At 45.3% G+C, this 72089-nt stretch overlaps 1 protein-coding gene across 1 annotated transcript; it reads left to right on the top strand.

Moving 5' to 3' along the window:
- The first annotated feature begins 15853 nt into the window (after nt 1–15853).
- On the top strand, nt 15854–46384 carry FOSL1 (FOS like 1, AP-1 transcription factor subunit). The gene is made up of 4 exons (XM_078660462.1): nt 15854–16349; nt 30847–31077; nt 43167–43274; nt 43944–46384. Exons 1-4 carry the CDS (start codon nt 16194–16196, stop codon nt 44496–44498), a joined length of 1050 nt encoding a protein of 349 aa, XP_078516588.1. The 5' UTR covers nt 15854–16193; the 3' UTR covers nt 44499–46384.
- Nucleotides 46385–72089: the final 25705 nt, after the last annotated feature.

Raw genomic sequence — 72089 nt, 5'->3', positions numbered from 1 at the left:
TGAAATCAGTGTTGTTATGAAAGTCGTTATATGCTTGCCAGGACCGCGATGGTCCCGCTAAGCATATAGATAACTCTGGACTGCCACGCCACCAGTATAGAACGGTGGTTCCCTGGTGGCGTCGGCGGTACCAGGGCGGCACAACCACTAGGGTCGTACGGTGGCGTGCGCAAAACCGTCACCACCACACCACCTGACTCGTATTTGGGCCCTTAGAAGGTAGGCCCTAATTAGGGGTGTGTTGCCAAAGAAATCAATAACAAGCACATAAATAAGATAAATTATGAACAGCTAATCCTATGTTATCACTGCCTACCAGTTCTTATGAGATCAGAGAATTAATCATTTCACACTTCTGTGGAAGGAACAGAGGTCTTTGGAGTGCCTCAGTCACTCCTGTTTCCTCTCCTTTGCAACACCCTTCTCTGCAGTCTCTCTGTTAAACACCTGTGACCTTTTTCTCCCATACGTCTTTTTGCAATCATCCATCTGCATATCTCACCCTGGCAATGTTCTAATGGTTTGTAGCTCTTTCACACACCTTCCCATAGTTTCAAAATAACAATTGGAACAAGTAATGATTGTTTGCTCCAGAGGAGCCAAGGATTGGATGGGCGTGTATTCTGAACAACTTCAGGATTTGCTGACGGGAACTGTGAGAAATTCCCACTGCCTTCAGCCTCAACTCTGGAGCTCTTAATTGTACCCACTGTAAACACCCACCTACAACCTGAACTTTCCCAGACACTAAGAGGTGACTCTGTGCACAATAATGGCTCTACAAGAATCATTTGTTGCATGAAAAAGTACATAAATACAACATCCTGTACAAAAAACAAATACGCTGATGGAATGCAAGAAACATGCAAATGTAAACAGCGGCTGTATAGCTGAAATGGATTATGTTAACGTTGTGTACAGATACTGTTGAGAAATCGAACCGTGTTTTTGCATATAAAGCAAGGCTTTTGATATAGTGCCTGGTGGGGAACTGTTTCAAAGTCAGTTTTTAATCACGGTCGGGTCAGAGACCCAAAGGGACCCGCCCCATTTAAAGCCTTGACATCTACTCTCAGTTGCCTTGCAGAAACAGTACTACCACCAGCAATCCAATCGTCCCGTATAGACATTGACCGTAGGTGCATATCAGAGTGTTTAGCCTAGGGGTGTGGATGCTATTAACTCCAAGCCAAAGCCAGAGCTCTCAAGTTTTGAAAATTCTTAGGACAACCAATTAGCCTGTTTAGTGATATCACAGAAAGTGAGGTGACACACATTTTGACATCAGTGATATGATAAATACACCAAAATTATAAGTAGCAACAACTACCAAACGGGGGTGGTGAGGCAGGGAAAGCAGAGGTGGGGAATAACAAATAAAATAAAAGCACCTACTTGAATACTGCTGGCCGCTGCCTCTCCTCTGTCCTCTTCTCAGTAGAAGGAAGCACACAGTCTCCCAGAATCCCCTACCCAATCACGACAATGCCTTACAGCAGAGTTGTGATTGGTCTGAGCGTAGTGGTTCGGCGCTCAGAGAGGGACTAGGAGGAAGTGCATGTTCACCACTCAGGCTGTACAATAAAGCCCGTGGAGAACATGCAAAATGCGCATGACGGTTTGACTGGCCCGAGGTGGCTAGCCAAACCATCATGCGCCCTTTTGTTGACCCACCACTCTTCCTCCCCCGCCCTAACCTATCCTGGCTTCAACTGCAAGCTCAATACAAAAAATAAAATGTTAATAACGGAACATTATTATCATTTTATTTTTTGTATTGAGCTTGCAGTTGAAGTAGTGGGGCGCCGCTCCTCCGCCTTAGCGGAGGAGCTGCCACTGAAAATAATATACAATTAATAGAATAATATTAGGTCTTCAGACAAGTGGCTGGCAGAAGTGGTGGAGCAGCACTCTGTGCCCAGGGCAGTTCCTTTCACAAAATAAAGGGGTCTGTAGTGGAATCCGCGAGCCTCCTACAGACATCGTTTTAGTTCTCAAGATCTGCTCTGCACACTGCAGAGCTCGAGAAAGAGGGCCATTTAGAGTTCAGCAGTGGCTCCTTCCCACCAGGAGTAGCATTTAGCCTGCTGACTAAAAACCAAACCATGCCTCTAGTTGTGTGAGTACTACTCACAATGAGTGAGTCATGAGGTCTCTGCAAAGCTAGCAACTCACTACAACCCAACGACTGTGCATCGAAAGTGAAAAGTGAAATTCTTAATTGTTTAAGTTAATTAAAACCATAACAATTTCGATAAAATTAAACAATCCCTGAAGAAAAATATAATATACATTTTCAAATCATTACTTGCCCTTAATAATGTTTACGGCTTTTGATAAAATCATATCAAGACGGTATTGTCACCAGTGTTATATACATGTTAGATTTGCTGATGGTCCACCAGAGAACCACTTATGAGTAGATGAGACAATATTAAACAGTGCATCAAGAATATTCCTCTCTTTGATAAAATGCCATTTAAGATAACAATTCAAGTTAATTTCTCATATAAAACTAAACATTTTACCAATTTGCAGTTAAGTTGCGGGTCATTTGGATCAAGACACCTTAGTATGGCAGATCTACAAGTGCGTATGCCCCTGGCATTAAAAGTTTTTTTTAGCAATCAATGTTTTCTCTACTTGCAGGACCACTAGCTCTGTTCAGCCAGCTAAATAACGAAAATATTTTGATATACAGAATCTGGAGATGACGACAGATCATCCCGTCTGTCAATAATATTTCTCCCTTCCAATGATCACATCTGTCAGGTTTCCCAGGTCTTTCCATCACAAGCTGCTTCAGTGCAGATTGCTTTTGTTAGCATTCTGAGACTTGTAGTTCTGATTTTATATGAGAAATAAACTAGGGTGACTAGACGTCCTGGATTTCCCCAGATCATCCCAAATTTTCAGAGGAGTGTCCTGGCGTCCCGCTTCTTTTCTCAATTTTAAATACATGTCATCTTTCAAAGCAGAATTGAATGGAATATTTTTGTTTGCGCAGGTACCTTTAAAGTCTGAAAGAACTTTTGTAATTTATCTTTTTCTTTCAGGCCGCACAGGAAGAGGTATTTTGCATGCTCTTAGCGGATGGGGAGATAGAGTGTGGTTGCAGCAGAGGGCAGAGGGACATATGGTAGAGGTTCTGCCATAGCTACTTTTATGTAAATGGATCCTTGTAAATGAAGAGTTCAAAAGAACAAAAGTTTTAGAACAGTTTTCTGTATTTGAAACACAGCTTTTTGTCAGCCTTTAGTCCTACTTCTGTATCTGGCCTGTACAGCTTTTGTCTCTCAAAATCTGCTCACCCTTGGATAAACAGAGTTACTTATTCCAGAAAGCAAAACAAAAACCTGGACTTGAACAGTTGTTCAAACATACACCTGGCAAACATAGCAGGGCTGCATGACCAAGCATGGTCTCCAGCTTTAACGGCTTCTTGCTCAGTATTGATTTATCCTTGTAACCAGGGCCGGCGCTAGGCATGGGCAGTGTGGGCAGCTGCCCAGGGCCTGGCACTCTGCCTGCCAGCATGGGGCCCCCCACAATGGCAATTAACACCCCACTAGTCCTCGTGTATGTCTGCCGATCAGAGTGAAAGAAATGCTTCACAAACGGGCTCATGGGAGGGGCCCCCCCTTCCTGGGGCCTCTAAGGGATGGCATGGGAAGGCCTAGGGGAGGGTACACCTCTCAGGCAGCCAGTACAGAGACTCAGCAGGGTGCCCATTGTCAGCACTTTAGCCCACACAGGTTTAACTCAGCCCCCAAGCAATTCTCACACCTTCAGTTCGAAATGGGCTGTACAAGAGTTGCTTGGGGTGGCTGAGAAGAGGAGCTGCGGCCAAAGTGGAGTCTGCACAAAGCAGCTTCCCCGAGATCAGAAGGTGTCACTTATGTAGATTTCAGGGGCCTCCCACATTACCTTTTGCCCAAGGCCCCGAAAATCCTAGGACCGGCCCTGCTTGTAACAGTGGCGGCCGCCGCCTATCTAAAGTGGTAGGGTTGCCGTGGGGGGAGGGTGGGAGTTTGGAAAGGGGGTGTGGAAATTATATAAAAGTAAAAAAATAAAAGACTTACCTGCCGCTCCACTCCCGCTGACCGCTGCCTCGTTGCACCACTCCTCGGGACGGAAGGGAATGGGCCCTCAGGGCAGAGGCTCCACACCTAGGGCCTCATTAGGATGGAGGATTTTCCGCATCCTCCGGGCCAGCGGAAGCCACCGCCGGCCCGGAGGATGCAGAAAATCCTCTGCGGACCCACCAAAGACCCACCGCCACATTAGGATGGCTGGTGGGTCCCAGTTTCCGTCCGCAGCTTTTCCGCCGCGGTTGGCTCACAATCACCGCGGAAAAGCACTAATATGGTGACGGTGTCTCTCAGACACCGTCGGCCAGATTAGGATGGGCTCTGAAACATGCTTTTACGCGGCGGCTTTTCCGCCGTGGAAAAGCATGTGTAACTTCACTGCGGGGGCCCATTGCGGGCCCCCTAGGTGAAGGGGTAGTGGGGGGTGCACATGGGGGGTACCTATGGTATCCCCCTGCATTTGTATGCAGAAAGCGGCAGGCACCGCGCGGTGCCTGCCACTTTCTACATACAAATGCAATGCGTGCATTTTTAACATTGCTGCGGGTACAGCTTGAAGCCGCACCCGCCGCAATGTTAAAAATAGAGGATGTGACCGCCAGGGTGGCGGTCACATCCTAATTGCACTGGAGGGACCTCCGCAGGCCATGCGGAGGTTCCCTCCTACTCTATGGTGGCGGACGGACTCAGGTCCGTCCGCCATCATAATGTGCCCCCTAATCTGGATGCTGCTCTCATAGCATGAGAGCAGCGCCAGGATTAGTCTGAGCTGCATTGTTTGCCACTCAAACTGTCCATTGGAGCCTGTGGCTTTTCTCCAACCCGGGTGTGTAACACAGCTGAGTTGGAGAAACATAAGTGAGCATGTGTGTTAGGCCAGCCTAGGACGGCAGCCCAAACACAAATGCGCGTTTATAAGTGCATACTACTTACTCCTCCTCCCTGACATGCCCGGCCCCACCCCGCTCTACACTTATTGTGGGGCTCACACAGCATAAACAAAATGATAAAAACATTGTGTTATTATCATTTTATTTATCATCTGCTGGCGCGGGCTGTGGGGCGATGCTCCTCCACCATTACGGAGGAGCCGCCTCTGCCTCGTTACCCACGAGGGAATTCTGAAGAAACCAATGGCGGGGACTGATGAGGGGGAAGGGAACAAGCTCAGTAGATGACTAGCTAGATCGCCCCTGCCCGGTCATGAGAAGGCGCAACACTTGTTCTGGCTCTGAAAATTCGAGGAGGCGGGTCTGTTTTCTTTAGTTGACTCACAGGGGAATCAGGTGAAAAAGACACCTGAGCGAAGATGACACTGATAGCCGGGAGTCATCTCAGAGGTGGTGCCCATAAATAATGCAGGACTGCAGGTGGCATTGGGCCTAGCTCATCCTGTGCAGGTGAGAGTTGGGTATCAGTGACACGACTGACATAGAGTATTCTCCCACTCATATAATAGCAGAATAGGAAGTATCAATGACGTGTAAAGTACTGCGGAGCATATCTTTGGGGCTGGGTGTGAAAGGAGGTAGGCTGTGCTGTGTCGGCATCCTGTCCCTCTAATGGCAGAGGGCCAGGACATTATGAGGGGGTAATTGTTAACTCCAAATAAAAACACTTAATTGCAAATCCCATGTAATTTTTAAACTGGTCCCAGGATGCTTGTTTCTGGTCCAGGGAGGACTTGGCTTGGTAGTTTGGGTTGGACTGTTCCCATGGGGAGCAGGGTCAAGACTGATTTGCATATGGCTGGGTCCAAACCGGGGTGACGTAGCGAGCAAAATAACGATGTATTAAACCCAGATCTGTGACTGAGGGTGAATGTTTGAAAAGTTTCAAAACTCCCTGTATCATTTTATTTTGTGATGTTGCATTTAATTTTTAAAGCATCAATGATTCACAATAAAATGAAGATAACAAGGTCTGGCCATGAGTTTCTGATTTATGGATTAGAGGTGTTTTGCTGGAGCAATGGAAGACAGTTTAATTTTGGAATGGGGCATTATATCTCTCTGAAAAAAACATTCTTGTGGGATGGGCACATTTCCTGCATGTTATATAAGTACTGATAAAAAAAACTTTTTCTTTTGTGTAATAAAATACATTTCACAGTTCAGATGCACATAGGCCTAGCTGAGATATTTGGAGAAGAGGGCAAGCAGAGAGGGGAGACAGGGTTTGGGATGAAGAGAGCATGTCACCGCTGTGTGCATAGGTTGTAAATGTGTTGTGGTAAAATATAAACACAGTAGAGCTCACCACTCTGTAGTTATAATTAGGTCAGAGCAACCATGAGAAGAGCATTTTTTTCACTAGTACTTGTGGCATCATTTGACTATTCTGCAGGAAATATTTTTGAAAAAAAGGTTCATCCACCTTGGCTCCTTCATGGAAAGCTTTGCACTGACCCATCAAAAGAAAACAAAGAAAAAAAAGGTGTGAGGGGGTGTTATCCCAAAACATTGATTTTCCATTTACATTCCTATAGTAAACTATGCTCTCCAGTGGATGTACGTCATTACGACGCACACTTTTACAACGCGTTCCATTACAACGCGGTTGTAACAACGCAAGTCGTTACAACGACTTGCGTTGGGGAGGCGCAAATTAAAAATTTTTTATTTACTATTCCAACACCAGTCCCCGTGGATAGTAGGGAAGGTGTTGGGATAGTAAATTAAATGATTTACTATCCTTGAGCGCCCCCCAGCACAATTTGTTGTAACAACTTTCGTTGTTATGACCGCGTTGTAATGGAATGGCGTTGTAATAGTTTCATTGTAAACGTCGCATACCTCTCCAGTACCGAAGACATGGCTGAACATAATTCTAACACATTTGACAAAAAATTAGAACTTTAACCAGAAAGCATGGTTTCTGTGATTTGGTGCAAATTTGATCAACTAGTTCTAAAAATATTAGCATTTAAGGAGGTGCTAGGGTTGTGCTTGAAGGGGTTTAAAAGTTAGGTATATTTGGATGATTGGTACTGCTGCAGTCCAGTGTGCAAAGAAATGTAAAAATTAGGACCCTCTGATTGGCCAAGGGAGCTTTTTCTCCCATCTACCATTTCGGTATCGCAGGACCAGTCTTAGTCTTGAGGTACAGAGTGATCTGATATCCTATCCACAACTTAGAAGAAAATGTTGTGGCTGGCCTTACAGGACTCAGGCGCCTACAGCAATGGTAGGTCCCAGTCTGAGGCCACTTCAGTGAAGGCAGTTCTACGTATGAGGTCACTGTGGCGAGGCCTCTGCTTTTGATGCCTTAGCAGTAGGAATGACGGCTGGACTGGGGAACCAAAAGTAACCCTGACATACATGCTCAAACAGTCCCACTCAGGTCTTCTCCTCAAACAATGTTGCTCTTTCCAGCCATCCATTCTCTCTCTCTCCTCTCTCCTGTTTTCTCTCTACCTTCCTGCTCCTTCCCAGGTTTTCTCTTTCTATTGAAGTCTCCCCATGCCTGTTGCAATTAACCTCAGGGAATTGGGGAAAGTGACAGAGGCCCCTGGCCTTCAAAACCAGCCTCCATGAGCTCCAGCCCACCGGGGAAATTCCTAGTGGAATATAAGGCCTTTCCAGATCTGGAAGGAACCGCTTCCAGAGTGGTGTCATTGCGGTTAGGGTACAAAAGTAGAGATTGGGTTTGGATGGGAGTCAGGAAGAAGTGGCGCTCAGCGGGTGCCTGGTATATGGGTAATGTCCGTAGAAGGAGTTGGTACGGTGCAAATAGGTCAGGGGAACAAACCCAGCACAAAACTGCCCCTGCCAAGATAGAGAACGTATCCCCTACCAAACAAATGCAAAGAATGTCCTGTGCCCAGGTATATACGTAATATAGTTCTCATGTGAGAACCCAATACATCTTGGTGAAAGTTCAATACATGAGGTCGGAGTCCAGCGTCGTAGATTGTATATAAATTTAATGGTTCAGTGTGGATCAGTACATACGAGAACAAATAGCCGACACGTGTTTCGTCACACTGTGTGGGGGCTGTTACTCTTCAGGGCTGTAAAGAGAAAATGAGTCTTTAAAATGTCACGACGTGCCAGTGTAATATGGCCCAGGATCTAGCAGCGCGGTTTGAAAGGCAGAGCGCCTTTATGTAGTGAGTAAAACGAAGCCTCCGGACGGGTATGTCCGTGTTGGCGTACTGGGCGAGTAGTAGTGAAGCACGGATGTGTGCCTAGAGCTCTGAAGGCGCTCTGCCTTTCAAACCGCGCTGCCAGATCCTGGGCCATATTACACTGGCGCGTCGTGACATTTTAAAGACTCGTTTTCCCTTTACAGCCCTGAAGAGTCACAGCCCCCACACGGTGTGACGAAACACGTGTCGGCTATTTGTTCTCGTATGTACTGATCCACACTGAACCATTAAATTTATATACAATCTACGACGCTGGACTCCGACCTCATGTATTGAACTTTCACCAAGATGTATTGGGTTCTCACATGAGAACTATATTACGTATTAAGTGTGCACAGGACATTATTTGCAATTGGGGGTAGGGTAGTTCCTAATATGATGTCACTGTAGAAAGAAGTGTTCCCAGAGCGAAGTCACTGCAAGAGGAGCAACCCCCACTGCTATACCAAACCTGGAGCCTACCGGAAGCATTAAATGGGCAGGAGAGGAACTCTTGCTTTCTATAAATATATTATTATTTCATTCAGAGCTTTATTTGTAAAATAATAAGTGCCAGGGTCCTGACCAGAAGGCCACTGCAGCTTGCACCATCCATTGCCCTTCAGCTGTCAATGCCGGTACCAAACAACTCTCTCGCCTGTAAGTGTGACAGTTCAGATTATTCGAGGTCCCCAAAACTAAGGGGATGCCTGGGGAGGTAGGTATTAGCAATTTTCAATGCATATTGTATTCATAAACAACCGTTGTTCTTCTCATCTCTAAATTAGATGAGCTGTGCCAGCAAGTGGCAGTGTCATAGGTGTGGTATTGACAATTAAGTGCCGGTGCCGAGCACCGGAAACTACCGGCTCAAATTAAACACTGATTTCATTTGGGATGTTCATGTAGTGGGCAACTAGCTTCATCAGACAGTAGATCGCTTTGAATAGGATGATACTGTTGTGGATCACAGCATGGATGTTACACACACATGCACAGAGATTTCTAAAGCATTTTAGGTTACTGTTTCACATGTAGTAGTTCACACAGCAAAGTAAGTAAGGGTGGAGTTAAGAATAGAAAATATATTCTACCCTTAAAACATAGTGGTAGGTGAACATTTATTGAAGGTTGATATTACTGACCTCAGTAAAGTTTCACAGAACATACACATTTTTATCAAGGTAAATGAGCAGAGGCTTAATTAATTCCCTTGGGGGATTAGAGAGAGGTTGATGAAATCAGCAGAATGGGAGGTGGATAACAAAAGTTCTCCAAGTCTATTCTGATTCTAATTCAATTAGTGAACTTTCCAAGAGAGGAGACAACTGATGATGGGGGCAAAGAATGAAAACGCCTGTTGTCTTAGAATCTTCTTTTTTCCCAACAGATTTATCAAACCACATAGTCGATTATGCAAATTGTTTGTGTTTAATTTTTTATAGAGGATACAGAGAAACTTCAATTTAATGCACTCTTTTAAGGAAGGGTGGTGGACATTCTTAAGCGTATCGGTAATATGGCTGCACATGCATTGACCAGCAATGAGGAGCACTGCCAAACTGAAGGCAGAGTTTAGTGAGACAAGAGCAGAGTCAGGTAGACCGGTGAGTACAGCATCCTCGGAGTCAATGCACACACGGCAAGGGCTAGAATGGAGGACTCTGAGAAAGGCTTATGTCTGATTGGTTTGATGACACGTACAAGCGAGTTCTTTTTTCCTTTACTCCTTGAAATAGAGACAAAGGGTGCTGTAGACTCTCAGAGACATGGCACTGCTTGCAGGGGAATGGGATGAGAAGGGGAAACATCCTTTACAGCGCAAGTTTTACCACGCAGTGCATTTACGACGCAACTTTTACAACGCAAACCATTACAACGCATTGCACTGGGGGGCGCTCTAGGATAGGGAATAAGTTTAATTTACTATCCAACACCTTCCCTAGTGTCCACGGGGACTGGAATTGGAATAGTAAATTAAACTATTCACTATCCAGCACCCCAAAGCGCTATGCGTTGTAAAGGTTTTCGTTGTAAAAACCGCGTTGTAAAGGCATGCGTGGTAAAAGCATGCGTTGTAATGTCATACATCCGATGAGAGAGGCAATCAAGACATACAGATTTAACTAGACTTTGACTGATGATTCAAGTGAACAACTACTGAGAAATGATTCTTAGTTGGATTTCATTTGAGTTAGATGGTGAACATCCTGGATTAGACAGTGTCCTGGTAGAGTTGTGTACTGATGACTCCTTAAGGTAAAATTGTCCCCCATTGGCATACTGATGAGGGTGTGGTAAAACTATGAGTCATTATTAGAAGACCCTAATTTCTCATATTTGTCCAGAAGTGGCAGTTTACCAGATAAAAGTTTCTCATACTTACAAAGTGCAGATACATTTTGCATCAAGCCCTATACAGATGGCACAATGGAGGACTTCCAGACTTACAGAATCTGTTTCTTAGCTCCCACCAAAGCACAGACCATCCACAATATCCGGTATAAATTGAGTAACATTTGATTATTTAAAGAGATAACGTCCACCGAAATGTCTTGGATGGACAGCAGACAGGGGCAGCATTATGTTGTTGTTGTGGCGCTGTGGCGAGGGAGGAAATCAGATTTTTAAACCTTAAGGTTGCGATGACCAATGGGATCTTAATGTTGGATCACCACCACTTTCTAAATCGATGCTGAGGAAGAGGAGATAAAGGAATTAGGTTGGGGCTTTTTTTTTATAGCAAAAGGGGTGTGACCTTCCTTAGGTAGGATGGGAAAGTGCTTGCTGAGAGGGAAATGTCAAAGTTATCTAGTTTGGCGGTATTAGCTGATGGGAGAGAGATTTGGCATGGGAAGGTGGGAGAATGTTGATGTCATATGATTGCTTTGAGGGATGGCAGAATGGAATTAGCTTATTGGCAGCGGGGCGGGGATGGTGGTGGCAGGAGTGGCGATGTCGGTGGTGAATGTGTACAGTATTGTGTAGATTATTGGGATGTATGACATTACAACGCATGCTTTTACCACGCATGCTTTTACATCGCAAGTTTTACAACGCATGCCTTTACAACGCATAGTGCTTTGGGGCGCTGGATAGTGAATTATTTAATTTACTATTCCAACTCCAGTCCCCGTGGATAGTAGGGGAGGTGTTGGATAGTAAATTAAATATATTCCCTATCCTAAAGCGCCCCCAGCGCAATGCGTTGTAATGGTTTGTGTTGTAAAAGTTGCGATGTAAAAGAATTGCGTGGTAAAAGTTGCGTTGTAAGTGATGATTCCCAGATTATTGGACGTTGATGTTTGTAAATTGGGTGTCAGTCTTGTGTAAGAAAAATCAATCAATACAGGTAGCGTTACCAACTGAATCTGAAACGGGGAATTTTATCGATGCAATATACGAGTGATTTTATTAGTTATGCTTTCCTTGTTGGCTTCTGGGAAGCTTTTCGTTTCATTGTCTGAAATGCTTTACATATGGAGCGTTTGTGGGCCGTGAATGTAGCTTTGAATGCCTCAAGGCCCTTAGCTAAGTTGGAGGTTCTGGAAATTGTCTGTCTGCACGGCTGCAAGTAGTTGGTCTTGGAAGTATCAGGGACTGTTAGCTTTTGATTACTCGCTTTTGGATGAGAGTGCTGTGTGGACGTATTGATGGATCTAAGAGAAGCATTGGTTATGTGTAAAACAGTTATAATTCAGCTTTGTGTTGAGGTAAAGAGAAGGCAAGGGTATGCTTTGGGTCTTCCATGAGTAGGTTTATGAAGGATCTGGATTTGAGAATTTAAGGTTTGCGTTGTCTTTTGTGAAAGTGTTTAGGAAGCGTAATGTAGACGGATAGAGCAAAATATCTGACCAGTCACCGACAAGAGAACATGCAGAAATGCAGGGATATGGCTGAGATGAAGAGATCAGGATGGCTGCCATTCAGGCAGAAGGGGCTGCTACCGATTGGGAGTGGTGAGGCAGGGGCGGGGGTGGATGCGGAACCGAATGACATTTTTAAAATCACTTACCGGGGCCGGCCAGCCGCCGCCTCGTCTCTGTCCTCTTCTTCCGGTCTCCGCCGGCTGCAGGAAGGAACAGGAATCACCTGGGATCCACATAGCCAGGTCTGAGCACCGAACCACAGCGCTCAGAAGGGGACTGGGTGGCTTTGCATGTTCCTCAACAAGCTGTGAAAAGCAAACCTGGTGGAGAAGATGCAAAGTGTGCAGGACTGTTTGGCCGGCCGAGAGGACCGGTCAAGCAGTAATGCGCACTTAAGTAGTGCCAACCACTCCTCTCCCTGCTATGGCCAGCACGCCCCTCCCCGAGAGCCACTCACTTCGATAGGAAAAATAAATTGATAATAACGTATCGTTATAAGTCAGTGGGGCGGCGCACCTCCGCCTTAGCAGAAGAGCCCCCACTGCATACTGGATGGGGGTGTAGATGTGTGAAGAGAAGGTAAGGGAAGCTGTAAAGATCATGAGTTTCCCACTCATGTGTTTTGGTGTTATGAACATATAAGAGGGTAAGTAACCAAGATAGATGTTGTGAAGATGGGCACTTGAGGGCATGAGGCTGGTGTACCTTTTATACATGTTACAAGTGTTGTGGCAAAACTGCTGTGTTGGAGAGGAACAAAGCAAAGAGCTCTTGGTGACTAGCAGAAAAGGCTGGTGACAATTGCATTCTAAAAATATTCAAAATCGGCATAAAAGACCATTCATGCTTCATTTTTCAAGCCAAAACACTAAATAGATATATGCAGGGTAACTATTTTTTTGCTTCGCGATTTAATGACAAATTTGACTTGAGTAGATAATGTGGTGTATAATGTGCAACAGGTACACAAAAGGACAACTTGGCGGATCCAAGTGTTAATGTTTGCACTTGTCTATGTGATCTGAGATGTTATTCCATGAGACTGCACAACCTCAAAGTGCATAGACAGCCCAAAGATTCTGATGCTAAACGAGTAATAACAACATAATGCAGATTCCTTTTAAAGTGCTCTACATTCATCCAAATTGGAACTTTTTTTTAATTGAAAACGTTGGAAAAGACGTTCTATTTTGAGAAAAATTACCTTTAAGAATAAGTCATTAAAAAAAGACATTCTTCTTTTTATGAGAGCTTTTTTTCAAAGGCTAGGGCACTTTTTGTTAATTTAAACATGCTTAAGAAGTGATGAAATGTAATTGCATTATATTGGAATCAAAGAACAAAAGAATGTATCATTTCAATGCCAAATGTAGCGCACAATAGGGATTATCGCTGGGCCCTCAGAAGGAAGAAAGGCTGAGTATGCTCTGATGGTTGAATGTAGCTATCTGTAGCAGGCGCGTTAACATCCTTTCTGTATTTTATCTTTACAATTATAGCAGACGCTTTCTCTATTGACAACAGGCTGGTGTGTTGAAGAACGAGGCACAGTTGTCCAAGGCAGGGGGTTGAAGGGAATCAATCGGAGGGATGTATGATAGTACAACGCGATCATTTTGATCGCGGTACTTTACATCGCGGATTTTACAACGCAAGTCGTTACAACGACTTGCGTTGGAGGGCGCGGATTGAGGATTATTATAATTTTCTATTCCAACACCAGCCCACGTAACAGTAGGGAAGGTGTTGGAATATAAAATTACAATATTCCTTAACCAACAGCGCCATCCAGCGCAAGTCGTAGTAACGACTTGCGTTGTAATGGCAGCATGGGAAAGGTCGTGCGGTGTAAACACTGCGTTGTAAACGGCGTTTACCCCATCGGAGGTACCAGTCTACATTTTTCACTGTTTAGGTCTCGCCTGGGCAGGGCCGGATTTAGTGCAGTGCGACTGGTGTGGCTGCACTGGGCGCTGACCTGTGGAGGGGGCGCTGACCTCAGGGGGCTTTGTTTAGCAATAACTTATGATTGGAGAGATAAGAGGCACTTATGCCCGATGGCTATGAGAGAATCCGAGGAGGCAACATGGGGTGTGGGGGGCACCAAAAATGATTGTCGCGCCATCCGCAGTAAAGCCGGCTCTGCGCCGGAGACGGAACATGTGTGTTGCTTGGGAGACACTTTGCTAGCTTACAGGAGGCTTGGAGCCCACCAATTACCTCCCATTAAATGGCTTCTTTGTCACTCTCATTTCCTTGCTTTTCTTCAGTCACTGCATGCTGGCTTCCCTTCTTCTTTAAGTGTTTGTCCCGGCTGTGGTGCATGGCCCAAGTACTGTGTCCCTTCCAAGTAAGTACCCTTCCGCTGGTTGCGCTTTCATGGCAGGCTATGTTTATTCTTTTTGTGCAAGCACTTCATAAGGGAGCAAATGTTTGAAGGCTTCTCCTCCTGTCCTGCTCCATCTCCGCCCATCCCTCCCCACATTTGATTCACAGTTTATTTTACTGTAGCATGAAATCATCCCTAGGGAATTGGAGCGTGTTACAAGAGCACTGGATTGCCTCACACAAGATCAGATACATTTTGTTTTGCAGTTTTTTTTGTTTTTTTGTGCCTTGGTGCTTATCCCTTACCCCCTGCACCGTTGTTGCTTGCCCCTCTCACCCAGCATTGGTCCTTGCACATTTGGTGTTGCTTCCCCCTACTTTTTTTTTATTATTTCATTTTTATTAGGTATTTATCCCATTTTATACAAGACAAGCAGAGCAGATGGCAGCTATTTGACACAGGAAAAGGTAGCACATGATTATACATTGGTATATAAATATATACATGATATAAAGAAAAGAAGATACAAAAAGCAAAACACAATTCTATACTTTACACTTGGATCCAGTCCATTACAGGCGCCCAAATCTTCATTCCTGCTTCCCCCTACTTTGTATAGTTCCTAGAACTCCCACCCTCCCATCGTTGCTTCCAGCCCTCCCTCCTATCCCACCAGAAAAAAAACATTGGCAAAGCCAATAGGTCTCTCCTACACCACCTCTCGGTTTTGTCAATGTTTAAGGTTTGATGCACAGCATCAGCACGCCCGAAAGTATTTATTTTCATTTTTTTAAAGCTCTATGACGCGATCGTGTAATACCATTTTTTTTTATTTAAAAACTTTCAGTCATGCTGCACATCGAGACCTATTGGCTTTACCAGTGTTTGTTTTGCAAAAATCGACCGTAACGTCTGCGGAAGGTGCAATAGGGAGGCTTACGCTGGGTCTGTGATTTCCAGCAGGTGCTCGAAACTTCTTTTCCTGCTCGTGGCGCAGAGGCCTGCTAGCGTTCGGACCCGTGACTTTACAGTGCTTTAACCTGTGACCTGCAAGTGACATCACGTACAGATGACAGTAATTGGCGCAGCAAAGCGAAACAGACCAGCAGCGTTCACAGCAACAGCTGTGGGAACCCCAGGAGGAAACAACACCATATATGGACATGTACGTCACGATGAGTCACCGATTCTAGACTGTACCAAGAGGGGAGGTGAATGTCTCTCTTACGGGGAGTTTTCACTCAAGGGACGTTCTTTTTAAGCTATGGGCTTAGCAAGCAGGACATACATTGTCAAGGGACTACTTCAGTTAGTCAGGGGTTTGGCGAGGCTTACAGGAAGGATCGACTGAATTTGATCCCCCCCTCCTTAAAAATCTGAATGGTACGCTCCCTCAGCGGCCCATTCATAAAAATAAGGAAAGCAGAGTGAGTAAGTCACTTACTGAAAGTGACATAGTAGGCGGGGGGAAGAGGAGGCGCAAGGCGCGTGGATCAGCAGCACATGTGAGCGAGACGGGCATAGAAGGAGAGAAGGCAAGGCGAACACACGCGCATCTGCATCCAGAGGTGTAACGAGCAGCACTCAGGGAAGGGACACCGAGGAGAGCCGGACAGCACAGCAGCAGACCCGGCACGACCCGGCAGCACCCCAACACTGAGCAGAGTCAAGATCCAGGGAGCATAAACAGCCAGGAAACACCAGGGCAAGAGACGGGCGCCGCACGCACCCACCACAGCAGCACCGGCCTGGACCCCCACCGCCAGTGGCCTGGGATGTTTCGGGACCACACTGGCAACTTCTCCAACCTGAGGTCGGGCTACAGTAGCAGCAGCAGCAGCCCCCAGCACCTGCCGCAAGCGGGGACCCCCACCATGGGGGCTGGAGGCATGGACCTGAGAATCAACGCCCCCGGGACGTCTGGCCAGCAGGTAAGACTGTGTTCAGGAGACCTTCGCTTACTACAGGGGGGCTGTGGAGAGCTGCTGTGAGCAGCGGACAGTTCTGAGAGCAATCACTACTTCTGTATGATGGCACATGCTGGGGCTGTGGGAAGATAGGATCACATAGGGGGTTCTATCATCATGTCAGAGTTTTAATATCTACCTGCACTTATAATGTCGTCTCCTCAATGTAGTCCAGGAAAGTAGCTGTGGAGTTATGAATAATACATCTATACTTCCCGGTATATCCTTACCTTGACGATACTTTGGCAGTCCATATGGTGGAGCTGGTATTATGTGCATATGTTTATTGACTTTGATATTGTGATATGCATCCGTGCCAGGCCCATGTATAGTTGGTACTTTGGTCTTTAGTGCCACGAGGCAATAATTGTCTTACTTTTATGCTTGAACTGATGGGGCAGGCGGCTGATACGGGATCTTATTAAATGGGAACTTTCTTAAAACAAGACTTGTACTCAGGGGACATGCTGATGCTTTCGAGACATGTACGCCCCGGAAGAATGGTATTATACCAGATGTTCCTTTTATTCGACGCACTTGTTTTGGGTCTTATAAAAGGGAAATGCTCCTAGAACGACCATGTTCTCACAGTAGGGATGTCTTCCATCTGGATGGATGCGGTGAGAGGTACTCTTAGAATTCTGTGCCATATCCTTCGGCCCTAAGCTATGACTACAGGCTGGCAGAAATCCAGCACTGGCGCAATAGGACAGCAGCTTAGGTCAGGCTGTGCAGTGCTATGCTGTGTTATGTTAAGTGCTTTTGCAAAGTGCTTTCGCCCCTTTGGGAACCGTGGAGAGTCTTAGATAGGGTGACTGGGCGTCCCGGATTTGCCAGGACGGTCCCCGTATTTCACCAGCTGTCCAGGCAGATTTCGAGAAATTCATCTCATGTCCCAGTTTTTGGAGAGGGTCGACTAAAAACGGGGGAGGTGTTTTTTTATGTTTTTCAAAGGGGGGATAGTTAGCAGTTGTTCCAAGAAAGCAATTTAATTCACAGGCCAGCAGCTGGGTTTAAAAATTGCATCTTATATATGTTCTTACTGCCTGTTTTGTAATTCTCTGCTGAGGAGCGCTGCCATTCAGTGCGTTGCCATTCAGTGCGTTGTCTTGACGTAAAATTATAGTCCTTCTTCTATTTTTTGTGAAATGTCCCGTTTTCTTGCTTTAAAATTCTGGTCACCCTAGTCTTAGAGAGCTTGTGCTGTGCCCTAGTCACCTAGGGGGTGGGGGGGGGTGCAGCAGCGTCTCTGAAGCTACTGGAGTCCGCAAGCACTTATGTGGCCTTCTAACAACACAATGGGGCCACTGGCACAGCAGTGGGGTCACACATCTACCACAAGCAGAGCATTTGTGTGATTATAAACATGCAGAATCTGGCCCAGACTGGATTTAATTTTTTGTTGTTGCAGTTTGATCTAGCGCAAACTCGACCATAAGGTATTGGAGAGCTTTACATGAGCACCAATTACATTACACGAAGACACATTTATTTTTTGGTAGGCGCGGGGAGACTAAGTGATTTGCCCAGAATCACAGGATGTTGAGCCAACGCCGAGACTCAAACCTGGTTCCCCAGCTACACAGTCGACAGCTCTGGTCGTTAGCCACATCCTCTGTTGCGGTATGCAGAATTTAAGACTTTAGTGCACAGGTCACATGCATCGCATCAGCAATTTCTTCTCTAGACAATAGTGCCCTTACATAGGATGCAGAGATCCAATATGCACATATCGGGGATGACCTGGGTTCACCTGTTTATAACGATGTTCTAGTCTCCTACCTTAGCCAACACAGCGATGCCGCTGATTCTACAGAATCCATGGCTCTGACTGTACAGCAGTGGTTATATCCCTTGGGTTGCACAGGAGTTATAGGCTCAGGGCTCAGACAGCAAAGCTCTTCAGGCATACCCATCCCTGCAATGCCTTTGATTCTACAGGTTTCACAGGATGGGACACATAATAGGAAAGCTGTTCGTCGGGTTACACAGATCTTACAGGCTAAGGCAACAAAGTGCAAAGACAAGTGTTACTCACACTGGCAACACAACAACACAACAACAAAACACACTGAGGTATACTAAGACTGAAAAAAAACACGACCCCCTAATATGCTAGGAATACACCAACACAATACAAGGACAACACTGACACTAATGGAGAAGACACAAGCAGCATGCACTGAGAACACAACAAAACAGAGGCAGGGACTACACAGACAATGAGACGGAGAAGAACTAGTCCTGCATATTGAGAATACACTAACACAGAGACAGGAGCTGCACAACACTAACACAGAGTCTAACTTTTGACCAGAAGGCTAACTTTAGACCGGAAGTCTAACTTTAAGACCGGAAGTATAATTTTAAGACCTGAAATTTAACTTTAAGACTTGAATTCTAACTTTAAGACCGTAAGTCTAACCTTAAGACCTGAAGTCTAACTTTAAGACCTGAATTCTAACTTTAAGACCGGAAGTCTAACTTTAAGACCGGAAGTCTAACCTTAAGACCGGAAGTCTAACCTTAAGACCTGAAGTCTAACCTTAAGACCGGAAGTCTAACTTTAAGACCTGAAGTCTAACCTTAAGACCGGAAGTCTAACTTTGAGACCGGAAGTCTAACTTTGAGACCGGAAGTCTAACTTTAAGACCTGAAGTCTAACCTTGAAACCGGAAGTCTAACTTTGAGACCGGAAGTCTAACTTTAAGACCGAATGTCTAACTTTAAAACCGGAAGTCCAACTTTAGACTGAAAGTCTAACTTTAGTCCTGAAGACTTCAGGTCTAAACTTAGACTTTAGTTTAAAGTTAGACTTCAGATCTAAATGTAGACGTCAGGTCGGAACTTAGACTTCAGATCTACATTTCGACTACAGGTCTAAACTTAGTGGGAACATCCTTTACAACGCAACTGTTACAACAAAGTACCTTTACGACGCAACCATTACAACACAACTTTTACAACGACTTGCGCTGGGGGGCGCTCTCGGATAGGGAATAGTTTCCAACACCTTCCCTACTATCCACGGGGACTGGAGTTGGAATAGTAAATTAAACTATTCACTATCCAGCGCCCCCCAATGCAAGTCGTTGTAACAACTTGCGTTGTAAAACTTGCGTCGTAAAGGCATGCGTTGTAATAGCATGCGTTGTAACGTCATACATCCAAACTTAGACTTCAGGTCTAAGTTTACCTTTGGGAATCATGCCCTGAAAGAGGGGAGGCACACACCTACCAATCTGGGAACATACCAACACTGGTAAAAAAGAAAACAGTGACAATAAGAGCAAAAAGATGTCTGTTTAATGTGCAACTGGGAGACTACCACCCACACCATCACTGAAACACATGATCTACTCGTAAGAGTTGGATGGTTGCATGATTGACGCAACCCCTACCTGTCACTGAGCCCTGTCCATTACCCTGTAAACATGCAACTGCCAAACAAAACAATCAAATAAATCACGCCCAGCAAACAAGAGTCTGCATACCAGACACCCAGCAAGAAGAGGCCAAGGACATTGGCACGCTCTACAAAAAACACAGAACATAACATTACATCTGGGCAAGGACCACATAAATATGCTTCCCTGTTGTGATTCAAGCAGAAATGGAATGCCCTTAATGTCCATCCTAACACGTTCCTAGGGTGCGTCAAGTGACTCAGGTGTATTTAAAAGTGTCGCAATTTCAAGTTAACGGGCGTCGCAGACTGTCCTGCATATTGTACATAGCTTGGCAGGAGCATTCCTATGTCAGCATACTCCTACAGCTCAGCCTGCCCCTCCCTACCGGTGTACGTGGCGTAATAGGAACATACCCTTGATACGCTCAACCTTACGCAACCAGTGCGCCTTTGACCTTAGAAGTCTCTTTTGTTATATGAACAGTGCCCGGATTTGTGCATCTCTCCACAAACCTGTGGAAGTAATTCCTCTTCTGGGAATGATTTCCTAATTTGCACCCTTTCCCACCCTCCCAGTGAGGCTCTACTAGGTAAAAGCAAAAGACACACACATGATTGACGGGATGCAGAACAAATCAAACATTCACCCCAAATCAAGAGATCTGGGTTAAATCCATTGCTCTTTTGCTCACCAAGCCACCCCAGTTTAGATCCGTCCATCAGTTGTTCATTTTAGATGTGTCACTACAAGATGAAAGAGCACCTCTTAAATTAATATATTTCTACTGCCAAATGTATCACTTGAAATATATGATTGGGAGAAGCTTTTTTCATGTGATGAGTATTTATTGCAAAAACGAGCTCGAATTAATGTAAAGCTGCTAATAGGGAAGATCTCTGTAACTGAATTTCAATGTCCTTCTGTAGGGGGAACATCCTTTACGACGCGGATGTTACCCCGCGCTACCATTATGACGCGTCTCTTACAACGCAAGTCGTAACCACGACTTGCGCTGGAGGGCGCTCAAGGACAAGGAATAGTTAATTTACTATTCCAACACCTTCCCTACTATTCACGGGGACTGGTGTTGGAATAGTAAATTAAACTATTCCTAAGTCCGCACCCTACAGCGCAAGTCGTGGTAACGACTGGCGTTGTAAAGCACACGTTGTAACGGTACGCGTGGTAATAGCCCGCGTCGTACCGTCATACATCCGTAGGGAGGAACAGGTAAACGTATTTATTAAGGATGTACAGGTACAAGTAATACCCTACAGTAAGCTCACTTATGTTCACCCAACCAGAGTCAGAATTTCCACCTAACTCAGCTCGTCTCTGACTGATTCCTGGACTCCGTCACTCACAGAGAACACAGTTGCACCATATATTTCATCACCCCAACAGGAAGCGCGTACAAACTCTGCGAGCAAAGCGTTCACAACATGGCCAGACACCGTACACACTCACGCTAATTGTATGTGTCACTAGAGTTGACACATACAAAGTGTTGTACTCACAAGGCAGATATTTTCATGTCTAGGTTTGTAAAAGAAAAAAAGGGAAATCAGCATTTTCACACTCTGAACTATAAAAGTAATACAGGAGAATAATGAAGGACGACTAACAAAATTGTTGTATTCATTCCTAAATTATTATTTTAGCTATAAGCGGTACAATTGAGACTTTCAAAAAGAATGCAGAGCATTTTACACAAAATCGTATTAATCGACCAGCTTCTGTACATTTCAGAAGGATAGAGCATACATGGAAAGATGGCTATTATTTTTCACTGAGAAAGAGGGCAACTCTGGGCGTCACAGAAATAAAAGATGGACACTCTTTCCTCATCAGTTGTTGCCAAGTAAACACTAAAGTATAGGATGTGGGCAATGGTGTAATGGGATCTCACAATGGCAACTTCAGGAGTCTGGAGCACAGGGCCTCGTTACAGCTCCTGGACATTCTAGAGAGAGACCAACGCTTCTTCTGCGTCCCAGACCCCTAGTGCCACTAATCGGTGCCTTCCAGTTCTTAGAATGTTTCTTGACATACATGCCGGGGTAGTCTTTCTTGAACCGTCGTTATGGGCTGTGCCTCAGAGGCTGGATGGTCGGAGAGTCTCTTTGCGCTTTCCAGGACCAGATTGGGATCAAAATATACCCGGCCAACCCCAAGAAAGTGGCCCACATTCGTGGATCGCATCATTTGGCAAATCATGTGTTAGTCAGTGTCACCTGGTTACGTTTTGGAGAAATATGAAGTGAATGAAATACCAGACAATAAATGGTTTGATAAAGTGAAGAGCTTTCAACTCACTGAGCTATCTCTTGGTCATGCTGTCAGTTTCGCAGCTGATAGGCATGCAGCATGACAGAGCACAAAATAGTACTGTTTTTAACTAGGGCATTGTACTTGACAGGGGCGTAACAGCGCCCCCCCCCCCACAATGTGAGGAAGGCAGAGTTTCCTGTTGCAGAGGGGCCCCCTCACCCTCCAAGTCATACCTTTGTATGTCTTGCTGAATGCTTCAATGGCATGGAATAAGAACTAGTCAAACGCTGGGGCAAGCCATCTGCTTTCACAAGCAGGCCCCTGCAGCGCGGGGGACGGGGCCCCCATTGACCCCAAGACCAATGAATGTCTGTGCGATCTGGGGGTTGTCGGGGTCCCTCGTCACATTCTGCAGGGGGGCCCATCATTGTGCGTTATGCCACTGGTACTTGAGCTGGGGCTTTAAGCAGAAGCGTTGCTCCACCTGCCAGAAGCCAAAATTAATGAGAAATAAAACAATAATAAACCCTTGTTTATTATCGTTTTTTAATCTCAGAGGCATGGGGGCGGGACCAAGGAGTTGATAGGCTGGAGAAGGAGTGTTGGGCACTGCTATTCAGAGCACATGACGGTCTGACTGGCTGTCTCAGGCCGGCCAAACCGACATGCGCACTGAAGCTCTCTCCAAACCCAGCTGCATTGGCGGGTTGGAGGCAGCAGGCACAGGCTCCCAGTCTAACTGGGAGCGCAAATCAACAGCGCTCAGGCCAATGCTGGCGCTGCTTTCAGCACCATGAAAGCAGTGTCAGGATTGGCCGCTGTACATTCTGGGAGCATGTGCCTGGCAAAGAGAGGGGCGCAATGCGGTGAGACAGTTCAGTCTTTTTTTTTTTATGTATTTTATGTTCGCACCCCCCCCCAACCCTTCCACCCACCTCTCCACTCAATCCACACACCGGCCGCTACTGGCTTTAAGTCAGATGAAAAAAGTGGCTGGAATCTATAAATAGGGCATCGCCAAAAGAAGTGTGACTAGGAATCTTTGATATGAGGCATACCTCTGTAACTGTGGGTGTATCCTAAAATGAGAGCAGGAATCCTCTACTTTCAAGACATGCCCCCTGACCAGTATGTGAATGTCTCTGCATTCAATTGCATTTCACAACAAGGAACGCAGACACATTTTTTTTTACGGAGATTTATATACCGAAAACTTGACCCGAAGGCTTCGGGTATCAAAGCGCTTTACATAGCACCAGTTGCATTACATGAGGACACAGAGTCATTTTTTAGGCACGGGGAGATTAAGTGATTTGCCCAGAATCACAGGATGTTCAGCGACGTTGCCGAGACTCAAACCCAGTTCCCCTGATTCACATGAAGCAAGCCAGACCATTTGGCTTTATCAGTGCCTGCTAGTATTGATTTTTATTCAATATCCGGTAAATGAGTAACAACTCCCATTCTTCCCATCACTTTCCGCGTTACTCCCGCTCTGTGTTGGTCATTTACTTCCTTTAATTTCTCTCTTCTCTTTCTGAAGTACTCCCATCTGCATGTCTCACATTTAATCTCCTGCTCTTTCTTATCACTCACTCCTCCTTCATACTCTTTTTTTTGTCTCCTCCACTTCACCTTCTCTTTTCTTACACATAACAACACACAACTGCTGCATTTTCTTTTCCTTCTCCACTGTGACTATAGCGACAGTGGTGTTTGTATACCTCAAACATTTTTTATAAGAGATAGTGGTCCCTAGGATAGTGAAGAATGTATATACAATCCCCAGTCAGTACTATATTTAAGCCAGTATCCAGTCAGATAAAGGCAATTTTAATATGCAAAATAATTGAACAATAGAACAAAATTGTGAGTCAAATAACAGTGGGATACGAGCCTGTATCCATGGACCCACATATACAACAAACAAACAAAGTAAAAGGCTCAGGCAGTTTGATGTTGTTTCTATAAAGTAATATATAAATTGTGAAACAACAAATATAAAGAGGTCACCTTTACACAACATTAAATGCGAGAATGAGTATGAATACGGTTGACAAATATGTCGACGGCGTTTCGATCCTTAATCAGTAGCATATTGGATCTTCATCAGGACTGACAGATAAGGTGCCTGAAAACAATTGCCTGTAATTTACATGGGAATCAGAATATCATAACGCGGGATTGGCGTCTTAGTGATAGGCAAGGCTTGGATTTCCTGGCCTGGTAAAAAGGATATGGCAGCCTCAGTAAGAGAGCAATACTCGTGATGCTGGCAATGCTGAGAGTTTCCCTGGGTGGCAATCAATGGGCTAAATGGTATCTCTTCCCGGCGTGCTGTTGTCGATGCAATCTCAAACATGCACTTCCATAAAATGGTCCTTACAGTTGGCACATATGAGACTATCTCTCTGTGAGCTCTGCAGAGAGGCCAAGAGATGGCTGAGTGTGTAGTCGGCACACCTTTATTATGACCTACTGTCGGGCATGGTGAAAAACTCGCCTTGCCTGAAGTCTCCGTCATAAACACCCATCCACAACCTGAACTCACCCTGACATGACTCAGTGTACAGTATGCGTTGTACAAGAATCACATGTTTCCGGAGAAACGAAAGAACAGAAGCACACCTTGAAAAAGTAAATATTCTTAGGAAGTAGGGAAACGTACAAGTAAAATGTTTGAAACGTAACCGGGCATGCAGCACTGACCTTGATTACCAAAGGGTAAATGTACACATGGTGAACAAGAGATCAGTGTTTTTAATTGTAAAGGTAAAAAGACATATGTAGGGCCTGGTTGAGATCCGTTTCAATTATTTTTTTACTGCTGTTACTTAGCATTGCCAGGACCTTCCACAGCGGAAAGCCGTAAAGCTTGAATCATTGTCCCCATGTTCTTTGAACATAGAGGTGCAATGTTACAGGGACAACAGAAAGATAAAATAATGTCTGACGTTTGGGAAAAAAACCTGGGACTATCCCCGGGAAAGTCAGAGACTCCCCCACAAAGGTGCAGAAAAATTGGAAAGGTAAGGATCTTCCCCATGCGATCATGTATTGGCCGGGTCTTCCAAGGATAAAACAAGAAGCGTAGGACACAGTCTGGCCAAACCATCTGGCCTGGGAGTCAATGGTCCATCCCCCGCTGACCAGGGGTGTAACGCAAAGTCCTGCAGCCCCCGAGGAGTAGGGAGGCCCGCCCTACCCATCAGGGGCTCCTCAACCCTCTAGAAGGACCCATTTTCCCCAAGACCTATGAATATCTGTGAGATATAGGAGACTAAGGGGCTACCCTTCATGTTCTGCAGGGTGGGAACTCATCATTTTGCGTTACGCCACTGCCGCCCACTCCCAGACCTCCAGTACTGCTGAAAACAACCATCTTCAAACCCACCTACAGGCTCATGGAACAAACACCGCACCCTCACTGAACCTCTGCTCCAGTGGCGGCCTCAGTCCTACCTCACACTGCCTGGTCCCTGTGAACTCACACCAGTGTGCTGAGAGCTGGCCCAAGCAAGCCTCCTACATATTGGACCGGCCTGGCAGGAGACATTGCCGGCCCTTTACAGGGAGGAGTGGCGTGACAAATGTCCGCCTGGTCTCAGCTTTTGGCCCCCAGTCAGGTTGCATGTATAAATACAAAACTTTACAAAAGTCATTCACCGGAGGAAAAAAAATTACTTACAGGTGAACCTTAACTACCAGCCATTCGCCCAGTACCTGACCGCCTGTCTTACAATCCAACGGGGAACATCCATTACGACGCAGTGTTTACACCGCACTACCATTACAACAATGGTTTTACAACGCAAGTCGTTACCACGACTTGCGCTGGAGGGCGCTCTAGGCTAAGGAATAGTAGATTTACTATTCCAACACCTTCCCTACTGTACGTAGGCTGGTGTTGGAATAGTAGATTTTACTATTCCTAAATCCAGCACCCTACAGCGAAAGCCGTGGTAACGACTTGCGTTGTAAAACCAGGGTTGTAATGGTAGTGCGGTGTAAACACCGCGTTGTATTGACATACAACCCTCCACCTGAGTTATAGACCTTAGCTGAGATGGCCCATACTGAGTGCCTTTTACTAGAGATGGACGAGCCAACAAGTTTACAGGGAGAACCGAGCCTAGGATCTGGAGGCAGATAGGCCTTTATTACCTCCCTTTTACCAAAGGCGGAGGTGTAATTCTCAGTCTCTCGCTGGACCGACCCATTAATATATGCAGATTGAGCACGGACAGGGGGCCTGAGCAGAAGGGGCCTCACCCATATTCAGGTGTGGTTCACCATTGCGAACTAATCTGTGCACAGAGTCCTGCAAGATTTGAATCTTTTTTTTTTAATCTGATGGAAGTTAAGAAAAAATGCCTCTCTTAGAGAACCTCCCCACCCTTCCTTCTTTCATACTACTTAAAACACTGAAGCAGTGATTTCCGAAAAGTTGCAATCTGCAAATACGGGCCACTTTTTTTTAGGGTGCCCTGGCCTATTCCTGAACCCAATCCAACCCTGCAAGCAGAAAGACAAACACTGAAACATTGGAGCAGAAGGCCTCCACCATCATTAGTGGTCCTCTGGAAGTCTATCAAGAAATGTATAAATACATTCCCACTTGACGTGTTTTGAAGATATACAGGTCAAGTGGGAATTTATTTATTCATTCATAAAATCTTTATTTCGGCCAAATGCCATAAAAGATGCACATATATTAAAGCAGTAATTTCAAAACAATAGACAATATATAAATCAACAGTAATTCATGGGTGAAATGTGATTCTATGTATCAAAAGAAAAAAAGATACAGTCTCAGCAATTACAAATGCCATACAGAGTAGCAGACCTATAATGAATGTTTAGGGGGTACCTTTTCTCCCTTTCCTCTGGAAAGTCTATCTCCTTCAATTAAGCTCCCAACATATCAGTACTCGAATAAACTGGTCTATCACTTGTTGAAATACGCGGTCTTGGAACGTCTTAGAATCACCCTCCCCTGCCACCTCCTCCTTCCGGCTCACCCACCCCCTGTCATCGGAGACTATTAGCAGCTGTACTGCGTCGTTTCTGCCGGGCAGATGCTAGGCACGGAGATGCCAGCCATGCGGTGCCCTGGGGCGGTGCCAGGCCCCGAGATGCGACGACTGCACAGTCACGGTAGGTGACTCACCTTGGACGTACACCAAGGCTAGTTGCGAATGCAGCGCGCCTGGTAGAGTTTCATCCCCACGTGTCGATGGAGTGTGTCACCATCCTATGACTCACGGGCGAAGGGGTTATGGGGTTCAGTGGAAGTGCCAGATGGGGCCCGGGAAGGTCGTAACTAAGTGGGTTTATCCGCACATTGTGTCACAACAGCTGTAAATGCCAAAGCTCCGGGCGCGTCTTGAAGATCTTGATTAAAATCTGCCCTAACTTTAGCAAGTGCTGATTTTAGTTCCAATTTCGACTACGGACCTATAGCGCCATCTAGTGGGTTCTGTAGGGATTCTTCATGAGAATTGATGTACGGCTATGTGGGAATTCAATTACATGGATTCGATGTAGTTGGATGACTGGTTCTATACTCGAAACGAAAAAGTCGGTCCCTTCTCCGCAGCCCTTCAAGTCGGCCGTGGAGGTGCCACGGATTTCCGGGCTGGGGAGGGGCCCTTCTGCGAAGTATGTGGCAAAGGCGGGTGAGCGAGCCAAGAAATTAACTGGGAGAGTCGAGCCAGAGCCGAGCCAATGGGCTAGTTGGCTCGAAGAGTCCGTCGTACACGAGCTGACCCATGAAAATGTTTGACAAGTAATTCGTGACGTGTATTTCGCTAACATGGAACAGACGTTTCAACACAGGCCATCCGATTAGATCATTGTATTGAGAGCCAGTTACTTACAATTCCATTAGTGAACTAAGAAGCAAGTCAGTTGCCATGTGCCCCCTATATATGGCCCACATTCTCATTATACAGGGATCAACATTATAGTCTATTAAATCAAACACAAGAGAGCTATCTGTCTAGGTTCACACATTTCGGGAAAGCGTGGAAGTCAAGATTGAGCTCAGGTTTTATGGTTTCACATTGTGCAATTCCGCCACTAGATGGGTACCTCTTTCTCTCTCTACTTTTCCCAAAAAGGTTAATGCTTTGTCTTGAATTCAGGAAGTTAGAATAGGTGGCAGACAGGAGCTGACTCGGATTCCTGACTTTGATCGACCCATAACACAGCAATGTTGTTACTCCCTCTTATCACTTTTACGAACCCTCTTATCGCTGTTTGGAACCTGTTCTCATGTCTTGTAAAGCGCTCTGATACACTTGGGTCTAGCTAGCACTATATAAAACTCAAAGAAATATGAAAGCCTAGCTTGTTTTGGGACTGAAAGTTCAAGAGGACCTCAGGCAGAAGCAGAGGCAGGCATTTGCCTCAAGCCTTCGGTGGCTCGCCAACCTCTAATATGTAGAGCCCCTGGTGAACGCCCCAGTGTCATCTTAAGAATTTCGGGGGCCCTAGCCAAGACATACTTCATGGGCACCTGTGTGAAACAGCTTGGATTTTATTATCCATTTTTTGCTGATCAAACTCACGATGCTAAACATTATTGACTAATACATTAATGGCTGAGATGGAGAAATAGAAAGATGTGACACAGAGAGAAGGTTCACTTTCCCTGGGGGCCACTGGGAAGGTAGGGGCCTTGGGCAATTGTCCACTTTGCCCATGACTTAAAATGTCTCTGGTACGCCCTGCAGACATTCAGCATGAAGAATTTACCTTACCACTGCTTTTTAATCCTATGTTTGATTATGCTTTGTAACAAATGTAACTTGTAACCTGTAATTCACTGATCCTCATGTAAAGCGCTCTGATACCTACGGGTCTAGCCAGCGCTATATAAAACTCAATATATAAATAAATAAAGATACATTTCTAGAGCCTGCGGCCCATTTCCATTCCCTAGACCAGGAGCCCGCAGGGAGGGGCCGGCATTGCATGGTCCTGTCTTACGCCCCAGGGAGCGTCCACCGTGGCTGTTCCCTGCATGGATATGAGTAATGTGGTTAAGGGAATGTCTTTGCTGGGGCTAGATATTTCCTGTTTGAAAGCAGTGATGTGTCTGGTTGCCCAATCTTGGGAGCCGAAGCTCATTTCCTACAGGGAGAAACGCTTGCCAGAGGATGTTGGTCGGAGTGTCTAGTTTACAATGATTGTGATGCCTTGCTGGGAAAATAGAAGTGTGAGCGGGTCTGTCCTTGCAGTGAGAACTTGTTTATATTCCAGGGACAGATGCTGATTTCCAAAAGGAGTCCTTTCTGGCATAGGAGCTTTTCAGCAAAAGAAACCCCTAAAACGTGGTGGAAATATTGTTCCTTGATTTGCCATGAAAATCTGTAGTATCACTATTCACAGACATTTATATCCATAGGGCATTTATTGTATACAGTCTTCCCAGAGGAACAGTAATTTTACAGACCTTGCTCTCAAAGATATTATTAATTAATGGGGCCTCCAATGCTTTAAATGTGGCCAAAATGTGATACATCTATTAATAATATCCAGTGCTTTGAATATCTGAGTGCCTCATGTAAAGAGATGCACATAAGCTGACATTTCTGCATGGGTGTTCTTTTAATGGAAGTTCTGCTTCCAGGTGCTCTGTTGTAGTCTACAAGCTGAACCCAAATCTCAAGGCCAGTTTTAGAGCATTACTGGGATGTACCACATAAATGAGTCAAACCTTCTATTACAAGAAGAGGGTGTATGTAGGCTTGTCTTCCGCTGAATGCAACACTGTAATGCTATGTAATCTATCTTACCCTTGGAGGTATAAAAGGACAGTGCTAAAAAATGGTTTTCTGTACTGTCCTAATAGTCCCAATGATTGCTGGTGAATGTTATTTTGAATAAGATCTGCTGAATGTTTATAGGTTTCTTTCTTAAGCAGGTAGGTAGTTTTACTAGCACGAGGGATTTTTTTGTATCAATGTGTATTAAAATATCAAAACAGATAATGCCACTGTATGCATTGCTTAATTCAACTTCAATTGCACACAGTGCCATGCAATTTCCCCATTATGCCGCATAATGTCGTCAAACCTGCCACATAATTTGGTCCTTAAGATCCACAATTTCCAGTGACCTTCAGAAGAGTCTACTGGCCTGCTAGTCTATGGAGTGAGAGAATGTAGCTCTTTGTAACTCAGAACTGGTGACCTCTTTGAGAGAACTTAAAAAATGCCCCTAAAAGCATCATTCTCAGGCCTTATTAATGTGTGCAGATGATGTATGGAGGTTTTCCTGGAGTGTTCAGGTTTTAGACATGGGACCGCCTAGTTGAACCTTTATCTGGATCTACAGTGGCTCGAAGGATTCAGTACGAGCAGCTGCCACAATTTGACCACTTGCTAGTGGACTGTCCTAGCGGGGGGGTGGGGGGGGTCTGAAGAGTGAATAGCAATATTTGTTTGGCATAAACATCATCTGTGAGTGGCAGCTGGTACCCCCTACTTGTTATTTGTTGCCACTGGCACAGCATCTGCTCCTCCTGGTCTAAGTGGCCATGACCAGAGCCGCACAAAGTAGGACTTTCTGTAGTGTAAGGCTAGACAAAAGCTCTGTGCTGCACCATCCCCTACCTGTGGCATTTTCATCTGTCCACATCCATGCAATCCGGTCAGAGATTCTGAGGTCTTATTGCGACCGATTTAAAAGTATACATGTCATGTGCAACTTCTAAGTTGGAACAAATATGCCAGTCTGATGTCTAACACTCTGTACTTGTTTTCTCCCATTAGAAATACGACTTACCGCAGGGAGTGGGCACAAGTGCCAGCAGCTTTGAGCCAACCCTGGATGCCATCACCACCAGCCAGAACCTTCAGTGGATGGTCCAGCCCACGGTCATCACCACCTCGGCGGCGCCCTACGCTCGCCCGTACGGCTTCCCACACTATGCAATGGCCCGGCCGGGGGTGATCCGAGCCATCGGGCCCTCCATGGGAATGAGGCGAAGGCACAGTGAACATGTGAGTACCGTCTGCGCGTGAAACCGCCTCCACTGTCTCCTACATGTTACCAGGTGGAAGCTATTAGAAAAGTGTGGGAAGGCATGTTGAATGTCGTGTGGGGTCAGCGGTGGCTCGTCCGCTAAGGGGAAGGAGCGTCGCCTCACTGCTTTTAACCCCTTCACTGCTTATGATGGAACCAAGCCGTCATGAGCCACGGGTGGCATGTGCTTATGACGGCGTGGTTCCGTCATGCTGCGGCCGCTCCGCCCCACGCGGCACTGATTCCCCGCCTGTACGGGCAAATTAGTGAGTGGGCGGGGTTGTGACAGAACCACGCCGTCATGAGCACAGCTCGCCCATGACTCATGACGTCGTGGTTCCGTCACGAGCATGGTGGTGCCGCGCTCGCCCCCAGCGCCGCAGCAGAATTAGTGCCGCAACCAAGGGGTGAAGCAGTGTAAAAAAGGAAAAACAAAATGATGATAACTCACTGTTATTTACATTTTATTTTTCCTTGCCAAAGCCAGTTTTGGGGCGAGCAGGGCTTGGCTGACATCACAGCCAGCAATGGGGGGGAGGGGGGAGTGGTATTTGCACTTAAGTGCGGATGACGGTTTGGCCAGCCATCATGGGCCGGCCAAACAGTCATTCGCACTTAGCATGTTCTCCACCGGGCTGTAATGCACCGCCTGGGTGGAGAACATACACAGGCTCGCAGTGCCCTTCTGAGCACCTAACCAAGGCTCTCAGACCAATCACAACACTGCTGATTGGCTTAGGGAAGACTGGGTGCTTTCTGGAAGTGGAGCAGAGGAGAGTCGATGTAGGAGAGACGGCGTGCAGAGGCAAGTGAATTTTTCCCCTCCTCCCCCTCAGCCCCGTCAGCCCCCGCCACCCCCATTCCGTAACAGGCGCCATTGTGTGGGGTGACATGGCAAGTGGCTTGAACAACCAATAAGATGCAGCATAACTAGTGGTGTCCTTTTGTCAAAATCATATGAGTAGGAGAAGTGAAATCAAACATCCTGTGGCCTTTAATAACATTTCAGGAAGCGCTATAAGACGGATCATTGTGCTTTTTGTTGTGCAACAATATTTATTGAAACCTTGACACCAAGGTTGGATTGGGATCAAAAATTGGCCCAGGCACCCTAAAAAAAAGTGTACCGCATTTGCGGGTTGCGTCTTTTTTCAAAACACTGCTTCAGTGTTTTAAGTGTTGAAAAAAAAGGGGGGTTCTATAAAAGAGGCATGTTTTCCTAACTTTACTAAAATTAAAAAAATGCAAATGTTACGAGTTCTCTTTGTTTACGGATTAGTTCACAATAGTGCAGCACACCTGAATATAAGTAGGGCCACTTCTGCTCAGGCCTCCTGCTCAATCTGCATACATTAATGGGCGGGCCCAGCAAAAGACTGGAAATGACACTTCCGCCTGTTGGTAAAAGGGAGGTAATAGAGGCCCATCTGCCTCTCTAGAAAGGGCGCTCAGTCCCCCACTGGGCCGGTGGCTGCATCTGAACTGCACAGACACAGCCCGTAAATGACCACCATGCTGGCCAAAAAGCTTCCCACAGCTAGATCTCAGAAACCCACCCATTGTCCAAGTGCCCGACTTTCCAATCCGACCCTGCCTGAGGCTGCTGATTGTTAAGTGAGATTGATTTGAACAGCAAAACAGCTAAACAAAAGGGCTGTACGTCTTTTAAAGGATGAGTAGGCATATTGGTAAAATAAAAGGGTGGACAATCAGCTCATGGTTTGCTGGCATCCACATAAGGAGAAATGTTGGTGCCCCTTGCAACTGTAAACGATGCCTCATTACAAGATTTGCACCTAACCTCTCCATAGTTAGTTACACCAGAGAATAAGAGAAAAGGTACCCTCCACAGGCCAAACTCTTAATGACTCGATGTACGACAAACCGATAAAGTGTATCAGTTGTGCAAATGCCAATGTATGCATTGACTTTAATTAACATCTTTAATATAGACCTTTGACTAGTTCAAAGAAAAATGCTTCATTGAAAATTACATTTTGACATTAGATAAAATAACAAAAAGAGTTGAACAATTAGCTTTAAAATAGAGAATAGAGAAAAAACGGGAAATTCTGAAATATATGTTTGTAAACCATTCTAGAACCACCTCCACTGTGCTCTAAAATGTTCAAAGGGAGGAGACACACTGAAACCCTGATTTTTTTCCAAAGGACTTCAAAATGTAATCATTTTCAGAAAAAGAGGACCAAAAACGAAGTATTCTTCGGAAAGAGCTTTTTCAAATGTTTCCACATCGCAAAGACTTTAAACTATTTGCTACGTTTATCAGTCTGTTTGTTTTAACAGTGTAAGAGGAAAAAATAGTCTATTTTATTTGAGGCCCTCATGTCTGGTAGGGAGGGAAAAATCTAGAACATCAAGTGGACCATGCGTCAATATGTTTTAAGTTCTTAGCCGCATGCAATATTTTTTGGGTCCTTTTGAGTTTATCACCTTCTTTGGCTGCATCAACTCATTTCACCCAGTATCAACTCTTGTACTTTAAGTATTTAGAAAGGTTGATCAGAAAGGGGTGCTTCTTCTCTTATTCACATACATACAGGCCCACCCTCTGTTGGCCAAAACAGGCCACATACCCACCTCCCTTTGTTACACATTAATGAATAAAGAGAGGCACATTTTACTAATTTCTGGGCTTGAGGTCCCAGTCAGCTGGTGTCCAGGAATACAGCTTTCTTTATCACCAGTTGCCTGGCACACACGTGCCAGGCGATGGGCATGCCTACTGATCAAAAAGACCTATAAACTCTTTGATACAGTCCTTCGGTTTCAGCCATCACTCGACAAGAACTTCCATTCACAACTTAGGGAAGCATACACATTTACCTAACAATGAAACATACCTATTCACACTGCTGGTAACAGAGAATCACAAGTTTACTCAGACTGCCATCTAGGGAAGGAATACCCGGAACCATTTGAAAGTCCCCACTAGCCTACCTAAGCACCCTAATGTAGTAAGAATGTCAAATGGTGCTATACAAAGTCCTGTAATATGCTTCATGCCATTTTTTCCCTTTGCAAAGCCACTTATTATTTGATTTTACAGTTTGTATAGTGCTCGAATGCCCAGGGGCATCTGGGCGTAACTTCAAGCAAGGAATTAATACAATATGCTAAACATTCAAGGAACTAGTTGTTAAAAAGCCAAGTTTTTAATGATTTCCTGAAAGGCAAACGATTGGGGTTGTCTCCTAGTTCTAGGGGGAGAGAGTTCGAAAGTTTGGCTGTTCCTACAATGAGCTTCTCCCACTCCAGTAGACTCTTGGTCCTAGGAACCACCAGAAGCTTTGCACTCACATCAATGAGGAGGCCCAACAGGGCGAAGTTGCTCTGTGGTTGCTTGTATTCTCTCTCTGTGGAGACATGGCCTACCGGTTCATTTCCTAGTAGAGCACTGCCGAGGCTGATTTTCATATGGTTGGTTCCTGTGTGTAGCGGCACATTTGGATTTAAAAAAAATGGAATGGCGTACGGCCCAGAATAATTCTAAGTGGCTGGCATAAATTCCAGTTTCCACCCATCACTTTTTTGTTTTCCGCATTGAGACGTCCGAAGAGCGAGGGGTATGTTTTTCTGTTTTATATAGCGCAAACTCGACCGGAAAGTATCAGAGCGCTTTACGAGCACATCACTTACGTTACACAAGGACATATTCATTTTTTTGTTGTTTCCCAGAATCACAGGATGTTGAGCGTCCCTGCTGAGACTCGAACCCGGTTCCCCAGCTTCAAGGCTGACCGCTCTAGCCGCAAGGCCATTTAAGTCAAGTGCCTAGTGGCCCTAGCTGCATCGTACTGATGATGCCCAAAAAGGCCAAAGCAAGTCTGGGCGTTGGTGGTACTTGTGCTCCTCTTCAGAGCAGACAGGGGTCAGCAGATTTGACTGCATTGTTCTTGCTGGAGCTGGGTGTAGACTGATTTATGCATGGCTGGTCCCTGTCTCTATGCACACTAATAATAATAATTCATATTTATAAAGGGTGAATATACCACCCTTAATAGTTTCAAGGCACTGGAGGCCATCGGGGAGAATTAGTGAGCTATTGCCCAGAGTCACATGATGCTGAGCTGAGCTGCCGCTGGCGCCGGGGATCGAACCGTGAGCCACACGCTGGCCACTGCGCCGCACCTCTCCCTAACTAACCAAAAATTATGTATTAGAAAGCGGCCCAGTATAATTCACAGAGACTACAATTATTTCAAGCATTCCATCACTTTTCTGTTTTTTCTCAATTAATGAAGTAAAGCGCAAGGTTTTTGGATGTTAATGGGTGATGGTGACAGTGGACTTTGATCATGGCATTTGGAAGCGAAGGGCTGAGGCTGCAGAAGAATAGGGTGCAAACAGGGGAACAACAGGGGAAGGAAGCGGTTTGACGCAGGCCAGCCAGCAATATCATATCATATCAAATGACAGACTCATCTGGGAGATACTTGGGTGTGAATTAAGCCTGTTAGTGGGGACGGAAATAGAAAGGCGTGGAAAGGGTCTGGTAATATGCAGATAGGGGGCAAATGAAGGCTAATGTTAGGAACAGGTAGGGAGTTAGGGACGTTTTTCTCTCTCAATCTTTCCTCCCCCCCCCTCATTACCCCTTACTGTCTAGTCACCGTTTCCTTTTCCTTCTCTCTAGGCCCTTTCCTTTCCACTTCCTCCATTACCACTTCTTTCCATCTCCTGCTGCTCCCGCACTCTTCCTTCCTTTGACTAATCGCTGCCTCTCTCTAGCTCTGTTCTCCTCCTCTCTTCCCCTTCTCCAGGTCCCACAAATTTTCATTCTTATTCTTGTGATCAGAGCTGCTGTGCGTCCTTCTCCTGCCCACTACCTCCAACGGGGCGGCCCACGTTTAACTCAAGGGCGGAAGGTGCAGCTGTTGAAAGGGGATTTAAAATGTCAGACTCCAATGAACGAGACGAGATCGGGCGCCCCCCTGTGGCAGCACACTGCACGACCACCACATTCTCCCAATGCCGCCCCCACCCTCTTTGGTCCAAGGTGCTGAAATCTTTCCTGCTAGCCTCTGTGTCGATCTGCGCTGCTCTTCCACTGGCCTAGCTCCTCTTTGGAGTTTGCTAGCCATTTCGCTTCAGGGGGGTTCCGATGCCACGAGCTAGCCCCCGGATCACTCTCCCTTGTGGCTGGCCCCGAGTAATCTGCCACAGGAAACCGCAGAGGTTGCGAAAGCGCTGGGTGCGGCGGGGGCGACTCACCCCGGCCTGAGTCAGAGGCGGGAGGGGGGCAGGTGTAGCGGGAGGCCCCCTCAATGAAAAATAATCCAAGGCAGCGCCAAGTCTTTTTTGGGACACCGGCCTGAGAGGAGAGCTATGAGGCATCGAGGCGCTGAGTCACCAGAACAAAGCCTGGCTCTGAGAGCCGCGTTTTACTCACAGGAAGCGCCTCCTGCCGAGCCCTGGGAGCGCAGACAGGAGAGGCAACGCGCGGCGCCGCGCAGACAACGCAGCCAGAGTGACACGCACGCCACCTTCACGCGTGCCAACTTTTAGAAGCTCTCGTGCGCTCATTCCGCATTGAAACGCTTCCCGGTTACAATCTTGAGCTGCAATAGGTTGCATGTAGCTCGCAGACACACAGACTGCCTCACATGCACCAGTGATTCTCTCGCCAGGGGCGTAGCTACCATTGGTGCAGCAGGTGCAGTGGCACCGAGGCCCATTGAGCCCTGATAATTGTTGCATTTACTATCCCACCTGCAGTCAAAGGGGCAACGCTCCTCGCTTGCACTAGGACCCATGGCATCCTTCCTACGCTATTGCTCCTACCCTCACCGGCTATCAGGGGTCACCCAAGCAGGCAGGTCTTCACTTGTACTTGAGGTGAATACCCGCCGAGGTGGGCACAGATCACAGGCTGCCGTGAACGCGCATGGGGATGTTCTGCTTACGTCGGGGTTGCTGACCTTGTGACCCTACAGTCAGGGCTCGAGTCGGGGTACCACGCGGGTGGACAGCGTCCCCCCCACTTATTTTACCGGGAGCTCAATAGCTGGAGCAAATGGAGCCACACGTTCACACTTAGGCCTCTCTGGGGCGAGATCGGAGCTCTTTCGGAACGCTGCTTACGCGCTGGCTTCTCTGATGCAATCTCATCTAAGGGGTGAGCGAGGGGAAGCAATGAGTCTGATGGTACAAGCCACCTTTCGTGACGTCACTTCCTGTTGTGACGTCAGCGTCCCCCCACTTCTGTTTTTTAGGACATGTGCCCTGCCTACAGTGATTCCACTAATTTACATGCTGTACACGAGGCAGTGAAATTGCTGCGAATGGGCAGGCAGACAGACGCACACTGACACGTACATACTCTAGTCTTGATTCAGACAACCTACTACAAACAAAGGCACACACAGACACAGGTGCAAATGTTTAGTGCTTAATTTGCAAGGGAGTGCCGGGCCCATGAGTTTAGCTCAGAGGCCGGCAGGGATGCTGAATGCTAAGGCTGTGTGGTCTTGATTTCACCTCATGCCTCTTGATCCACCGCAGGCATTTCCTGTCCGTTTGTCTCACATACACAGTTCCTTTTTTCACCCCTCTTTTTCCGTTTGTCACCGTTTTTCCATATTTCTCTTCCTCCTTCTTTCACCCTTTTGTGTTTTTTAGTTGTGGTTTTTAGGGCCAGATGTATGACCATTCCATTTTGCGAATCGCAAATTGCTACGTTTTGCGACTCGCAAAAAGTAATGCACAACAGTGTCTCTGACACTGGTTACAATTCCTAATTGGGTCGCAAATGAGCTGCCTCATCAATTTTAAAAGGCAGGTCGCAATTTGCAACCCGGTAGGAATGGCCGGCACTCTTAGGGATGGTGGCCTGCTGGGGTCAGCAGACCACCATGTCTGTGCCTGCTTTTTCAATAAAGCAGTTTTTTTTAATGCAGCCCATTTTCCTTAATGGAAAACGGGATGCATTTAAAAAAGAAAAATGAAGCGTTCTAGTTTCATTTTTTAAGACTAGGCAGTGGTCCCTGGGACCACTGCCTGCTCTTAAAAAATGTTTTTTGCATCCATTCACAAAGGTGAAGGAGTCCCCTGGGGACCCCATCCCGTCTGCGATCGCATAATGATACATACCATTCTGACTCGCTATTAGGAAGGAACGCCCTTGGCACGCCCTTTCCTAATAGTGAGACTATTTTGCAAGTCACTGACTCGCAAAATAGTGTTTGTAAATACCACCACCCTTTTTTGCAGTCGCAAATTGGCCGAATTCCCGTTTACGACCTTCAAAAAATAGTAATACATCTGGCCCTTAGTCTTGTTACTCTGGATCAAAGTCTAGTGAGAAAACATATAAGTGCCAGTCCAAACAAATGAGCGCTGGTTGGCCCCACCTGCAACAACTGGCTCCAGTTAAGCACTGCCCACATTGCAGTGCAATTGATGCCTCCAGAGTAACATATACTCAGATGCTCAGTGTCTTGCACAGATCTATGTTGTGCAGTATTATTGCATAGGACCAATGCTTGATTTAAGCTGGTGGTAACCGGTTTGGGCACTGGCGATCCTTTTTGGGGACCAGAACTAATTTTTCCTCAGATATTTGCCAAGAGCAAGAGAGGAAAACACACACAAACCGGAAATAGGGAGAAAGAGATTCGACTGAAAAACTGTCTCGAAGGGGAAAGCAGGGACTGGCAAGTGTGAGATAAAGGGTCAGGCAGTGTCTGATAGAGCGTAAGAGAGGCCTGACACTCAATAGCACTGGCCGCAGGCTTCTGAGCAGAGCTTTGGGCATCCTCACCCATCCTTTGGCTGCGCGCATAGGAGATGTACGCCAATGCATTCTTGCATTGCTCTGTTCATAGACGACTACCTGCAGGCCAAAGCCTGCATGCCTTGTCCAATTAGCTTGAAGCTGAAGCCTGCATGCTTTGTCCAATCAGATTGAAGCCTGAGCCTGTAGGTCTTGGTCAATCAGTCTGGGGCTGGAGCCTGCCTTGTGCAATCAGTTTAAAGATGGAACCTGCATGAAATTGGTTAGAGCAGTTTGTGGTGGGGGGGAGGATGTGGCATAACGCCTAGAGCTGCTGACTTTGGCACTGGGTAGCAGGGTTGAGTCTCCGCATTGGCTCAACATCCTGTGATTCCGAGCAAATGACTTAATATCCCAGTGCCTACCAAAAATTAATGTGTCCTTGTGTAATGTAACTGGTGCTCATGTAAAGCGCCCCAATACCTTTGGGTCGAGTCAGTGCTATATAAAACAGTGGGGGGAAAAAGGTGAGACCAGTTCAGAAGCTTATGATGTGGGGAGGCTCTTGTGAGCACATGTCAGAGTGAGCCTGCCACGCAGGTAGGAGTTCTCAAGTTCAGAATAGAGGCTATAATGGAGACCTGCCAAGTTATGAACATTTTTCACCATTTGAGGAGGGCGGGGCTTGAAGGGGGCATGGCTTAGTGCCACTCACAGCCTGAGGCACTTTTAAGTTCACAGCCTCCCCCTCCAGCACCAAACAAAAGACTTGGAGGCTGCCTCTAATGTCCTGGGGAGGTTTCACACCCTGTAATGCTCTCTGCAAGGGTGTCCAGCTAATTGTTTGCACACCATGTGATATCGCATGCTCACCGGGTGACCATACGATGGAATCCAATATTGTGTGATACATGGTGGCACTGTGTGAGTTGAAAGGCCTAAGAATGATCTGTATGTGCCTTACCTACATACTTCCCGGATGCTTCCCTTATAGCATACTCCGCTATCGGTCCCACATTATGTTGCGACATCTGGGTAGAGTTTGACTGGTTAATATGTTTGAGAAACTGGATATAGCAATAGGTGAGGTCAGTGAGCAGTTTACGTGGACGTTTGCTGCATCTCCTCGTCACCTACATCAGTTATACGTTTGTTGGGTGCAGATGCCAGGTGGATGAGAATCCAGATGAGCTCAGACAGACTGCAGTTCAGACATAAAGGCAAACACTTTTGGATAGACACAGACAAACAAATCTGCATACATGCACTCAACTAGGGACACAGAAATTAATTCAACCATACACACACTTACATACACACACACTTGCATGCAAACGTGTGCCATTCAAAGGTGGCAAAGTAAAAGGTACTCCCAACACACACAGCCCATGTAGTCAATTCTGCCAAAGTAAAACATCGCTCAATATACATAAATACAGTAGACTTAGCCAAGACACACACTCGCACACGCATGACCTCAAAGCCAACACAAATAAAGTAACACACAAGGCTGTGCACAAGACTTACCCGAAATAACCATGCCTATAATGGTTTAGAGTTTAAAAAAGCCAAAATAAAACAAATACACACACATCACAAACACTTTGAGGTACACTAGATGCAGCCAAACTTAACACGTTCCATGCTCGTGACGGAACCGCTCCGTCACGAGCCTCGGGTGGGCTGTGCTGGTGACGGAGCCGTTCCGCCACGCCCTGCTCGCCGCGCCTGCGCGGCACGTTCTATTGAACGGGCGGGGCCATGACAGAACCGCTCCATCACAAGCACAGCCCACCCGAGGCTCGTGACGGAGCGGTACCGTCACGAGTATGGGACCGCCGTGCACCCCCCCCCCCAGCGCTGTGGCGGAATAGCCTCCGCAGCTAAGGGGTTAAGATGCACAAAGCACCCTACTGTCGACACGTCAAAATAATGCAAAAACAACTATTTTGTACTGTTCAAACAGCTGGAATAGTACACACGCTGCATGCTGTGCAACTGTATAATCCGTGTACAGTACAGCTGATACAGCCAGAGCATTACACACAAATAGTACTGTACAGTTGACTCAGCCAGAAAACAAATACACATCAATACACGTAACTAAGCGAAAGACCAGACATAATACACTATTCACCCAGTTCCTCTTCAGAAACACAAATGCTTTCTCACAGACCAGTCAGATTAACCACCTAGGGAAGTACACCCATGTCATGTGTAACTGATCCATTTTGAAAACATAAACACAGCATTGTTCAGCTAATTGATTGAGCAAAACAAGCAAACACAGCCTTCAGCAAATGCATCCAGAGGACAATACATATATAGAAATGGACTATTTGTAGAACTCGTCTTGCTTTCTACTATTTGCGCTTTGCTAAACCACTCCTTGAATACGGCAACTGTCCCAAGCTGCTGGAAACATGCAATGGTTACACCACTCTTGAAAAAGCCCACCTTGGACCCCAATGTTTCTTCAAACTATCGTCCCATCTCCCTGTTACCTATTTTTTCCAAAGTTTTGGAGAGACATATCCACACGCATCTATCTCAGTATGTGGCGCTCAACGATTTCCTACATCCTTCTCAGTCTGGCTTTCGCCCGGGATTCTCTACGGAGACCACTCTTCTAGGTGTGACAGAAAATTTACGATTACATCTGGATCGAGGGGAAACTGCTGCACTGATATTGCTCGATCTCAGTGCAGCATTCGACACTATATCACACAGTATACTCATCAGATCCCTCACTCATCTTGGTATTGGTGGCAGGGCTTTGGAGTGGCTCTCGTCTTTTTTGAAAGACCGGACTTTTCAAATTGCTTCTCACCTTTCCACTTCTAAAGTTTATCTATCCCCACACGGTGTACCTCAGGGTTCTATTCTTAGTCCTCTTCTGTTTAATCTTTATGTTACTCCTTTAGCTCATATTGCTCAAAGGGCCGATCTTAATTTATTTACTTATGCTGATGATTCACAGATTGTTTTTTCCTTATCCCAAACTGACCCTGCCCTGCCTTCTCCCCTGGAAACTGGACTCAGGGATATAGCAAACTGGATGAATAGGAACTTCCTTAAATTAAATGGTGGGAAGACGGAGGTTCTGGTCTTGGGCAATAAACCAGATCTTTGGAGTTCGAGTCACTGGCCTTCAGCTATGGGTGCACTGCCAGTTCCGTCTGCGTGTGTACGTAACCTTGGAGTGATTATTGACAGGGGGCTATCTATGAGGGACCAAGCCAACAGAGTATCTGCCACCTGCTTTACCATCTTACGGTGGCTTGGAAAAAATTTTGGGATGCTCCCCTCGGATACCCAGAGATCTGTGGTTGACGCCTTGGTGACCTCCAGATTGGACTATGGCATCGTACTCTATCTGGGGTCCACCAAGGCGGTCACCCGCCGTCTCCAACGGGTTCAAAATGCGGCAGCACGACTCCTTTGTGGATGTCGCAAATCAGACCACATTACAGAACGCCTGAGGGAACTTCATTGGCTCCGTGTGGAAAGCCGTATAAAGTTTAAGGCGCTATGCTACATGCACAAGATTAAGATGGGTGTGGCTCCCCTTTATCTTCAGTCACTTGTTAAGTCCTATTCTCCTTCCCGCCTGCTCCGTTCTTCCTCTCAACATTTATTCTGTGCTCCTAAGTATAGGTTGTCCAGAATGGGGGGCGTGCATTTGCCAACTTGGGACCCAGACTGTGGAATTCTCTCCCGTTGGCTGTCCGTGCGGAGGTCAACTATGTTCGCTTTCGAAGAGCTGTTAAGACCTGGCTCTTTAACCAGTAGATTTATTCTTTCTTTTCATGGGTGTCAGGATACTTGTAACAATCAGCGCCGGGAAACCCGTTTGGGTAGCTGTAGCGCTTTACAAATTCAATAAATAAATAAATAAAATAAAATACAATAAAGTGACTTGTCAACTATCATAGATATTACAAATGTAGACCAGTGGAACTATCTCCTACGCTTACAGCCAAGCTATGCACGCGGCTACACTAATTTTGATAGAACAGAGCTATTGCAAGGTAGTAGAGAGAATTGTACTGCAATCTTTGGATGGAAGAGACATCTTTCAGTTTTTAGACAGCTGATCAATTTCTCAGTCCTTAGACAGTAGAACTGTCACTAATTCATCAAACAGTAGAGCTGTATCTCAAATATTTCATAATTGGTCCATCCCACAATTTTGTAAGGTTTAAAAATGAGATCCTGAGATAAGGCTGCAGGTCACAGTTACAGGGGTTGTGGTTGGTGTGCAGTGTTTCTGACTCCAATTAGAATCCTAATTTAGCTGCTGATTTTATGGTCTTACTTTTGTGTTTGCAGATAAACCCGGAGGAAGAGGAAAGGCGGCGAGTGCGGCGGGAACGCAACAAGCTGGCTGCAGCCAAGTGTCGGAACCGCCGGAAGGAGCTGACTGACTATCTGCAGATGGTAAGTGCTGGGGTATGATGCCACGAGGGCAATAATGGACGCCTGAAAAACAAGAATGAACGATCAACCAGCAGTCCTGTTGGTTGGCTGATGTGCGACATTCGGACCACAATATATAATACAAGTAGGTGTCTATCTTGGACACAAAGTTTACACACCTGCGGAGGTTGTGTGGTGGAGCCTATTGAAATTAACATCCCAGACTGCAATGGTGCCCGCCCTGGCAGAGAGTAGTGCTGAGAAGGGATACAAGGTAGCTCTCCCCGAATGAAGACACTACAAGGCCCACATGCCGCATCCTCAAGGCACCTGCCAGACCAGTAGCTAACTGATTGGTGATTGTGCTGAGCTGCTGTCTGAGATGTGCTTGTCTGTTAAGTGTTGTGAGCAGAAATAAAGGAGAACTTGGGGAGGCGTGGTAGATAGTATTGGCGCAGGTGGGACTGGATCAAAGGTTTGATTCAGGTTGTGAGTGTGGGCCCAGGTGAGGGCAGCTCAGAAAAAGTTAACCAGAAAGGAGTAATCACACTCCTGACTGGGGTGGTGGTAGACTTGGTACAATAGAAGATGATCTAGAGAATAGGAGAATCCCAAACATCTATGAGAATGTAAAGGTTCTTAGTGGACCTGAAGGCCTCAAGTCCTAAAATGCCTTTTCTTTCTTCCCAGGAAACCGATAAGCTGGAAGATGAAAAGTCTGTCCTTCAGAAGGAGATTGCCGAGCTACAGAAGCAGAAGGAGAAGCTCGAGCTGATTCTAGAGGCTCATAAGCCAGTGTGCAAGGCCCCTGAGGACTCTGACGATGACGCAGACACCAGTGAACTGTCCTCCCTCCTCCTTTCCCAACCCTCCATGGCCATTAAGCAGGAAGTGACCCCAGACTGTGAAGTGCCAGGCACTTCCAGTGCAGCGGGTAACCCCAACACCGAGCGCGCTCAAAGACCTCAACTGCGCCGGAACTCTGCCAAGCCTGTGCCCCGGATCGATCTCTCGGCAGGATTCCTGGAACCAGAGTCACTTCACACCCCCACACTAATGACCACACCATCTTTCACCCCCTTCACGCCCAGCATGGTCTTCACCTACCCAAGTCTCCAGGACTCTGAGCCCTGCACTAGTTCATCTGTCATGAGGGAACCGTGCTCCACTGCCCACCGCAGGAGCAGCAGCAGTGGGGACCAGTCGTCGGACTCCCTAAACTCACCAACCTTGCTGGCACTATAGGCACTCGAGCGAGCTGGTGGGAACATCAGGCCAGTCAGAGGGAGGAGACACCTTTCAATGTGTCTTCTGTGTCCTCGAATATTTCCTCATGTTGCATTCCATGGCTCATTAATGCACATACACACGCACATGAAACTGGGGACATGGTAGTTTCTAAGGAATCCCAGTGCCAGGAACTGCGGATCACACTCAAAATATCATTAATGATGGGTCCCTACAACATCACACTGAGCCCTCTTCCTTGCCCTTTAGTGCAATGCGTAGAGAACACAAATGCTTGAAAACATATCTGCCTGTAGACACTATGAACCTCAGCCGGGGCTTGTTTGTGAAGAAAAGATATAGGAAGAAAAAGGAAACATAAGCTGTTTTGGATCTACCAAAAATAAACGTATTCTCATGATTCAGATGCTGAAAATGTACAGAACACATGCCTTAATGATCCTAACCTTCAGTATGCATCAGCTAAAATACTCAGGATGCACCTCTAAAAATTTCAGAATATCCTTGCAGTCTTTTCCATGACAAATATGTCAAGGTGACCTAAATAAATCTCCCAAAATACAAAGGAGTCACCAGCTAAAAACGTGGGTGCACACTGCATTTTTAAAATAATGAGGAGGTCCATAACCATGTTAAAAGATGTCGTCCAGCGTATTACGTCACAGCGCATCTCCAAACCCAAGATGACATCATCAAACATAGCAACATTCTAGAATGCCAATTGTTGGTGCTTGATAGCGATGAAGGACTGCGAAAAGAGAACTGCATTTTTTATACAGTGAGTGGCCCCTTTAACGTATACTCTGCAGGCTGTTGCATATCTGGGACACCACCGTTTATTTTGAGACCAGGATCTATATTTCATCATCGGATTCTGACCCTGAACAAAAGCGAGAAAGGCAGAAGAGAAAGATAGGAAGACAGCGACAATGGAGAAAGGGTTGATAATGAATGTGCGAAACTGAGATAGAGACCGGAAGTGTAGAGTGATGGAATAAAGAGGCTTGAGGTGGGACCAAGGCTATTCAGTCTTGGTATTTGGCAACTATACCATCCAGCAGAGAAGCTGTAGAGTTCTAAGAAAACTTCCAGGGCCCTTTTTTTCTACAAAGCACTTGAGCTGCTAAATAAACATAACACACAGACTCTTCTTCACTTCTTCACAGACAATTTCTTAGAGCATATGTTTTGGAATACAGACTGTGCCTGCTGTAATCCCCAAATGCAACACTGACAGGTCCTTAACATTCCTGCTGCAATAACTATAATTAAGCCTGAAGCCGAAGGGCCCAGAATGCACCATTGCAATTCCCAGAATACACCTGTTTCAATAACTATGACAAGCCAGAAGCGGATTTACCCAGAAATGGACCACTGGCACTTTCCCAGTATTCTGCTGAAATAGCCATAATAGGCCGGGAGCGACAGCACCCAGCATGCACCGCTGTAAAACTCCCAGAATACACCTGCTTGCGTAGCCATAATAAGCCAGTGGCTGATGCACCCAGAATGCACCAGTACAGTTGCCACATTACACCTCCAGAACTAACCAGAATACAATGGCTTCAATTACATGGAAACCCGCAAAATGCTTCACTGCCATTCCAAGAATGCCCTCCACCCAAACTGTTAACATTCACTGCATTAATTCCCAGGATGCAATCACTGAAACACCCAGTCCCCAATTGCTCACTTGTATCCTCTACAATGCTCCCCACTCTTTCTAGAGGACAGGAGATTATGAAAAGTTTGTATTTATTTGTCATAGAAAGTATTTTTTTATATTTATTATATTTTTTAAGTCGATTAAAGGAAATCGTGTTGCACGATGGGATGGCAAAGATGTTGCTATCGACAAATTCAACAATAAAAAATGAAAACCAGCAGTGGCTTGTTTTGTCTGATTTGGGAAGGGGGGCCTCATGCTTTCTCCAACAGGTCTGAGAAGGGCCTTTGTAGTGTTCAATCTGGTTATTTGCCAGAATATCAGGGACATAAAAATTGCGCTACAGAGATATAGCGAAAATATTGACTTCCAAAGTATTATGAAGGTATAGATTTACCATTCTTAACTCCACATTTGCATACTTTGAAGATATCTATATAGTCAAGGTCTTTATGATTTACGTTAAGTATACTAAACCTTTAATTAACTATAAATAAATACTTTGATGATAGTTTGATAATCAATGTTTTTGCTGCACTATTTTTTCACTATACTAGAATTTTGTAAATTTAAGAAACAAAAGATTTAGAAATAGAAGGAATGACAAGATAAAAACAGAAGGACATCTGGAGGCCTGGGGGAAAAAGGGTCTTATGGGTGAGTGGTCATGGAAATGGAAGAAAAAGAGGGTGAAGTAAGGTTGATTAATTGAAAAATGGGACACAGGACGAACTGGTATGGAAGAGAGATGGCTAGAGAGAACAGAATAAAGAACATGAAGGGCCTGAGATTGGGGAAAGGTAGGTAGAAGGAGGAAATGATTCACAGATGGAACGTGGAGGACAAAAGGAAGTGCATAAAGGAGGGAAAGGAGATAGACACGAAGGGGTTAGGATAAGGCAGATAGATTAAGTGAATGAGGTACTGAGGGAAACGTGTGAATGAAGAAAGGGCGTGAAGGCCGGAATAGATGGATGAAGGCATGGATGGACTAATGGTTAAATGGCTGGATAGCCTGGGTAAAGAGGACTATTAATAGCTGGAAGGTAGGAAGAGAGGAGTTTAAACAAAGGGGCAGATGGATGAGGGTCAGGATGACCAAGGGCTGGGTAGTTGGATGGATAGAGTGGGTTTGGATGGAGCAGTTAGTTGAGGACTCATGATAGCTGGGATGGATCAATGGATGAATAAGCAAATGAAGAGAGGAGGTTACGTTGGGGAGAGACAGAAGAAGGTCAGGATGACCGAAGGATAGGTGGATGGGATAGCAGGCGTTTGGATATAGGGGGTGAGTTAGGATTAATGGCAGCAGGGAAGGATTAAGGGAGGAATAGGTTCAAGAAGACAGGAGGTCAAGGCAAAGATAAACAGATGTAGATCAGAATGATTAAAGGATGGTGGATGGAAGGTGCTAACAGGATGAATGGAGGGGGTATAATGGAGGACTAGGAATTGGAAGGGATCAAGGTATGAATATGTTGGGAAGGAGCGAGGTTTAAGGCAGAGAAAGCTGAGCGAAGAGAGTGATAGATGAAGGAACGAATAGGTGGACGGGAAGAGGGATGGGTCAGCGGGTGGGAAGAGGATTGGTGGAAGGGCATTGGAGCAAGTGAAGTAGATGGACGAGAGATAGTTAATGGAGTATGGCAGAATTAGAGAAAGATCTGAATGGGTTGAGGATGTGATGGATGACAATGGTGAAATGATTAGGAGGGAAGGATGAACCATGTTGAGAAACGTGGATGAATATATCGAGGGAGTAAGGACAGTCAAGCGAAAGGATGGACAGGTGGATAGTTGAAAGATGCATACATTAAGGCGGGTGTAGGTTGATGAAGATGACTTGGTGGATAGATTGCTGGATTTAGAGGGATGTATTAAGGTTTAGTAGATGATTTAACATCTATCTGTTGAGTCACTTTTTTCAATATTGTGGCGTAATTCTCCCTTGTTGTGACTAGAAGTCGGCATAACTCGCATATTTCTGTATCGCCTGAAAATTCCATGAGATTACTCGGAATTGCGCAATAAGTGTAATGCTGCATTTAGTGCTATTTTCTTAGGGCAAAATTGTCCCTTCGTATCAAAAATGGGCAGTTTGGGTAGGATTTTCCTATAACTTACTCCCAGCCTTTAGTGCTAGTTTCCTAGAGCAAAATGTACCCTTGCATCCAAAATGGACGCGAGGATGCATTTTGCCCTTCGAAAATAGAGCTAAATGCAGCAGAAAATAAACAGAAGCACAAGCAGCTGCTCGGGTTTTCTCAATTGAATTATTATTGCTAATTCTGCATCAAAGAATAATGTGGAATTACCAAAATCACTCCAATTACTCCGGTAGGCCTGGTTTTAACACTTGAGTCGAAAACAGCGGCTGGTTTCCTAATGACAGCTGTTTAGCCTGTCTATTTTTTAGATGTCCTCTAGGTGGCGGTGTTGTATTTTTTCAAGTTGAGGATGTGTCACAAAATACTAATTTGGAAAGATTGGAAAAGTGGCGTTTACTCTTACTATTTGGTAATTTCAAATACAAATACTATTTGGTAATTTCAAATACAAAATAGTGCGAGGGCCCTGCTTATTTACTGTATTTGAACCATGCTGTGTCCTCACATTCAACATTCACTGGTTTGAATGCATAGGTAGTGTCTAGTCCCATCCCTTTTTTAGCTGACATCGAGTATGCAAACACTTCTCGGCAGGAGTGTAATCTTTATAACGGCAGAGTACTGATTCTCACCCTCAGAATGGGAAGTTTACTTCTCTGGGATTGTGCGTACCTGCAGTTTTATATTTCAATTTCAAGTACTGGACCTAGTATGATAAACTTGGTCATCCTAGGTGTAGATTATATGACAGCGAAGGGAATAAAAAAGGGCTTTGGGCCAGATTTTCAAAAAAGGCATGCAGCCCCCAAAATGACTGCGCAGCATTGCTTGACAGGGTGGGAACAGGAGAGCGCCATATCTACAGAGAAATGGCTCTCTCCCTAGCGCCGGCGCTGATTTCAGATGCCATGTGCCAGGCACACACCTTAGCGCCCTAACGTTAAGGAGCATATCTGAGTCGAGCATATGTTTTGTACAAGAAGGGTACCCATACTGTACAAAAGATTATGCCTAGACAAGTTCAAATACTTTTCTCACTTTGTATGTGTGCTGCACAGTGCATTGCGCATGCAAAATGGGAAAAGAAGGGAGAAATGAAAAAATGTCGCCTCTTAACGCCTCCTTTCAGATGGCGTTAACTTTTGGCGCCAAACACTGTCTACAATTGTTTGTAGATAGGGTTTTGTGACAATAGGCATGGGTGGTTGCATGGGAACGCCCATGTACCACCCATGTAACACCCCCTTGGCGATGAGTAATGCAAAACAATGCTTTACACTGCTTTGTGTTACTTGTAGGGTACTTTCCAACACAAAAAAAAGTTTTGCGCTGGCTGGAAAGTAAATTGGTAAAAAAACATTTTGTGCTGGTTAATGTGCAAAATGTTCATAAATCTACCCCCTCATTTCCAGTATATATCAGGGGCCTCATTTATGAGAAATGACGCATCGCTGCGTGAAAGCAGCGATGCGTCACTTCTCAGTGTGCACTCCTTACGTCATGATTGATGCGTCATATTTATAATATGACGCATCATGTCGCAGGGAGTTACAGATACGTCAGTATTTCTGACGTATCTGTAGTCCCAAAAATGACGCATTGCTGGAGTGTGTCACAAAAGTGACGTAACTCCAGCAATGTGTACTTTCACATGGGCAAGTCCCATGTTGTTAGTGCCTGCGTCAGTCTTACGCCATTAGCGGCCAAGAAATGGCGCAGTGAAATCTTATAGATTACACTGCGTCACTTCCATGACCCTTTCTTGCGTCAAAACGCCCCCCTTGCATACATTATACCTGGCGCAGGTATAATGTGGCGCAGGGGTTTACAAAGTGACGCATCTAGGTAGATGCGTCACTTTGTAAATATGGCGCAAGAAGGCGCATTTTTTACACCACTGGTGCGTCTCAAAAAGTGACGCACCGGCGGCGTAAAAGTGACGCACAGCCTCATAAATGAGGCCCCAGAATCCTTATTTGTCCTCGTCAAAGTTATTACTTTTGAAACGTTCTCACCACAAGGGAAAAGGGTCTTTGATGTTTGCCTCCAACTAAGCCACACTTACCATAGTGGGCAGTATGAAGGAATAGCTTACCACGGGTCTTCTAGACGTAGCAATCATATTTGGAGGCTAGGGGTCCCGGAGGGCTGGTAGTCGTAATAACTGAGACGAGGTCGAGTAGCACTAAGGATAAGGAAGACTACAGGGACATTTTCAGACATAATCCCTAAATCCCTCATCTTCATCAAAGTCATTTCTTTTTTGAGGAATTCCAAAACTGCACTGGCCTTCAAAAACATAGAAAGAAAGTACAACACGTCCAAGAGACACCTCACCAAGCAAAAACATCCATTTATTAGGGAGTCAAAATCATAAAAGATTATGTGCAATACAAATTAAGACCGGATGTAACACAAACTGACTTTCCAAAAGAACAATCTTCCAGTCTTAAATTCTGATGCTGTAATGGTTGACAACAGAACCGTATGAGGAGAATCACAAGCAGCTAGACAACAAATCTCAGATTGACCCCTTGAATATCTGCCCAGGGAGTTGCCACACCTCTAGTAAATCTACCCTGAATGCCTTTGGGTAGAGGAGCTCAAGGAAAGACAAAGTAAATAAAAGGCAAGTTAGATTCATCTACTAATAGAAAAAGAAGTAGCTTACGATGTTGGCCTAGGATACCAGCATTGACAAGGTGGTTTGATCTACAAAAAGGTATATATCTGTATGCACAAATCAAAATTGGTCTCATAACATCTATGAGTGTAAACTGACCTCTTTTTGATACGGAGGGGGAAAACACAGGTAACATAATCTCTGCATTACAATGAGCCATAGATGCGACCTTCAGGATAAATTTAGGATCAGGTTTTAAAATGACTCAATCATCCATTATTCTGAGGAAATGAGGTCTGCCAAACAAGGCTCTAAGCAGATCAATTCCACATGCAAAAGTTATTGGCACCCAAAAAAATCTTTAAACAAAGTCAAGTCCACAGAAACAAGGTGTTCAAAAGGGAAACCCTGAAGAGACCTCAACACAATCAGTAGGTCCCAAGGATGAAGAAAGGGTGTACCAAACGTCTAGATTTAGAAAATTCCTTCAGTAGTCTGGAGTCAAGAAACTCATCCTCACTTAGGCCTCTTTAAGCTCACACAATGCTCTAATAGGGATGTATGTCGTTATCATGCATACTTTTACAACGCATGCCTTTACCACGCAACTTTTACAACGCAAGTCATTACAATGACTTGCGTTGGGGGGTGCTGGATAGTGAATAGTTTAATTTACTATTCCAACTCCAGTCCCCGTGGATAGTAGGGAAGGTTTTGGATAGTAAATTAAACTATTACCTATCCTAGAGCGCCCCCCAGCGCAAGTCGTTGTAACGATTTGCGTTGTAAAAGTTGTGTGGTAAAGGTAGTGCGTGGTAAAAGTTGCGTTGTAAATGCTGTTTACCTACTAATAGCACACATTAAGCCTTTACGGTTAAACCTGCTAAATTTCACTGGAAACCCTCATAAAGAAACAGAGGTACAGAAGACAGATCACACTGGGGGATACACATTTTGAAGTACACCCATTTTGTGACTATGCCGTCCAGGTGGAAAGATGTCTTGGTCTCTGAACGCACTCAACAAGGTGTTCTGGGACACCTCTGTTTTGCAGCACAACACTCTCAATCTCCAAATCAATAGGCAGGGGTTGTGAAGTAGGCACACTGAAGCCCAAACAGAATAGTGGGTCAGAGAAGAGCTTAATTTGTAAAAGAAAAAGTTCCAGTGCCCAAAGTTTTCCTCAGACGCCAGAGTGTCGGCATGCTGAATACCAAGTCTGCATAGTCTTTATTCCACGGGATGCCTCTTTAATCCAACACCAGATACTCCCTGCCCCTTTATCTCAACCTTGCAGGTTCCTGCTTACTTCCTTTGTCACAGTTTTTCTGTCTTTCTCATCTGCTTCTTTCCACCTTGTGTGTTTTTCTCTCTCTTGCCCTTGGTCAAAGTCTGATGAGGAAAAACAAGTTCTGCTCTCCAAAAATGAATGCCAGTGGGCCCCACCTGCAACCACCGGCTGAAATTAAGCACTGTGGTAACCAAGGGAAATCATCAAGCTGGAAGCAAAGACATTGACTCTGAAAGACAAACTCTGACAGGCATGAATGGAAGAACTACAATCACTTCTCCCTCTTATTTCTGGATTCATAGATGCAGATCAGGAATAAGTGGAAAAGGTGAGAAGGGAGAGAAGACAATGTGGTCATGGTGTCGCTTGAGCACCCCTCCCCTCCCCCAAGCTCTAGGAACAGGAAATCAAGAGCAAAACTTGGGGAGCTGAGTATTTTATGTGGCGGCAAACAGATCGAGAAAAGTCCTCCTGAATCTCTGGCAACTGGCACTGAAGATCTCTGAAGTGACAAACAGATCTTAGGCTGAGGGAAATTCTATGCTCGGTCTCTCTGCCTCAAGATTATCCTGGCGCTGATACAGGAAGTTTTTATGAACAGCAGATGAAGTTGCACCCATAACCTTGAATGCATTGAAAGCAGTTTGAGAGATCTGCACAGGGTTCCTCCTTGACAATATCAGTCTGTGCACCTCAGCTATGCTATCACTTCCAATCCTAGACCCCAAATCTCATGTAAACGATTTTACCACCCAATACCTCACCAGTCTTTTAGTCGTAATTGAAAATGTTGCTTTACCACAAAGTAAAAAGAAAAGGCCCACTCCTTCTGCGCCATGGTTAAATAAATCCCTCCATGAATAAAGAAAGAACTTGAGGTACCTGGAGAAACAATGGAAACAATCTCCTTCCACCATTAATCTCTCCAATCTACGTTACGCAAGATCGCACTACCACAAACACATCTTCCGTGAAAAAGCGATGCACTTCGGAACATTCCTCGGCTCTGCCAAGAACGCACCTAAAAAGCTATTTGACCTTATCAAAAGTATCAACATCTTTCCCTCAACCATCAAATTTGATGACCCTCCCAAGAAAGCAGCAGAATTTGCACTATTCTTCACTGAAAAAGTGAAATTGCTTGTGGATCAGGTCACTCACCCTACCTCCCTTGAGGACAGAAAATCCATAGTCTTGTGGCAAAACTTGACGTCATCACCGAAGATGTCCTCCTCAAAAGCATTCTAGAAACAAAATCTTCTAACCATTCTATCAACCCCATCCCTAGTGACATTGCCATTGACTTCTACAACTACACCCTCTCCTACTGGACTAGTCTGGTAAACCTCTTCCTCAACCAAGGCTCCCTTCTGTTGCCCTTAAAACAGGGCATGTTACGCCACTTTAAAAAAAACCTTTGTTGATGTGAATGACCTCAACAATTTCCGCCCTATCACCAACCTCCCTTTTCTTGCTAAAATTACTGAGATTTGTGTAACAAAGCAACTTTCCCAACATATCAAGGATAACAACCTTCTTGACAAATTCAAATCTGGTTTCATTCAAGGCTGCAGCACTGAAACAGCCCTACTACAAGTGATCGACGATGCCCTGCGAGTACTTGACTCTGGTGAGTCTTGTCTCCTGATTCTTCTTGAGCTATCCACAGCCATTGACACTGTTAATCACAACACTCCTCTGAACACTTTTAAATCTAAGGGTGGGTTTTGAGGGCACGGTGCTGAAATGGTTTGAATCTTTCATCTCCGGCAGATCTCAGCTTATCAAAATAGCAAATTGTCTCTCTACATCAATGGCTGTTGAACAAGGCATCCCTCAAGGCTCAATCCTCGTGCCCACACTGTTCAATCTTTACATGGAACTGTTGTGAAATCTCATAAAAAACTCTGGGTCATTATCACCTCTATGCTGATGACACTCAAATCTACCTTAAGGTGTCTTCAGCACACAACATCTCATTCCCCAACACCACTCTAAACTCCATCCAAGATTGGAAGTCAGCTCATCAACATGTTCTGAATCCTTCCAAAACAGAATTCTTCTTCTCTCTACCTTACTCTCTCCTCCTCCTCCTGTTCAATCATGGATGGACAATCTGAACATACTTAACAACAAACCTATCATTGTAGACTGAGTCAAACCCTAGACGTCATCCTAGTCAAAAGGCTCAACCTACATTCCCATATCAATACCATTGCCAAGAATGCATGTTACCAACTGCACGTTCTCTGGAGGGTTCGGCGTTTCCTTCCTGAGCAAGACCTAAAATCTTTGGTCCAATCATTGGTGCTCTCCAGATGGGGCTACTGCAATTCTCTCCTTGCTGGTCTCCCCAAAACCCTCCTTGGCCCTCTAAAATACATCCTCCATTCAGCGGCACGTTTCATATATCGGGCAAAAAGAAATGATCTTATCACACCCATACTGTTTTCTCTTCACTGGCTTCCATCGAAGCTAGATCAATTTACAAGACTGTCTGTATCACCCACAAAGCCCTGCACACTTCCATCCCTCACAATCTGGCGAATAGACTCAAAATCTTAGGCAGCTCTAGACCTTCACGCAATGCTGAAAACTTACTGCCCGAGCCTCCTACTTTCAGAAGGGAAGGGTTTATGGCTCAATACTTCTCAGGCAATGTGGGTAGAATTTGGAACACGCTTCCTCCAATCCTCTGAACCACCACCTCTATCCGGACTTTCAAAACAGATCTTAAAACCCTTCTCTTCCAAAGACACTTCCAGGAATAATTCAACCCATTTCATGACCCTCATGGCCGCTTGGCATTCACTTGAGCTCAACTTTGAAAATATGTATTCTATACCTGTATTAACCAAATTTTGCCACCTTTAATTTTTTTATAATCCTGATTGTATATGTAACTTGTTAGTGCGTACATTTTCTTGTGTAACTTACTTGGTTCTATTGTAAAGCGCTCTGACACCTTTGGTAAAGTTTGCGCTATATAAAATTGCATTAAATAAATACATTTATATCACAAAATTGACTGTTTGATGTTGCTGTTCCAGAAATGGCTAAAAATGCCATATAGCTTAAAGAATCGCCGATAGCTTTCACCAGATTGAACAGTGATGGCTCTCAATCAAGTTCAAGTCCCTTCCTACAGAACCATCTAGTATCATTTCTCCATACCCTACTAAGCTGGCATTCGTTTTCATCATAAATGTAAATCCGGGATGACAGAAAAGACCTCTGGTGCCAGACTCCATGTACTAAAATGGCTGCTGTTCCCATCTCAGGGTGCGGTGGAGGTAAGGTGGGGTGTCCTCGTCAAGACCCCTTCATCTCAGACATATATATGATTTCACACAATTCACCCTTAGTCCAAATTTGTCCATCTTGGTTAATCCCTTGATAAACATTCTTTAGGAATAAAAGTAATAAGATGATATATCTGTGTATTACTCTGTCCGGCGATATCATATTCCCTGCTCCTAAAATTTATCATCAAAATCAATGCAAATATCAATGGAGATGGAGGGCATCCTTGTTGTGTACCTCTGTCTAATACATTTTGGTCTGATATAATACTTTCAGTTTGTTCTCAAGCAGTCGGGTTCACTGAATTAGTTTGAACCATTTTTTCTAATCTTCCCCAGTCCCTACTGTTGTAGTGTTGCAAAAATATAGCTCCAGTTAAACATGTCAAAAGCCCTCACCAAGGGGCATATTACCAACAAGTAGCGATAATTATCGCTAAATAGGCTTAGCGACGATTTTTTTATCGCTGCCTATCGCTGGATATGTTAGCGGAGAAAACATGCTATTAGCAACGTTTTTCTCCATTGTGCTAAAATATCCAGCGATAGTGGCGAAATACGTGAATATCGCTGAGAATACAGCGATATACACGCATTAGCGACTAAATGCTCTTAGGCATGTTATCCACCTCCCATTGGATAACATGGCAAAGAACTGGTCTGGGCAGGTGTTAGTATTTGGAGATATTCGCGCTTAGCGCGAATATTTCCATCGCTACGCCTGCCTTGCTAATAGGCGATAGCGACGTTAGCGACTGCTTTCAGTCGCTAACTGGTTGGGTATGCCCACTTTGCATGTCATTAGCGATAAACATCGCTGACATTCAAAGCGGGCCCCAAACCGCTCGCTATCGCCTAAAAGCTGTTGCTAACATCAGTTAGCGACAGCTTGCTAATAGGGCGATAGAATTATCGCCGCTTAGCGGCTGAAAACGGCCGCTAAAGCGGCGATAATTGCCTATCGCCCTGCTTGATAATATGCCCCCTAGTCTTTGCCCTCTGCACTTGGTACAGGTGCAGTGACAGAGGTATTTCCTAAATCATGAATTAAGAGTCATACATTCATGAGCAGCCCGTGCAGGTAAGAGCAGTGGGGCCAGTGAGAAGGGTTTGGGGTAGATAGGACAGACGACAACAAGGGGAAATTAAATAAATAATGAATTTTCCCTCATCGTTGTCTGACGAACCCCCTCCTCCCTCCACCTGACCCCACCTTCCTTACCCATGGGGCCGCTGCTGCATACATTTACAGAAGTTTTACAAACCCAGATAAATCTCACTTTACAATTTGGGGCAGTGTGTTAAGTATTCAGTTAGCAATAGCCTTACTAACACATTTTTATTCCATGGTTAAGATAGACATGGGTATGGAAGAGGCCACATTCCGGGTATCCTCTAACCGGTATAGGAAGTGACACCATTAATGCATTTTCAGTAGGAGGGAAAGTATCTCTTTAGTATTTGCAGCTACATCTCAGTAAGCTTTGGTGTTAATACATTACATACATAGCATAGAATTCAATGGTTTATCCATTTCTTCCAGGGGATTTCCGTTAGCTAAATCGGCATTTGATTTCCTGAACTCAGTGGTTTCCAATTGTTCAGTTTGGTCAGAAGTTTTGGTTCTATGTTTGCCTTATCCACGTGATCCTCCACATCCTTAGCCATAACCCTACCTTTTGCCGTGCATGTTAAATAATAAAATAGAAATTCATGATTCATTGGTGCTTGAATAACTCCTCTCCCCTCCACTGTCCCAGGCACATGTAGTTGGAACTTCCCTTGATATACATTGAATCAGCCAAGCTAGCATCCTTCCTCTTAACCTCCTTCCCCTCTTTCTTGGTTTTGTAGACCAAGCATCACAATCTTTCTAGTGTCTGGGCATGCCTCTCTTATGTCAGTTGCAGCTCCAAGCTGCATGCTTTGAGAGTGTCCAGTTCCCTATGTCCATTTGTGCCCTGTATACTGAAGGCCGTCATTGCCATCTAACACCACATTAAGAAAATAATAATTCACGCTTTCCTGTAATTGTTCCTCAAGGTGTGCCATAACTTGCCGCTGATTTCCTTTTGAAACATAGGGGCTTATTTATGAACCACTGCATCACTTTTACGACATTGTTGCATCACTTTTTGTGACGCAGCGGTGGAGTAAAATATGCACCACATTGCTCCATGTTTATGAAGTGACGCATATAGGCAGTTGCATCCCTTCGTAAACCCCTGCACTACATTATACCTGCATTAGGTAAAATGTATGCAGCGTGGGCGTTCCCTCGCTTCAAAGCCTTGTAGAAGTGGCGCATTAAAATCTATAAGATTTCAGTGCGCCACTTCTAGGGCGCCACTGCATCAAATCCTTACGCCTGCCTCATAGTAGGCATAAGGGTGACGCAGTGCTATAATTATAGCCCTTCCCCCTGCATTGCTGGAGTTGCGTCATGCTTCCGACACAACTCCAGCAATGCGTCAGTTTTGCACCGACAGATAAGGCAGTAATACTGACATATCTGTGATTCCTTGTGAAATGACACGTCATGCAGTAAATATGATGCATCCATCATGTCGCAAGAAGGGCGCAGTTAAAACTGTTGCATCGCTGTTTTTACGCAGCGATGCAACAGTTTTCATAAATAAGGCCCATAGAGTCTTTCAAGATGGCTGCCAGGATGGAGGCCCCATTGAAATCCCTGTAACAGTGCCTTATCGTCTGGTATATTTTTACTGAGCTATTCAGTCTATGAGACGTAGGCATGGAATGATCCAGAACTAAACATCTCGACCAATCTGGCATTGAACATTTGAATAATAGTACTGTCTCATTTGTTTGTTGCTGTCTGTTTATACCGCTAGTATCGGAGGCCTTTGGCAGTGGTTGGAGCATAAACACTGGCTAACAATAACTTAGCCACTACAATAACACAGCATTCTTCATGATCTAATATAGTTTCATGGGCGATGAAAAGGTACTCTGGGTCGTATCCATATCAATGCCCGCCTGTTGTAAGCTGTACCCTGTGCTAAACAGTTGTCCCTGGGACCTCCATTTTAGTGCAAGTGAGGTTATATCCTAACATTATTCACGCCTCTAACATTATTTACGCCTCTAAAGTTAGGAGCGTATAGTTAAGATTCAAAGCCATTTTAATTACACTCTGTGTGGGCACTACTTCTGTTTGAATGCGGGACTGATTAAGGACAGTCATTTGTTTCTTCTCTCCACACCAACTTGAATATTTTATGCATCAGTTCCTTTCCACTGAAGCATCACCTAGCCTTCCAAGACACTAGTTAAACTGATTCCCAACTGCACCCAAGGTGGCAGAACAACAATTTGTTCCCCAGTAACAAAAACCAAAGACAATACAGTCATTCCGCCTCCCACAAGATTATTTCTGCGATCCAATAACGTGTTGCGTTCTGTAAGTCAGTCTATGAGAGCCCAGCCTCCAGGCGAGTTCAGGTCCAGGGCGAGGCGGGCATCATATCAAAGCCTCTGCAGATCTAGGGATCACTTCTGGTCGTTCCTCGTCATCTCCCATCATAATATCCCAGCCAACGTCAAATTGTGTTATTATCCTTCCAACACATGTGCTCAGGATGGTTTCTTGATACGTGATGGGTTCACTCCATATCGGCGTAATCACTTGGGGTTGGGTTAGGGGATCCTTAATGTCCGGTTCTGTAGTCATCAAATCATGCTTCTTTTTTTTCTGTGAAGAAATAGGGTTTACCACCTGCCTTCGCTTTCAGTCATGATTGGAATAGGAACGTATATCGCAGCCCAAGCTCTGCCAATCGCCATTGTACCATGAGGAAGGTTGATTGTTGCTGCCATGTAGTCCGAAAACATCATTATTTTGTAGTGATCTCCACTCTGTATCTTCCATCTGTTTTCTAGAAAGTGCACTTTTTCTGTTAAATCTTTGACTTATTTCAGGCTTAATTTTTCCAGTGGACCCTTGGTTTCCTTCCCTTTATCAACAATTTGCATTGGCTGTTTCCCAGGAAGCATGCATCAATTGCCACCTTATCAATTGTGTGTTCTAGTGCCTCGCTGGTGTCCATGATGGCGGTTAAGATCCCATCCAGTGCCTTCTGTGTGATGGTTTGTTCTGTTGCTTCCTCATTGTTCGCAGTTCTGGCTTGCCTCCTTATGTAATTGTCCCGTCATTGCTGTCATTCCAGCTTCAGGGCACTTTCATGACCTTGTGCCTCACCTTATTTCTTTATACATGCTCCACCTCTGGAGCGGCGATGCAGTTTAATTATTTGAATTACAGCTATGGGTCAACTTATGCTTAATTTGCAAGTATTAGGCTCAGAAAAACAAGGAGGCATATTATAAAGCAATAGCGATAATTATCGCTATTGCTTGGTTAGAGACAAAAATTTACCGCTGAGCTGCGGCGATTTTTATCGAAAATAAGCCTTGGTATTACCAAGGTTTATCGCAAATGCGATAAAAATCGGCCGCAATGCATGAATATCACTGAAAAGTCAGCGATATTCATGCATTACCGAGCTAATGCTCCTAGCCATGTTATACACCTCCCATTGGATAACATGGCTAAGAACTGCTCAGGGCAGGTGTTAGCTTTTGGAGATATTCGCGCTTAGCGTGAATATCTCCATAAGTTGGTAATAGGAGATAGCGATGTTAACGACTGTTTCCAGTCGCTAACATCTTGGCACGCCCACTTTGCATGTCATTAGTGATAAATATCACTGACATGCAAAGTGGGGCCCAAGATGGTCGCTATCTCCTACTAGCTGTCGCTAACTGGTGTTAGCGACAGCTAGGTAATAGGGAGATAATTTTATCTCCGCTTTCTTGGCTTTTAAAGCCCAAAAACCCGGAGATAAACCCCCTTGATAATATGCCCCAAGATTATGTAGCATCACAAGGTTCTGGTGTTGCATTGTGGAGCAATCATCCCCGTCTTCTGATTCCTTCCCTGGGGGAGGATGAAGTCTATGTTGAAGCCCTTCATCAAATGCTACCTTTCCGGGATATTGCATCAAATCCACTCCTCAGCTGCCATCCTAGCTTTCTACTTCTCAGGGAGGTAGATCAGAGTTTCATACACCACCTTTGGTCATGATCTGGGTTCAAATTCAAGTATGGTGGCTCAGTGCCTCTTTCATTAAAAAAAAAAGTTTTTATTGAGTCTTGGAAACACAAATCACAGCATCACATTGTAGCATGTGAGATCAAAAAACAGACATTGGTCATCATTTTGAGGGTACAGAGCAGTACAAGGAATAATACATGTACAACATCCGGTCCATTTTTTCGGTCATTCAAAGGTGTTTAGTTGGATGAGCATACCACCCATAAGGATGAGACAGTTCCAGATCAGAGCTGTAAGTAAGAGCAGAATAGGCCCCAGATGTCTTTTGGAGACATTGTAGGGGATCATGTTGGTCAGTATGATTCTTAGACTGTTTATGGTAATTATTTTGTTTTAGAGAATGATCCGTACGGTGTTGTGATGGATAAACGTATGCGGTATGTAGGGCCTGGTTTTGATTTGTTTCAGGAATATTAGAAGTATTGTCTTTTTTGTAACTTGGAGTAAGTGTGAGCAATTATGTGGATTACAAAGAAGGCTATCCTCTGTTCCCCAGCGCAACAAGTATGTAGTCAATCTGCTTGGGTGACATTATTGGACATTAGAGCTTCTTCATTTGGCGCCTCAGTTAGTTCACCAGAGTTTATAGCAGCGTGCGGTAGAGCAGTGATGTTTAAACTCGGCTTTCTTTCGGCCAGGTAGGATAAATAGGTGTTCGATTCCTTGGTGTCTTATTGGACAGAGTAGATGGGAGAGTGGAAAGATGGGAGAGTGAGGTGAGGCTTCCAGTCCCGGACCTTGCAATTGCTGTCTTTTAATTTGTCTAGTAGTGTGGCTAGGCTAGGAGTTAGGGTGTTCTCACTTGCAGGCATGGTTGAGATGGCATTGTTGTGGACAGTGGTTGGACAAGCATTGGTGCTAGGGTGTTTTTTTACACTTGAGTGGGAATATGATTTGGTGGCATCCTTCTCTGTGCCTTGGTGTGGCTTGCAATTTAGTTAATATGTGCAGCAGAGCAACACTTCTCATCTCCACACCTTCCATTTGAGGTCTGTCATCGTGGGAGTTATGCATTTGTGTTCTCTCACTTTGCGCTGACTTTTCAGTGTGATAAATTGTTAGCTGTGTTGATTATAGGTTTCCTGTTGGCCTAGCTCCTTATTTTAGAAACATATTTAGAGTAGGTTGTTGTACACAGGGTTATTCAACAAGGTCTTCCTGAGGTCATCTCTAGATTTAGCTGGCATAAACCAGCTGGCATAAACCTGTACACAACCTGGACCATGTCTCACTACCTTCTGGATGTATTGTGAGTCAGAACTGTGTTTTTCCGGTGACTGTTCTTTCTCACATGTCACTGCCAAAACGTAGGCTCATTGCCTTTATTCCTGCGATCTGAAGTGCTTCTTTTTCACTTCAGGAAGCTTCTGAAAATGTATTTGCTTGATAAGTAGGACACAGAGCATGGTGTTTTCCCTGGTTATTAAGAGCCATGAAACTTTGGTGTATGCTGCGCTGTATAAGTAACTGGTTAACACATCCTAGGCTATTTTATTATGTCCTTTTGTAGAGTGTAGGCATGAATGTGAGACACAGAGTGAAGAAAGTAACCTATAGATGAGGCAGACCTCTCCAGTTGGATTAAAGCAGCTTATCATGGTCTAAAAGTAACCCTCCAGAAGAGCATCCCAGCCAACGAGAAAATGTCAGAGTGGTAAAACAGCCTGTCTGCTAACATGAAACATAACCTGTGGTCTGTGTCATTTGAAAATGTCATATTTCCCCAACTGTTGTCAGTGCTTAATTTGAGCCTGTGGCTTCCGGTGCTCAGCACCAGCAACAACAGTCAACACCAGTACTTGTGAAAGTCTGCCACAAAGTGTGCGGTCAGGTTAATTTAGAGATGACCACAACAACAGTTCATTATTCATTCAATATACATTAAAAATGTCTATTGCCAGCCGCCCAAGCCATTCTTATAACGTTGGGTGCCTGAAATAGTCTGAATTGTCACACTTGTGGAAGTGTGATGGTTAGTAGCTGTGCTGTTACTATCATTGGCATTATAGCAGGGGCAATGAGTGTGGTGCCTGCTGCAGTGGTCACCTGAGGGGAGCCCTGGCACTTGTTTACATTTTTTTTTATTGAAGCCCTGACTGCTACTGTAAACCTAAATGTTGGACCTTTAGTAAGGGCTGCATGAGACTCCACAGTCACTCCCAAGTTTTGTGTTGACAGAGAGGACAGAAAACCTCACAACTGTGTAAACAACATGGCGGAGGAGGCAGCGAAATGAAAGCAGCCTTTTACTTCCGGCTGGTTGACAAGGAGACCGAGACACTCCTGTGTAAGCTTGGAAGCATCAGCGCGAGTTGAGGCAGCAGGGGCCTCGCGCCGTTCTGTCGAATGAGACGCCTACGAACCAACCGTCTCCGTGGAAACATTACGTTACGTTCCGTGGTGAAGCCCCGCGCACCGCCAGGGCCCGTTTCCGCGAGCCCACTCACAGGGCTGCTAACTGCTGTTTTCATCTTACGCGCGGATTTAACCCCTTCGGCTCAGGTTTATCTCTTTGATGACCATTCAACAGCACTGTATGTTGCATTAACCAGCAATGGCAGTCTGCTAGGAAATCCCCACGGGACCAGTTGGTTCAGCGACTAGGCACAGGATTTGTGGGATTTGTAACTAAACCACAAAGGATCACATCTAAACCACAGAAGGGTGGGAAGCAACGAGAGCGTAGTAGATGCTGCGAGGGGCTGAGGGGGGAGACAGGCCTCTCAAAGGAACATTGGAGGGGAAAGGCTTCTTCAGATGATGGGAATTGGAGAGCTCCTATGGTGTGGATGGAAGAAGGGAGCCACTTGGTAGGGGGAGGGGTCTGGAGGGTGGTAATAGATTGATGGGAAGGGTAGAGACCCCTCAGTTGAAGCTGGGAAAAGGAGAGACCTTTCAGGGAAGAATGTGAAAGAGAAAGGCTTCCTATACAACTGATGGAGAAGACACTTTTCTTGTGAGCATGAAGCGGGAGGAGAGAGATGCCTCCTGACTGAAAGAAAAGAGGCCTCTGAAGAGAATAAGAAGCTATGAGGCCTTTAATTGGAGACATTCGTTAGGAGGGAAAGAAGAGACACTTCTTGCAGTGCTTAATTTGAGCCAGTGGTTTCCCGTGCTGGGCACCGGCACTTAATTGTCAGCACCGGTTCTAGTGTCAGTCCACCACGTGGTGGCGTGGTCTGTCAAATTTTGATATCAGCACAACAACAGTGTTTAATAAGTCCATATACATTAAAAATGAATAACATCTGTCGCTCACACCATTATTATAGCTTTGGGTGGCCAGGGATAGCTTAAATTGACACACTTGTAGTTGTGCGAGGGTTAGTACCTGCGTTGATGCTGTCATTGGCAGCATGGCATGGGCAACGAGTGGTGCAAGCTGCAGTGACGTCCCGAGAAGGACCCTGTCACTTACCTTTTTACAAGTTAAGCACAGTTTAAGAGAGAAGAATGGAGAAGAGAGTTGCCTTTTAGTTGAGAAGAGGTAGAGAGTTGTCTCAGAGGTGGGTGACTATGGTAAGAGGCTTCTCAGTCGACGGGTAGGACTAGCCTGGGCATAGGGGAGTTTATATCGGAGGAAGAGAACGAGAGATGCAATTCTGGGACGAATGGCACTGGGACAGTGGCGTAACAAAACTTGAGGGGGCACCCATGCGCCGGACCCAGTCAGGAGCTCTTAGGCCTGCCTGTGCACGGTACTCTGAGGGTGCCCCCCTGGAGCTTGGGCCGCCCCTGCACCGAGGGGGGCTATTGTTACACCACTGGGAGTGGCCTTTCACGAGTGGCTGGGAAGGAGAGAAACCCAGTGGCGTAGTTATCCCTTTGGCTGCCAGTGGCGATCCTTGCTTTTGCCGCCTGTGGCCGCATTGAAGAGCGGGGGTGGTGATGGTGAGATTCCGCTGACTGCTGCCTGCCACGGCCTCGTAGGGGGGGATTGTGGCAATTTCCGCCCCAAGTCAGCAGGTAAGAGCGGGAGGAGGCCGCTGCACCCAAAACACGTGCCGCCTGGGGCGGAATGCCACCCCACCTGGCTAATCCACGGAAGAAACCATCCGAGATAATGAGAAAGACAGAACCATCGGGGCATGATGGATATTGATGGCAAAAGTGATAGTATCCGAGGGATAATAAAACAGGTTTGGAAACACAAACTTTGTTATTGGCATGACCTCAACACCAAGTGCTTGCTACTTTACATTTCAAAACTTCTAAAGTAACAGTTCACAAAAATACGTCAAAATACTCAACACTTCTAAAAAGAATTTGAAAAATAAATTACAGTTTGAGGGAGAAATAAAAAAAAAATAATAGGGGGAAGGAAATGGAGGCAAAAGGAAACACGCCTTGGCAAAGTCAATATCCCTGGCCTTTATTATACAGATGCTGAGCTGTTGGCTTTGCCAATGTTTGTAAAGTATTGTTCAAAAAGAAGAAAAAGCTTTCAAATAATTTTCACTCTGGAATCTCTGAAAGGAATAAAAAAAATAAAGTGTCAGAATATAAAGGGAAACACTTGCCAAGGCTACGTTACTTACCATAGAATACAGCCATTTGCTCCTCTTCTGTGGTAGACCAGGGAGCAGATTAATGGGCCTCCATGAAAAGTGCCATGCTAAGTACACCCTCTGCCTCAGATGACAGCTTAGCGCAGCAGATGGCCCGCTCACCAGCAGTTTTGTGCATCAAAATATGTGCTTTCACACAGCATGTGGATTGCAGGGGATAACATTAAAACAACTCTTCAAGGCTGCTTTTAGTCATACTCCAGCAACAATATCCCTGTTGCAGTGCTCTTACGGCACAAGTTGGGAGGTGAAAAGCAATACAGCAAGGGGTAAGGGTATTTGAGGGGCCAAGCAGCACATGAACGAGAGTGCTAGAAAGCACATGCACTCTCATTGAAGTGTTGAAAGAAAAAGTAGTTCCCCAAATGTGAACAGTGGAAGAATTGAAGTCAGCCAATCAAAAGGGTTTAAAAGAGCGTAGGCTACAGAGGAGCAGCAGATAGAAGAAGAGGAAATCAAGACATTGAATAAAAAGCAAGCAGTGTAGATAAAGCCGACCAGTGAGCTGGCTTGAAGCCTACTGTAAGTTTGCAATAGGTTTTGTGCAACTAGACAGCTCATGCTGTCTGTTAGGCTCAATCTAAAAAGGGGGTACAGGAATGATCACCCTTAAGAATGAAAGAATGAAAATATGACATAGAAAATAAACAAGTACTGGAAAAAGCCAATAGGTCTCGCCTATGCAAGATCTATTGGCTTTTTTAAGCTATGTTGTACAGCATCATGACTGCTGTGTAGAGTGTCTGGAAGTTAAAATAAAAGTCCACGCTGGCTACATCATAGTACATTATTTTTCACTTTCAACCATGCTGCACAACAGCTGCTCTGCTGTAAAACATGGCTAAAAACATTGACAAAGCCAAGAGATCTTGTATAGGTGAAACTTATTGTCTTTGCCTATGCTTGTTTATAAAGCAATATATTCCTCCAGTCGATTAGCAGCTTCCAAATCCTGTCCATAGCAGCAATTCAGCAAATCATCACCAAGTGTTAATAACATTGGCAGGATGATGAAGCTGCAGCTATTTCAGGTTATACTTCATCTGATGCATAGAGTTCTGCTGAAAGCGATGTCAAGCTACGAGAAATTAAGTTGTTGGCAGAGGGGGATGAAACCCAGCTCAAACAACAGCCACAATCCTTGTCAGGGTGAACCACAAAAAAATCACTGAATTAACCTGTGCTTAACCCTCTGGTAGCTTGGTGCAAAAGCAGTCAGTCAAAACTTAGGGGCACTACGTTAAGTTATTTATGCAGCACACAAACAGTAATAAAGCGAAAACACAACACAAGAAAAATCAGAAACCACTTTGGAACCAGTATTGGCAAAGCTAATAGGTCTCGCGTGGGCCTGAGCAATTGGCTAAGCCAATGTGTTTTAGCAATGTTGTACACCAACATGGCTGTTATTCACCATGTCTAAAAGTTAGTGGCATAGAGGAGAGTGAAGTGTCCTAGATTGGAATGGGGAAAAGTGGAGTACAGTGGCGCGGCATAAGTGTCTTGATTTGGAGTGGCATAGTTGAGTCACGTAGCGTAGAGTAGAGTGGACTGGTGTGGAGTGCATTGGTATGAAGTGTTCCAGAGAAAAGTGTCATAGAATGCAGCGACATAGAATTCAGCAGTGTACAATGCAGCATTGTAGAATGCAGTGACGTAGATTAGAGTATTGTATAGTAGAATGCAGAGGCGCAGAGTGCAGTGGTGCAGAGTCGAGTATGGTGGCATAGAGTAGAGTGGTGTGGAGTGCAGTGGTGCAGAGTAGAGTGCCATAGAGTGCAGTGGAGTAGAGTGGTGCAGAGCAGAGTGGTGCAGAGCAGAGTGGCGTAGAGTGGTGCAGAGTAGAGTGCTGCAGAGTCAAGTGGTGTAGAGTGGAGTGATGCAGAGTAGACTGGCGTAGAGTGCAGTGTTGCAGAGTAGAGTATGGTGGCATAGAGTAGAGTGAAGTGGTGCAGAGTAGGGTGCCATAGAGTGCAGTGGAGTAGAGTGGTGCAGAGCAGAGTGATGCAGAGCAGAGTGGCGTAGAGTGGTGCAGAGTAGAGTGCAGTAGAGTGCAGTGGCGTAGAGTGGAGTGCTGCAGAGTGAAGTGGTGTAGAGTGGAGTGATGCAGAGTAGAGTGGCGTAGAGTGCAGTGTTGCAGAGTGCAATTGGCTAAGCCAATGTGTTTTAGCAATGTTGTACATCAGCATGGCTGTTATTCACCATGTCTAAATGTTAGTGGCACAGAGGAGAGTGGAGTGTCCTAGATTGGAATGGGGAAGAGTGGAGTACAGTGGCGTGGCATAAGTGTCTTGATTTGGAGTGGCATAGAGTGGAGTCATGTAGTGTAGAGTAGAGTGGACTGGTGTGGAGTGCATTGGTATGAAGGGTTCCAGAGAAAAGTGTCATAGAATGCAGCGACATAGAATTCAGCAGTGCACAATGCAGCATTGTAGAATGCAGTGACGTAGATTCGAGTATTGTATAGTAAAATGCAGAGGCGCAGAGTGCAGTGGTGCAGAGTCGAGTATGGTGGCATAGAGTAGAGTGGTGTGGAGTGCAGTGGTGCAGAGTAGAGTGCCATAGAGTGCAGTGGAGTAGAGTGGTGCAGAGCAGAGTGGTGCAGAGCAGAGTGGCGTAGAGTGGTGCAGAGTAGAGTGCTGCAGAGTCAAGTGGTGTAGAGTGGAGTGATGCAGAGTAGACTGGCGTAGAGTGCAGTGTTGCAGAGTAGAGTGTCGTAGAGCAGAGTGGTGTAGAGTAGAGTGATGTAGAGTAGAGTGGCGTAGATTAGAGTGGTGCATAGTAGAGTGCAGTGGCAAGGAGTGCAATGTTAGAGAGTGGAGTGGTGCAGAGCAGAGTGGCATAGAGTTCAGTGGCATAGAATACAGTGGCGTAGAGTGCAGTTGTGCAGAGTAGAGTGGCGTAGAGTTCAATGGCGTAGAATGCAGGGTTGCAGAGTAGCGTGTCATAGAGTGCAGTGGTGTTGAGTGCATTGATGTAGAGTGGTGTTGAGTAGAGTGATGTAGAGTGCAGTAGCTTTGAGTAAAGTGGGGGCAGAGTAGAGTGCAGTGGCATAGACACCAGTGGTGTAGAGTGCAGTGGCATGGAGAAGAGTGCAGTGGCATGGAGAAGAGTGCAGTGGCATTGAGTGGCATAGAGAAGAGTGGATTGGTATAGATCGCATTAGCATAGAGTGTTGCAGAGTATAGTGACATGGAGTGCACTGCTGTAGAGGGCAGAGGCATAGAATTCAGTGGCATACAATGCAGTGTTGTAAAATGTAGTGGTGTAGATTAGAGTGGTGCATAGTAGAGTGCAGTGGCATAGAATGAAGGGGCAGAAAATACAGTGGCATAGAGTACAATGGGGCAGAGTAGAGTGACCTAGAGTAGAGTGGCGTAAAGTGCTGCAGAGTAGAGTGGCATAGAGTGCAGTGGTGTAGAGTGTTGCAGAGAGCGTGGCATAGAGTGCAGTAGTATAGAGTGGTGCAGAGTAGAGTACAGTGGCATAGAGTGGAATGGTGTAGAGTGCAGTGGTGCAGAATGCAGTGGTGCAGAGTAGAGTGGCATAGAGTGAAGGTGCAGATAATACAGTGGCATAGAGTACAGTGGTGTAGAGTAGAGTGGCCTAGAGTAGAGTGGCTTTGAGTGCAGTGGCATAAAGGGCTGCAGAGTAGAGTGGCATAGAGTGCAGTGGTGTAGAGTGTTGCAGAGAGAGTGGCATAGAGTGCAGTAGTATAGAGTAGTACAGAGTAGAGTACAGTGGCATAGAGGGGAATGGTGGAGTGGTGCAGTGTAAAGGTCTGCCCAGTACAGTGGTATAGAGTGCATGTTTCAGAGTAGAGTATCATAGAGTGCAGTTGTTTAGAGTGGCTTAAGAGTGCAGGGGTGTACAGTACAGTGGCGTAGACTACAGTGGTGCAGAGTAGAGTGCAGTGATGTAGAGTGCAGTGGCATGGAGTTGAGTGGCATAGAGTCCAATGGCATAGAGTGGAGTGGCACAGAGTGGCGTAGAGTGCAGTGGCATAGAGTAGATTATTTCAGAGTAGAGTGAAGCGATGTAGAGTGGAGTGGTGCAGGGTAGAGTGAGGTGGAGTAGTACAGGGTAAAGTGCAGCAGCGTAGAGTGGCATAGAGTAATGATGTAAAGTGATGTACAGTTCAGTGGCTTTGGGTGTAGTTGTGCAGTTTAGATTAGAGTGGCATAAAGTGGATTGTCATAGTGCGCAGGAGCATACAACATAGACTGCATTGCCATAGAGTGTATTGGCATTGAATTAAGTTTTTAGACTGGTGTAGAGTGGAGTTGAGTGGCATAGAGTGGAGTTACCCAGAGTAGAGTGGAGTGGCTTACACTGGAGTGATGTAGAGTGCAGTGGTGAAGAGTGCAGAGAGTAGTGTAATAGCGTGCATTGGCACAGAGTAGTTCGGTGCAGAGTAGAGAGGAATAGAGTGCAGTGGCATCAAATTGAGTATAGTGCTTTGGCGTCAAGTGCAGAGTACAGTGGAGTGGTGCAGAGCGGACTATGCATGGTGTTGTAGCATGCTGCCATTACATACAAAACATCTTCAATTGAAATCATCATTACAATTGCACAGACATACAGTTTTACTGATAAAAGTATACAGCGTACAAATGATAATATGTGGAAATGTCACCACCTAGTGTATTGATTTGTTTTGATCATTTTAGCATATTTACAATATAAATGGGCTTCATTTGGGCTTTTCTAATTCTGAAATATCTGCACAGTTAATTTACAGACATTTCAATTTTGTTGTGTGCTAGAAAAATAAACATCCTACAGCCTTCCTCGAGCACTCCTTAGGAGCAATCATGATTGTTGCATAAACCCTCTCACTTTGAAGTCAGAGAAAGAAAAGAAAACAACAAGCTCCCTGAAAGAGAGAGAGAGAGAGAGTGGCATTTGATCTCTGTCGTTGAATGCACAGAAAATGTGACAAGATAAGAACAAGATTTAAAGGTCTATTTACAGAAATCAAGCACTGGTGGACGAATACAGTAAACAGGATTTGAGCAAGGGAAGGAATGAACTTGAGATGGACAGCATAAAACAAATAGAGCACGCAAATAGAAAGAAAGCAAATGTGAGTTACAAACCACAAAGCCAATGGTAAGCAATAGGTGGAATGCATTCCCAGGGAAGCTTTCTAAATGTCCCCAAGATGTTGATGACAAACCAGACAGCTGCACTGCCTGGTAGACTTCGATATCAAAATAGAGTAAAATGTAATAAATAAAATGAGATCAAAGTGACAAAAACAAATCAGTAGAACCGGAAATATGCAGTGTTAAAGGTTTATGTAAAAGTAGGGCAGAGAAGCAAAAATCGCTAACTGTGGGTATTTGTTTGCGCTAGTTCAGGCCGACCGATATGCAGTGCGGGTCCGATACAGGGACCAAATTAGTCCTGCTAAAAAAGTTACCTTCTCAAAGTCCAGAATTCAAAACCTCAGGTTTTCATAGGAGGAGCTCAGTCAATACCAGCCAAGGGTCCAGGACCTGGGGAGGTACCTACTGGGAACTAGAAACGCAGGTCCTGTTTCAGGTCCAGTTGCAGAGGGTCAGTTGGGCAGTTGCTGGGAAGGCCTCTGGAGCTTGTTGTGTCCTTCTAGTGAAGAACAGGAGGTCAGCCAACTGACTCTTTGAGTCACTCTGGTAGTCCTGGGTTCATGGAGATGGTCCTTGATCCTTCAAGCAGCATGACAAGCCTCAAGTAGCAGGGCAGCCTTGTAAGCACACAGAGCAGACAGCAGGGCAGTCCTCTTGAAGTAGCAGGGCAATCCTCTGAAGTACACAGCAGGACACAGGAAGAAGGGCAGAACTCTGAGATTTCTTCCGCAGGTTCTAAAGTAAACTGAATAGTGGACCTGAGAGCCCTATTTTTATACTTGGTGCTCCCTTTAAAGTGGAAGAAACGTCTGGAGTTTTCTCCTCACAAAAGTGTTTGAAATTTCTGGTCTCCCTGTCCTTGTCTCAGCATCTCTGCAGGCACAATAGGCTAGTGTGAAGGTATTTGTGTGTCAGCTGAGGCAGTGTCTTTGAAGTGCAAATAGGGCTGTGCACAGCTCTGCATCCCATCCTGCCAACACTCAGTCTCTCATTGTCATGTTGTCTGGGAGGAATACACAAAGTTTTTTACAGGCCGTGGATGTGAACGAATAGGTGTTTACGCGGGGAGGCGTTTGGATGCAAATCATCTAAACGTGAAGGTTTCCCCTGCCACGGACCTAAAGGGTAATTTCCATATTAACACTAAATTGATCATCCCTCCATTGGGACAGGGATCCTGCACCAAAGTCTGTGTGTGGGCATTAACAGATAAGTGTTCTATTTTTAAATATAAACTGTTTTAAAATTAAGTTTGATACCCCGCCTTGTATGATTATGTCGCCATAGCGAGCGCGTAACATAAGGCCAGGGTCACTTGGTCCTGATGAATGCTGAACTGAGGTTAAGCTCTTAGCAAGAAACATGTCGACCTCATAGGACATTGGGTTCTAATTAACTCAACCTATATATGTCCGACTTTGCACGATTGTTTTTAACTGAGTTAGAGCTACCCCTGTATTAAAATTCTAGTCTGGGGAGTAGTCCATACTTGTTTTAATTGAGCACTTCTTTCTTTCCCTTCGACTACGTAGTTTTCTCACGTATTCTCAACAAGGACCCAATGAAGACAATGGCAACCAATACATGTAGTTGGTGCCTGAGGGTTCTTTTCTTTCACTAAGGTTTAGTTGTTTTCACTTCACTTATCTGGGTGTAATATATTCCCTCACCGAATGGTGGTAATTATTCACTCCTCATTGTCTTAGTTCTGTATTGTAATCATTATTGGTACTCTTTTGTTGTTTTTGATTTATGACTTTCAAGGGGTACAAGAGTAACCGA

This window comes from Lissotriton helveticus, chromosome 9 (genome assembly GCF_964261635.1).
Source record: "Lissotriton helveticus chromosome 9, aLisHel1.1, whole genome shotgun sequence".
Lineage (NCBI taxonomy): Eukaryota > Metazoa > Chordata > Amphibia > Caudata > Salamandridae > Lissotriton > Lissotriton helveticus.
The sequence above is the reverse complement of the archived record's forward strand: the minus strand, read 5'-3'. Positions and strand labels throughout refer to the sequence as shown.

Coding starts and splice junctions, on each gene's coding strand:
- FOSL1 (XM_078660462.1), top strand. CDS start 16,194: ATGTTTCGGGACCACACTGGCAACTTCTCCAACCTGAGGTCGGGCTAC. Junction 16,350..30,846: donor CCGGGACGTCTGGCCAGCAG/GTAAGACTGTGT, acceptor TTCTCCCATTAG/AAATACGACTTACCGCAGGG. Junction 43,275..43,943: donor TGACTGACTATCTGCAGATG/GTAAGTGCTGGG, acceptor CTTTCTTCCCAG/GAAACCGATAAGCTGGAAGA.